At 41.5% G+C, this 72089-nt stretch overlaps 1 protein-coding gene across 1 annotated transcript; it reads left to right on the forward strand.

The window, feature by feature from the left end:
* Nucleotides 1–8403: 8403 nt before the first annotated feature.
* On the forward strand, nt 8404–44152 carry ZC3H12C (zinc finger CCCH-type containing 12C). The gene is made up of 6 exons (XM_077808989.1): nt 8404–8531; nt 11866–12629; nt 27785–27924; nt 31101–31335; nt 34179–34285; nt 36985–44152. Exons 1-6 carry the CDS (start codon nt 8529–8531, stop codon nt 38382–38384), a joined length of 2649 nt encoding a protein of 882 aa, XP_077665115.1. The 5' UTR covers nt 8404–8528; the 3' UTR covers nt 38385–44152.
* Nucleotides 44153–72089: the final 27937 nt, after the last annotated feature.

The following is a 72089-nucleotide window of genomic DNA, read 5'->3' on the forward strand; positions in this document are numbered from 1 at the left end:
CTTACCAAGTTACATGGATGTATAGAAATGGATGAATCTCCTCTCCAAAGCCAAGATATTATTTGCCACTTTGTTTTAATTCAAGCTATGGTTATTTTAGATTGTTAAAGTCCTTTAATATTTTTACCACAAGTAAGAGAAGTGGCTCTGAATTTAGAAATAAGCAACTGAGACTATTTAGATGAAATTTTAAAGACTGAATGGCAAAGAGGGTAAATTGAGTGCTCCCTTTGCCTGTGAATCTTGCTGCCTTATTGAGGCATTTTGCATTAGCCTTTGTAAGAATCGGAATATTAGAACCAGTGGTTCTGGTATTTCAGTTCTTAAGAATTGTTCTTTCTTAGAAAATAGCTTGGAAATTACAATTTCACTTCCTCCTTGCCTAGGGAAAACTGTTGCTCATCTTTGTCATAAGAGTGTATAGTTATCTTGATTGGCAGGGACCTTTCTGCTATTTAGTTCATCCCACAGCATACCGGTAGTTGTAGGATTCATTTTGTAGTGTAGATCTGCATGTGGATTTAGTCTAGACAGAAGATTGCTCAGTTTTGAAGGTGATGCTCTAAGGTGCTGTATTTTGAATGTTTTGCACCTGTTGAGATATTGGTTAGTGATCAACAAACACTGACCAGATGGCCAACTCCTAATTTTAAGAATGAAAGGTTCTTTTCTGGAGCTGCCAAGTGCAACATTAAATATATGGATATTTTTGTAATGCAACAATAGTCAGATATTCTGAATTCTGAATGCTAAAATCAAAATCTTTCTATTTGTCTCTGTTTATGTATATAATGATGTGTGCTTAACTTGTCTTCTAAAATGTATTCTTGCGGAAACAAAATTGTATTTTTGTGGATTATAGTGGCCTTGGTACAAGGTTATATAACAAAAGGAAACAACATGTTGTTGGGATAAATCACATTGTTTCTAGTACTTTGCTGCAGCAATACTTTTAGCAGGTTGAAATTACTGGAGGACTGTGACTTCTGTACATTTTGAATTAATATAATTTTCTTTTAAGTAAGCTTTTGTTTTCAGCATGTTTTGAAATAACAAGAGTTTGATAGAACTAGAGGTCTGTGATGGACATTTTTTATAGTAGTGATATCCTGATGTCACCTTACCTCCATTTGGCCGTTCTATTTAAGTTTTGCAGCTGCTCCAGCTCTAGCTCTATGGGTCTTTCGCCTCTTCCCGTGCAGTTCCTGCTCCTTCCCCTGGCTGTGTTTCCTCCAGGACTCTAGTATTCTCCCCCCTGTCTTTTTGTGTGCTACTCTGAAATCTCTTTTCATCCTGATGTCCTCCAAAGTTAGTGAGGGCTAGTTGTCTGTAAACATCTTATGTTGTTTGCATGGTAGTCTATTTAATGTTTTAATAAAATAGTGCTAGGAACTTCATGATGAGCTTTGATACAATTTCTGATCTCTCTAAAGAGCAAGAAAATAGAATCATTAGCCTCTCCAGATGGGTAAGAGGCTAGAAGTCGGAGGAACCGCTATGCATGCTGCATTTCAATGACCAGCTATAATCTTAATTTTCTGTATTGTATTTTAAATATAGCAGTGGGAAATGGCTAGACTGGTCAGTTTGCTGGATCTGAAGGTTTTAGCTGCAGAAGTAGAGCTTTCTTTGTTCATCTGCTGTGTGTACTTCCTAGTAATGCCATTATAGCCTGTCACAGATGTGACAGAGATCCTCATTGTTTCCTCTTAAGGTTTCTTTGTTGCCCTCGTTGTTCTCAGTAGGAAATCTAGTGTACTGGTTAAAACCTTAATATGAATGTTCTTCTGTCAGCATGAGCATGATTTGATAAAATGGTTCTGACACCTCTTAAATCTTGAGCATTTCCAGTTTATTTTAACGAAGTTTTGAGAAAATTATTCGGACAAGAAAAATATTGAGACTGTTTTGAACAACTGACTAATGTTTTTACATAATGTAAAATTGCATTTAATTGCATTTAAATTTAATGTAATTATATTTTGTTAAAGTAGTTTACACTGGCTTACTTAAAATATAACCTACTGACCTATTTGATATCTTAAACACCTAATTTGATCTTGGTCTTTTGTCAAAGTTGCGCTACACGATTTTCCAGTAATGCCCGCATGGAGATGAACCAAAGGTAACTTAAAGTAGCTTCCTTTGTTTCAAAAAGGCATGGGATCTGGAAAGTTTTTTACACAAGAAAATAGTGAAGGGGTGACTTATACCAAATGGTAACCTAATATTTAAAATAACATTAAAGTTAGGTCATCCACCTGCACTAATGTGCATTTTTGTTATAGAACAATAAATATGCTACTTGTATTATACTACCAAAGTTCTCCTCAGTTCATCGTGCCTGTACTTTGACTGCATCATATGTCCCTTTTGCCAAAATAAGCATTTCTGTCACCAGGTACAAAGTGTCTGTCTCGCTCTGACAGTGCTTGAACTAAAGGCTAGCAAAGTTATGCTGCTTGCATGTAAGGTCAGTGCCTATGACTAGGTAAACCAGACTGGCTTCTTATTTTTCTTACAGATGTTTTAATATGCTTAACATTATCCAATACCAGCAACTGAGATAGTCTAAATACCACAGCAGGGACTGATTAGCTTTTTCAGATCACCGCCTTTATTTGCTGTTTGCAAAGAAGCTTAATCCAGTGCTGGAGACCAGGCTTCCTGCTGTGCACTTGGGTAGCTTTCTCTCATTCTTTGTGTTCACAGTGGCAGAAATTAGTGAGAAGACTTCTCCTGCCTCAGAATTTAAAACTTCAAAATAGTAATGATAGTAGCTGTTCTTGTGGGTGTTTAATGGACAGTGTAAAGAGATTGTATTTGGTTGGATTTTTGGTTTGCAGTTTTCTAAATTCATCTGCTGCTATCCCCAGAAGGGTTAGGTGCAGAAATGTATGCAGTGTTAGATTTTGCACTCGATAGTATTTGCTTTATATCGGTAAATCTGGACATCTGATAAACTTTTGTCGTACGGCATGATGACGTGTGGATTCATTTATTTTCCTGAAACATTTTAAAATTCAAATGCCTGAAATTAACCATCCTAATAATAAACTATTTGTATTTTGGGTGTCCTCTGAACCACAGCAAATGGTCTCAAATAGATTTCCTCAGCCTGTGAGAATAGACAAACAGATACTTCAGCTTGATTTTCAGTATTGCTTATCTGCTCATTGAATGGAACTGAAAGTCATTTAATATACTTGTACCTCAGCCTTGATTCATCTGAACTGAGCTTTCCTGTGTAAAGTTACTAAAAACAAAGGCCATGATTTGAAAGTCTGAGTTTTGGTCTGCTTTCTTACCAAACACCAAAACTAGACATTGGGCTGTCTGTAGGATCCAATTCTTTGAGGGAGGGGAGAAGGGGACAAGTGGGTATTCTGGGGCCCATGCCCCCTGGATGTGGCTTTCTTTTAAAAAAAAAAAAAAAAAAAAAAAAAAAAGTGACCAGTTGCTAGTTAGAGCCATAGAAAATCTTAGATTTTAGGAGTTTTAAAAAGTATAATTGGGCCACAGTATCAGTATTTACAGTGATTTATAATTTATATGAAGGAAGAAGACTTTCCAATCTTCTACTGTTCCATTGCTTAACATTGGATAGCTTTGTACATATTTTGGCCTTTCTGACAATAACTCGAGGCCCCTTGAAGGTCAATTTGTGGGGGAAATGTACCCTTTGCCTCCCTGGTAGCTACATGACAATGGCCATGTGCTAAATGTGGTAAATTGAAGATCTTTTATTAATAGAAATTTGTTTTGGACATTTTCTTTTAGCTTAGAAACATTCTGCCTCCACAAGGAAGAAATATTTTAAAACATGCTTACCTAGTGACTTAACTTCCAAAACATTTATTTAGATCATCTATACACACTGCAGGAAACCAGGGAGATTTTCTGCTTCAAGTGTAAATCTGTAGAATAAGATTTTCTAATTACAAAAGCATGAACATTGATGACTGCAACAAGTAAATTTATTATTGCAGTGGTGCTATCACAGTTCCTTTTCCTTTATGTACGTTCTAATGCCATTAGTTAGAAAAATCCCATATTTGATGCTTGAAATTGATATTTTTGCAGTTTAATAATTTATCAAAACATTTTCCATTGAAACTGAAATACTCTAAACATTGTATTTGGTTTTAGTTGTGCATAAACTCAAGTTCATCAGGCTTATTGGTACATAAATAAAAGTAAAGTTTCAGGAAATTCAGAGTGCTTTTGAATGTATTTATGTATAATATTGGCTCCTTAACAGACCTCCTGTTGCACTGCATCGATAATGATTTATTTTATTAACAGAAAAAAGAGAATACACACAATCACTGCTGTGATATTTCTATATTTTTAATTTTCCTAGCAAAAGCTACAAGGTTTTTGTAATAGACTTGGCTATATCCTTTAGGTTTTGTTTTTTATAGAAACTTACAACTTTTACTACTTAAAAATAATTCCTTTCTTTGTTTCATGTATTAGAAACAATGAGGAAAAGCTGAAGTCTGCCCAAGCCAGGTGTTTCTTGTTGGCAGCCTGCTCCCTAATGACTCTGGCGCTCATACAGCAGCTGCCTGCTAGTCTCCTTTGTATGGCCTATTGTTGCTGCACACCCCTCGTTAATACACATGCTGCCTGGGGCAGACCCTGAGAATGACATCAACTTGCTTATCTTAGAAACCTACAAACCTGATGCAGGGTGGGGAGGTTGCCTTGCATCTGCCTGGCCAACTAATTGTGAATTCTCTGGCCTATGATTGGCTGTTGTTCCACTCAGTAATAGGTTAAGCAAAGACATTGCCATTCCATCTGTTCAACCATTCATTGTTCTGCTTGCTTGCCTGGAAGTCTGCAGCTGAAATCGTGTTAAGGAGTTGCTTCTGGAACTGCTACAAGAAACCAATGTCTCTGTGTTTTCCAGCTAACGTAAGTATTTGGACTACTCTCTGCAGGGATTGAGAAGTTTCACCATTCTAACACTTCAGTACATCTTCTGCGTTCTGAACAAAATAAATAGCCATACACATCACAAAAACTCCAAATTTTGGGGGTGTCTTAAAAAGAGAGAGAATTTTCACCTGAAAAATAATTACATGAAGGGGTGATCTTTAACTTGATACATTCTGGAAGGAACTTGTTAGGGGCATCAATAATGTGTATTGGTGGGGGTTGGAAATGACAGTCAGAACTCTTCAGGAGAATTAGATTTTCTGCACCCTTTGGGTGACTTCGACTTGAGTTTCAATGTTTTATCCCTTGTAAATATGCAATAATTGATAGTTTTTTCCTTTGGAAAAAAAGTGTTTTATAGATTTGCCCATTTGAAACATTTGCTAAGATTAGGAGGAACATCACGTGGGGACAATGTGTGAACTTAAAGGGATGGATTTAGGGCAGGATATAACGTTAGTTCTTTGGGGCTACTCTCAGGTGATAACATGATCCATTCAAAGCCTCTGTGCTTTCAAAATCATTTCTACATTTATAAAATTAGCCAACACATTATTGTGCAGTTTTTAATCTATTTTGTTTTATATTTTGGGTTCAGATATTAGGTTGAAGAACACATACAATGTACACTCCATGAACCAGTGTTCCAAGGATCCTCTAAAGAAAAAACACTACAAAGACCTTCATATACCAGTTGGGAGGGAAAGAGGGCACATAAAAGGGTTAAAAAGAGGTTTGCATTTCTACCACATGCCCTATTGTGTGAACATATGCATAAGTCTATTGAAAGTTTTCAGAAGATGGGCAGGCCACCAGTTGCTGGTCTCCTGCAGTTCCAGTAGACATCTGTTGCCCCAGAGCATTAACCAATCTGTTCAATGGGACATCCTTCCTTTGTTAGACAGAGTGATGCAGACAACAGTACTCCTTGAAATACAATGGTAATTAAACATACAGAAACTACTGCAGGAGGTATTTATTACATATTCATTATTTTATTTTCATTGTTGCAATATCTTTGCCATTTGGGAAGCTAGGACATTTGTTTCTATATTGGTATTCTGAAATTCTGTATGACAAACAGTTGTGTTTTTTTTAATAAGCTGTGGTCTAAATATTTACTACTTGCTGCTTAGAAGATCTAGGAGTATTTTAAGTATTGTGTAAAAAACCAAACTTTTTCACTGTTGTAGGATTTGTCTTTAAAAACTTGGAAGCTCTTTTAAGAACACATGCCATTGCTATTATAAAAATTTGTCATAACACACTGTTTCACTTATTGCTTTTTGTGCCATGTAAAGTTTGCATTAAACTATTTTGAATTTCAGCTGTAATTGGACTACTTTCATAATATTAAAAGTTTAGATCTATTTGCACCTGACCTCTTGAACAGTAGAAATGTCTAGTTCAAAATTAATGTTGGTAGTTAGTGGGAAATGGTTTTGCTACTGAATTTGAAGAACAGTAGATGGAAAAAGGTTGCAATTCTGTAACATAATGGCTTTGTATTCCTCCACAGTGTTAAATGTAAACCCCTGACTTAACAAGTGTGTTTGATAAATGGGCGTAGTATTTGATGATGATAGTAATCCTATAATAATGGAGCCTGTTTAAAATATGAAGCCACATTTGGTTTTATAGCTTTGGGGGAGGAGGGTTATGGTTTGCAGGTTTTTTGGTGTAAAGAGTATAAGTACATATGCATTCATAAGTTAAGAACCCTTCCTTTTCAGTGTAGTGATTGGATTGTTGTTTATCACACAGAATAGCCAATGGAGATTACCTATTTTTATATTTAAAATTTTTATAAATTCAAAAACTATTGTTTAGTAGTTTTATTGAAAGCATAAGAACTAAGTACAATAATTTAGTTAATAGGTTTATTTCTTTGGTCACTCATTTTGTGTTGATACACTTTTTATTTTTATTTTATATATAAATATAATTGTATCAACACATATATGGCACTCAAAATAGTTCATAGCAAGTAATTTCATCTAGATTACATGGTATCTATAAAGTTTTCTTATAAACCATGGTCTCAGTATAAGAGTTTTATTGTAAATGACACACCGAGAGCTTTTACGTTTTTATGTTACTCCTTGAACAAATTCATTCTCTTTATTTCTTGTGGGCTTCATTGTGCTGTCAACAGGTGCATTAACATTTGACTGAAAGAACCAAAAATAATTTAGGTTAGTTTGCTCAGGTAGAGTGACTGGCATTTCTCCCTTCACTATCTAGCTCAAAGTAAAATAATAAACTCTATTAGGATTTAATTATGATATCTAATTTTCATTGTTATAATCAATGAATATTGCCTAGGACTTTGTGTTGGGAGCTCCCAAGCCTAACATTCTAAGGAGGTGCTGCAGCAGATTATTTTGCTGCCTATCACAGATGCTGTAGAATTTGTCTGAACATACATAAAACTTGCATGCAGGTCTGACAGCAGGAATGGTATGCTGCTTATGCAAAACTTAAAGGTAATATTTCAGAATCCTTATGCTTTGTGGTTGTAGTGGAGTCAGATATTAAAATACTAGTTAAAAATAACAATAGTATGCTTAAGTCAATTAAATACTATTTTGTGGGTTTTGAAAGCTGCAACTGCTGTAGTATCTCTTTGCAGAAGAGAAGGTTACTCACCCAGTGCAATAACTGAGGTTCTTTGAGATATGTCTTTTTGAAAGAATATTATGTTTATAGTTAAGATAAAACTTTAACGAGAAACAATTAGAATATGACATCAGGAAATAACAATACATTAATCTTAACTAATCTAAATGCATGTCCAGATAGTGTCCAAAAGAAAAGTAATACTTTTAGTTCAGTGCTAAAATGGTATTTCACAGTACATGGATTTGGGCAGTGACCCATTATCTTGGTGTATTCTATTAGGGCAATACATGAGCTGACCCAACTTTTCACTCCAGCTTAAAAATGTTGCCCATTAAATATACTTCCTCTAGTCAGAGCAGATTGTGGGGTTTATGGAACAATGATGTCGGAGCGTCCAGATTGGTTTGGCAGCTGCATTGTTCTCAGAGGGTAAACCAGACGCACTTAAGTCCCAGTCTTTTTCATAGGCTTTTGTTCATACCAAATTATTCTTTCACTGTGCTAGCATTCATGAAGGCATGTTAAAGGAGTGCATCCTAGCAACTAAAGACTGGTTGCTAGGCAGCCTAGCTTCCAATAGGTTTTTCTTGTTTAAGACACTTTTTGGTGGCAGTTCTATGAAGGCCACAGTGTGGGTTTTTAACTGTATCCTTTTATTGAGATACTGTTGTGATTTGTTACTGGCACTAGGCTATCCAGTGTATTACAGTAGTTAATAAATCACCAAGTGTAAAGGTTCACTTCCTAAATTCCCTTTGTATTTAATCTGCAGTATTGCTTGAACTCCTAAAGATCCCTATAAAGAAAATGAACATTGACTGATATACTTCAAGAGACAGCATCACAATCGCTCTGCCTTTTAACTAAATCAGGTCTATACAGAAAAATATTTTCTACTTCTATCAGTCTAAACTAGATTAAACTGCTGGAAAAAAATTCTCTTTGGTTACAAACCAAAAATGGTAAGTTATCAAGTAGGACAACTTAGTTAATACAGCTATTTACTGAAAATCTCTACTGCTGTGGAGATGTCCTAACAATGCATTTAAAACTTTTTTTTATTAAATCATGGATGGCATTTTCATTTCTCTCACATTTGTCTTGAGAGAAGTCTTCATGAGTTGTCATATCTATATTCTGCATACTTTTTTTTCCCCCAGCAAAGGAAATAAAACTCCGCAAATGACTCAGTACTCTTAAATATATACTACTAACACGGCTACCACTCTGAAATATATACTATTTATTTATTGGGGCGGGAGGTTTATTTATTCAAATGGAAGAAATTTTGTATCTTGGGTAAGTTTAAACTATGGATAATTGTTAATAGAATGGAGACAATGGAGTTGTGTTTAATACAATGATTTTTCTCAGTGTGATTTCAATAATCGGGTTTGTGGCCATGCTATATATGACATTCAAGCACTGCCTTCTGTATATGTGTCTTGCTTAATTTTTGTCCTGCGTGAACTAGAAAAGCTGTTGTTTTTCTGTTTCATCCTTGTATTTTATTTTTTAATAACGGAAACAGTTCTGCTTTATGCCAGAATTCTCTTTCAAGAGAACAAAAAGTAAAGGAAGTAATAAGTTCCTTTTAAACAGATTATGGAGATAATTTTTCAAATATCTATTTCCTCATAAAAGTTATGTTAAACTACAATAATGTGAACTCCTCCAGTAAACTTGGGTGGGTGGGGTTTTTATGAGGCACAGAAAACCACAATCTGCTTTATTCCATATCTCCTATATACCATCCATCTCTGCATTTAGGCCCTGATCCAGCAAAGTACTTATGCACATGCCTAAGCTTAAGCATGTGACTAGCCACATTATTGAAATTAATATTTAAGTACTTTTCTGGATCGCTCTCATTTACTTCAATAGACTTGGAATCAGCCCATAGTTCCAAGTCTTGTTCTTCTGACTAAAAAAAAAGCTACTTTGAGAATATTCAAAGTGTTTCTTGATTGGCCTGGACTTTATAAAGGAATTTAGGAATGTGTAGGGATGTTTACCTGACTGAATGAATACTCTGTTTCAGGATTCATTGGACTATATTTATTCTATGATTAACCCATTTTCTGTAAGGTGGCTTCTTAAGCATATTTGCCTAATTAGTGAAATATAAAGAAGAACAAAGGGGATCCAAGGAACTATAGACCAGTCAGCCTAATTTTGATATCTGTAAAGTTACAAATTATTAAACAATCAATTTATAAGCACCTAGAGGATATTAAGTTTTTAAGTAATAGCCAATATGGATTTGTCAAGAACAAATCATGCCAAACCAACCTAACTTCCTTGTTTGACAGGGTTACTGGCCACGTGCATAGAAAGCAAGCTATAAACAACATATATCTTGATTTTTTTTTTTAAAGTAAGCCTTTTAACACAGTTCCACATGACAGTCTCATAAGCAAACTAGGGAAAGTGGTCTAGATGAAATTAAGAATACAGTAGTGTTTGTAAGACTGTACTTAAAGAGTAATTATCAATTGTTTGCTGTCAAACCGAGGCGGGGGAGGAGTATATCTAGTGGGATTCCACAGAGTTCTATCTTGGGTCTGATACAATTCAATATTTTCATCAATGACTTGATGTTGGAGTTGAGAGTATAATTATTAAATTTGCAAATAACACCAAGATGGGAGCTGTTGCTAGCATGTTGGAGGACAGGATTAGAATTCAAAATGACCTTGACAAATTGGAGAATTTGTCTGAAATCAGCATGTTGAAATTCAGTAAAGACAAATGCAAAGTGCTACACATAGGAAGGAAAAATCAAATTCACAACTATAAAATGGGGAATAACTCAATACTGTAATACTTCAGAAGACGATCTGGGGGTTTTACTGGATCACAATGACTATGAGCCAACAATGTGAAGCAGTTGCGAAAAAGGGAAATGTCATTCTGGTGTGTATTAAAAGGAGTGCCGTACATAAGACACCAGTGGTGGTATCCCACTCTACTTAGCATGGTGAGATCTCAGTTGGAGTTCTGTGTCCAGTTCTGGGCACCACACTTGAAGAAGGATGTGGATACATTGCAGTGAGTCCAGAGGAGAGCAACAAAAATTATAAAAGGCTTAAACAACTGGGTATGTTTACTCTAGAGAAAAGACGACTGAGAGGGGACCTGATAAGTCATCAAAGATGTTAAGGGGTGTTATAAAGAGGCTGGTGGTCAGTTATTCTCCATGTCTACTGGAGGTAGGACAAGAAGTAATGGGCTTAAGCTGAGGCAAAGGAGATTTATGTTTGATATTAAGGAAACCTTTCTAACTATAAGGGTAGCTAAATTCTGGACTAGGCTTCCAAGGGAGATGGTGGAATCCCTGTTATTGGAGGCTTTTAAGAACAGGTTAGACAAACACCTGTCAAGGATGGTGTAGACATACTTGGTCCTGCCCTGATGAGGGAAGCTATACTAGATGACCTCCTGAGGTCCCTTCCGACCCTACCTTTATATGATTCGGTGATGATATAGTAATATGCTAGTTCCCTTGTATTAAATGGAATGTCTAAGCCACTTAGTATAAAAACTTTTCCATAGCAGTACTCGTATGTTTTATAGCTGCATTTCTGATTTATTACACTGTTCAGTAATATTATCTTTGAGAGTACGTCCACAATGAAAAATAAAAAACCCACAGCAGCAAGTCTCAGAGCCCAAGTCAACTGCCTCGGGCTCACAACAGAGATGTTTACACTGCTATTTTTAGTCCCATAGGGCCAGTGTAAGTCAGCTGACTAAAGGTCTGAGACTCACAGCCACGTTTTGGGGTGGGAGGGTGGGTTGGTTAGTTGGTTTTTCTTTTGCAGTGTAGACATACCCAGTGACAGAATATCACAGTTACTTTAAATCTGAACAAAAGACTTCTGTTCAAGTTAACATTTTCTAGTGTCTGACCTATACAGCTACTTTATTTTCAAAAACTTTTAAGGAAAACCAGTTTATATAAAAACTAATTTTTGAATGTATTCATCAGTTTAGATGTAAATGCTTTTTGAAAACTGTTGAATAATAATAATAATAATTAATAACAATACTCTGTTAATCAACCAGGATTGATTTTATTGGAAAGTTCTCTCTGTTTGAAGAAGTGTGTTTACATGCAGCAAGTTTCATACTAATTTGTTTACAAATGCAATCAAACTTTAAGTGAAGAGGGAATTTCCTCGAATGTGAAAGTATTTTTAAGTTGGTAAAGAAACGGAGTCCCAGAGGAAACAACAAGAAAACCCAAAATAAAATAAATGCTAACTAGTTACAACCATTTTATTTCTTCTGTAGGAATACGGGACACTTTATATTCAGGAATACAGGAAAAACAGCAAAGTGGAGTCGAGTACATGCAGCAGCTTCATGGGCGTGAAGGATCATCTGGGGCATGACCTAGGCCATCTTTATGTGGAGCGAACTGACACACAAATAAATGCAGTTGGATCTTTGTCAATGGTGGAGAAACCAACAATGGATAAAGTTAACTCTAGGAAGGAAGATGCAGATAAGGAGGCATCTGAGGAGACGGGAAGCTCCAGCTGTGATTCAGAAGAAAGCACAAATTCTGATAATGAGTCAGAGAGACTGAATAACATTACAGCAGAATCACATCTACTACCTAAGACTCACCGACAACTGTGCAGGTCTCCCTGCTTACAGCCCCACGTACAAAAACGTTATGAAATCTTACAAGATCTTAAAATAGAGGAGGCTCAGATAGTATCTAAGGAAGTAAAGAAGCCCCCTGATGTGGTAAAGGAATATCAAACCAAACTGGAGTTTGCACTTAAGTTAGGTTACTCTGAAGAACAAGTTCAGCTTGTGCTAAATAAGCTTGGCACTGATGCTTTAATCAACGATATTTTGGGAGAACTTGTCAAACTTGGAAATAAAACTGAGACTGACCAGCCTGTAAATAATGTTAACACGAACATAATGCGTGAAGCATCTTCTATAGAGTCTCAGAGGTCTGAGTCTCCACTTCAGGAGGATGTGACTGAAGATGGAGATAACCTGAGGCCAATAGTTATTGATGGCAGCAATGTGGCAATGAGGTATGTGGCAATGAGGCATTGATTTACTGATACATTACATTACCTATTATATGGAAATTGCATTATCTTGCCCAGTTAGAACACTGATGTGCTGTATGATTACACATCTATAACAGTACATTGGTTCTCATTTGCATAATCACAGTGTGTTTATTTTTCATCAATACAATATGCAAACCCCTGTATTCAAAGGGCCATTAGCCAGTCAGAGTGCAGAGATTTGCATTATCAGTAATTGCAACCATATATTAATTATGCAGATCTCTCTACTTTGGCTATTATTAAATTCTGTCCATTTTGATCAATATTAATTGTAGATCTGGAAAAATGAACAATGAGGGTGGACGTTTGATAAATGACATGAAATTACTATCATCTCTTGAAATCAGAGAAACCTGTGTGGAACTTTAGAGGGACCTAACAAAGCTAGGTTTACGGGCAGCAACATAATACAAGAACAAGGAAACATCCAGTGAAAGACAATAAATTCAAACCTGATAAAAGAAAATTCTTTCTTTACCCAATGCCACTAGGTATCACTGAAACCAACTGTTTAGCAGGCACCATTTCTATAAATAATTGCACCATCCAAAGTTACCTATGATAAGATAAAATAACTGCGGTATAACCCCTCGTGCTTCAAGTCATAAATCAAACACTAATGGATTGGCTTAGTAAAAAAAAATTATCCTATTGAGTAGGCTTATTCCACAATGAGGCATCTTTCCTCTGAAATAGCTAGTACTGGCCACAGTCAGAAATAGGATACTGGGCTAGAAGTTACAGCAATTACTGAGACTGCAGTCTTCAGAATTTCAGTGACGTACCCACAGAAGAACATGTCTGCACACCTCACACACTCATCTTCACCTGTAACTGTAGATAATGAAATACTCTTAGTTGTGCATAGGAGGGAGCTGGCCTTCCTCACTGGTCAAGAAGGAGTGGAGGAGGGAAGTATTGAAGATAATGGGATGAGAAACGTCAGAAATCAAGGTGGCCATACTTTCTGTGGGCGTATGGATGAGGAATTATTTGGTAGTTAATCGGAGCACAGGGATTTATACTAGCCAATCCTACCATAGTATTCAGAAGGAAAAGCCATTTCAGCATAGTAATAATTTGAGGATACTTCTTGTTTGCTTCGTAGTAAAACTTGGTATAAGAAACTTCAGGGCTTGGGGCATCTGAGTTTATTTAGTTCATGATCATAATGATCTGGTGAACAGAGTATTGTCGAATGTAATTTAAGTATAGATAACTCTAGCAACTGGATAATTTCAGTAGATTTAAGTAAAAGCAATTAACCCATAAATGCAGGTTGCTACCTTCTTTCCAAACTCTGAATGCTAGTATTTCCTATCCGCTCACCTTTTAATTTCTTTGGCCAACTTGCACATCTGTTCAGTTTTCTCCTAATTCTTTCTATGTGATATGCTGTGTCTTGTTTTTTAGCTGTCTCTTACGATATAAAAGAGCTGGATTGTAAATACTGAATATGTTCAAGTTAACATAACAAGTAAACAGTATTCTAACACTCTAATTAAAAGTGATCCAGAGACTTCGGAAATACATCCACATTTTGATTAAAACTTAATTTTACACGGTTACAGAACTGTTTTTATAAAATGTTTAGAAGTGTCCTTTTTAGCAAAAACAGAGTGCCATCATAGTTTTGCTCATTGTTGGTTTATTCCTTCTTAGCTCTTTAACTGTTAGAGCCAAATCCTCCGCTGCTCTGTGACCGCTTTGTGCTAATCTGGTGATGCAAAGATGCCATAAAGATGGTTGAACCAATGTTAAGGATTACCTCTGTGTACAGGAATTCTCAGATGGTATAGAGCCCTTCTCCAGCACTTGGGGCTTGACTGGGAAAAAGAGGGCATTGGTCAAGGGATCCTTGTGCTCTGAGTATGTGCTCTGAGTACCCTGAGCAGTAATTCCTGATGGCCCCTAGGTGCCAGAAGCAGCATCTCTAATCTGGATCTGGTTACTGACCCAGCATTAAAGCTGTATGAGGGGAGCAATACTCGCACACTTTTTATAAACCTCGCTTCCCTACACGTTACACCAGGCGCTCCTTGGAAGCAACTGAGAACCAGGCCATCCATTTTTAATAGACACTCAACTCTTTATATAAATTCAGACATGCAGACCTTCCTATGTTCAGTTGTTGCCTTAACCACCTCTGTGAAATGAGACAAATTGGAGTGTGTGCTGTGCTTCATAGAACCCAATTTTATTAAAACAAGTATTTTTGGCAGCAAGATGATGCACCGAAAAGTCGGAAGCTTGCAGTATCTTTTGTGGGTTTTCATAGCATGTAAAAGACACTCATGATAATTATAGGGCTAGATTCTGTTTTTTACAGCCAGAAGTATGTTGAACGAGGTGCAGAGAGGCTGGGCTGTTTTGTAGTGTAGAATTTTGGATGACTTTGCCACAATTCCTCTGTCTAGATCAGTGGTCCCTAAACTGTAGGGGGATGGGGAGGGACTGCCACCCAGCCCCGCTCTGTCTGCTGCCCGGCCCCTCGCCCAGCCGCTGGCTCCAGGCCTTGCTCTGACACCAGGCCAGCTCTGCCTTCATTCCCTCTCTGCCCCCATCCCCAGTTCTGCCACCAGCTTTGCCTTCAGCTCAAGATCCTCTGCTGAGCTACCTGTGCAGTAATGGAGTGGGGGTGTGGACAGATTCCATTACTGGTAAGGGGGGGCACAACTAGAAAAGTTTGAGCGCCAGTCATCTAGATGTTTCAGTGATGTGATGTGCATGAATGAGTGGTGAGTATCTGCATATGCTTAATTGGCTGTTCAACTATCATTGCAATACATGCTTTCCCCACTTGTCATTACACCTTGTTGATTGATGCTAAGGAGCCATGATACTTCTTGCCTATTTTTGAATAGCTAGCAGGAAACAATGACTGTATTCCTGAAAAATATTGTGCATAATTCCTGATTGGGAATGAAAGATCTGGGGAGGCATCCTCTTTCTCATCTTGCATAACCCCCCGCACACACATACACTTCTCCAGGAATGGTCTGGTCTGTAGTTTTATTTCTGTGCTCTTGTGTCCACAGGCAAGAGGTAGTCACTCGATATGATAGCATTCAGCTGCTACGATGGTGGAACAGAATAGAACCTAAGTAGAAAGTACTAATTGAGCTGAGAGACCTAATAGGTGTATTAGGGAAAATACACTGTGGGTAGGTTCTGGACTAACAAATCACTAGAGACATGGGGAGACCTTGATGGTTTAAATAATGTTGCTGCCTTCAGTACATCTAAGTGATATTTTGGCATGGCTTCTCCAGTAGTTTGTCCTTTAAACTGAAGGCAGTGGATGAGTTGGTCCTCTTATATTACAGGTCCTCTTGTATTATCTTCAGATATTGGCCGAAGTAGTGAATTGGTTTATTAAAACTTTTCCTTTGGCAGAGAGGCTGGTGTCTGGTGATTTGGTGGTTTATAGTTTAGTACTACCTAATGAATGCTCATAGAAGATTTACTGGGCCACCTCCAGTTTTTTTTAATTCTCTCAGCTTTCGTATTGCCATTGATTTTAGTTACTTGGGTGTAACTGCTTATGGTTAACTTCTCTCTTACACCAACACATGGGAAACTGTCATTGGAATATTCTTGCAGGTTCGATTTTTCTTTTTGTGTAAATTGTAAAACTTGTAAAAAGCAAGTCCGGCAGCTACCAAAAATGGATATTTTAAATTCCTTTGAGATTGTTGCTGCCTTCTCGGTCTGCTGTACATCTATACAAACTAACTGTAAGTGCCAAAATCCTCAAATGGAAAAAGATAGTATAGTAAATAAAAGGCTTCTATGGCACTTGTGGTTCAAGCCTGCTGTATCTAAGCCATGATACACATGGTCCTTTCAAAGTGCTATATAAAACTGATATTGCATACTGTGAGGTGGTGTTTACATGTAGATGATAATATTACTATTTTGCATTACACACATCAGTACACTTTGCCCACAGAATAAAACAGACTTTCTCCATTACTGAATAATGCTACTAAAACCTGTGTCAATATTCTCTTACAATATGAATTGCAAATTGGTTGATCGGCACTCTCCCCATGGTGCCTACATCATTTAATCAATCCCTGTTCTATATCCTTCCTTGCAGAGATACTCCAATTTGAATTTTTAAATGGGCATTCCATACTTCTCACAATATCAAAAAGTCTAAATAATCCTAAATTGCCTTTTTTTTAATAAATGCACTGACAGATAATTGAGGCTAACGTTTGACCTATCTCTTGAAAAACAAAATGTGTTTAATCTAATGATAGTTGTTTATACTCTAAATATTTATTTCTAAAAATTATACTACTGCAATATTGCCAACTGCAAAAGTTTAAAAAATTGAGTCTGGCCCTAACTCACAAGATTTATTTTTTAATTAAATAATGGGATGTTTTTTCTGTTTTCTGGCAACTTTCTAACTCTCTGCTCAATCCCAATATGCATGTGAAAATGGGTGTTGTCAATTTATAAGAATTATAAATCAGCCCCACGACAACTCCGCCTACCCAACCACACAACAATTCTGCACCTCCCAACCCCATATCTGCCCCTTGCCCAATGTGCATCTTTGTTCTTCTTGCTGTTCCAGAGGTTCTTCATCCTTTCCTCCCAAGCCTCCTGGAGAGGCAGCTCTAGGGGATCCTCTTCTCCACCTTAACAGGACTGTGTAGCAGGATTAGAGGGGAGGAGAGAGCAGCTGCCCCATTTTTCATAGAAGTTGGAGGAGGGAGCAGAAATTGGTCTTTTTCTGCTCTCTCTTCCCTCTCCTCCATTCAGATACTTTTCTCAGCTCCTAAAGAGCGGGGAGAGAGCTCTGCCTGTGTTCTGCAGTATATCACCAAGAAATAATGAAGAATTCTTGTTTCATAGGACCTGTACACTGCATGTAGTGCTTCTGCAGAGCCCAAAGAAGCAGCACAATTCATAGAATCACAGAATATCAGGTTTGGAAGGGACCTCAGGAGGTCATCTAGTCCAACCCCCTGCTCAAAGCAGGACTAATCCCCAACTAAATCATCCCAGCCAGGGCTTTGTAAAGTCTGACCTTAAAAACCTTAAAGGAAGGAGATTTCACCACCTCCCTAGGTAATGCATTTTAGTGCTTCACCACCCTCCTAGTGAAAAAGTTTTTCCTAATATCCAGCCTAACCCTCCCCCACTGCAACTTGAGACCATTACTCCTTGTTCGGTCATCTGCTACCACTGAGAACAGTCTAGAGCCACCCTCTTTGGAACCCCCTTTCAGGTAGTTGAAAGCAGCTATCAAATCCCCCCTCATTCTTCTCTTCTGCAGACTAAACAATCCCAGCTCCCTCAGCCTCTCCTCATAACTCATGTGTTCCAGTCCCCTAATCATTTTTGTTGCCCTCCGCTGGACTCTTTCCAATTTTTCCACATCCTTCTTGTAGTGTGGGGCCCAAAACTGGACACAGTACTCCAGATGAGGCCTCACCAATGTCGAATAGAGAGGAACGATCACGTCCCTCGATCTGCTGGCAATGCCCCCACTTTTACAGCCCAAAATGCCATTGGCCTTGGCAACAAGGGCACACTGTTGACTCATATCCAGCTTCTCGTCCACTGTAACCCCTAGGTCCTTTTCTGCAGAACTGCTGCCGAGCCATTTGGTCCCCAGTCTGCAGCGGTGCATGGGATTCTTCGTCCTAAGTGCAGGACTCTGCACTTGTCCTTGTTGAACCTCATCAGATTTCTTTTGGCCCAATCCTCTAATTTGTCTAGGGCCCTCTGTATCCTATCCCTACCCTCCAGCATACCTACCACTCCTCCCAGTTCAGTGTCATCGGCAAACTTGCTGAGAGTGCAGTCCACACCATCCTACAGATCATTAATGAAGATATTGAACAAAACCAGCTGCAGGACCGACCCTTGGGGCACTCCGCTTGATACCAGCTGCCAACTAGACATGGAGCCATTGATCATTCCCACTGAGCCCGACAATCTAGCCAGCTTTCTAGCCACCTTCTAGTCCATTCATCCAGCCCATACTTTAACTTGCTGGCAAGAATACTGTGGGAGACCGTGTCAAAAGCTTTGCTAAAGTCAAGGAATAACACATCCAATGCTTTCCCCTCATCCACAGAACCAGTTATCTCATCATAGAAGGCAATTAAATTACTCAGGCATGACTTGCCCTTGGTGAATCCATGCTGAATGTTCTGATCACTTTCCTGTCCTCTAAGTGCTTCAGAATTGATTCCTTGAGGACCTGCTCCACGGTTTTTCCAGGGACTGAGGTGAGGCTGACTGGCCTGTAGTTCCCAGGATCCTCCTTCTTCCCTTTTTTAAAGATGGGCACTACATTAGCCTTTTTCCAGTCATCCGGGACCTCCCCAGATCGCCATAAGTTTTCAAAGATAATGGCCAATGGCTCTGCAATCACATCCGCCAACTTCTTTAGCACTCTCGGATGCAGCGCATCCGGCCCCATGGACTTGTGCTCATCCAGCTTTTCTAAATAGTCCCGAACCACTTCTTTTTTCACAGAGGGCTGGTCACCTCCTCCCCACGCTGTGCTGCCCAGTGCAGTAGTCTGAGAGCTGACCTTGTTCATGAAGACAGAGGCAAAAAAAGCATTGAGTACATTAGCTTTTTCCACATCCTCTGTCACTAGGTTGCCTCCCTCATTCAGTAAGGGGCCCACACTTTCCTTGACTTTCTTCTTGTTGCTAACATACCTGAAGAAACCCTTCTCTGTTACTCTTAACATCCCTCGCTAGCTGAAACTTCAGGTGTGGTTTGACCTTCCTGATTTTACTCCTGCATGCCCGAGCAATATTTTTATACTCTTCCCTGATCATTTGTCCAATCTTCCACTTCTTGTAAGTTTCTGTTTTGTGTTTAAGATCAGCAAGGATTTCACTGTTAAGCCAAGCTGGTCGCCTGCCATATTTACTATTCTTTCTACACATCGGGATGGTTTGTTCCTGTAACCTCAATAAGGATTCTTTAAAATACAGCCAGCTCTCCTGGACTCCTTTCCCCGTCATGTTATTCTCCCAGGGGATCTTGCCCATCAGTTCCCTGAGGGAGTCAGTCTGCTTTTCTGAAGTCCAGGGTCTGTATTCTGCTGCTCTCCTTTCTTCCTTGTGTCAGGATCCTGATCTCTACCATCTCATGGTTACTGCCTCCCAGGTTCCCATCCACTTTTGCTTCCCTCACTAATTCTTCCCGGTTTGTAAGCAGCAGGTCAAGAAGAGCTCTGCCCCTAGTTGGTTCCTCCAGCACTTGCACCAGGAAATTGTCCCCTACCCTTTCCAAAAACTTCCTGGATTGTCTGTGCACCGCTGTATTGCTCTCCCAGCAGATATCAGGGTGATTGAAGTCTCCCATGAGAACCAGGGCCTGCGATCTAGTAACTTCTGTGAGTTGCCGGAAGAAAGCCTCGTCCACCTCATCCCCCTGGTTCGGTGATCTATAGCAGACTCCCACCGCCACATCACCCTTGTTGCTCACACTTCTAAACTTAATCCAGAGACTCTCAGGGTTTTCTGCAGTTTCATACTGGAGCTCAGAGCAGTCATACTGCTCTCTTACATACAAAGCAACTCCCCCACCTTTTCTGCCTTGCCTGTCCTTCCTGAACAACTTATAGTCATCCATGACAGTACTCCAGTCATGTGAGTTATCCCACCAAGTCTCTGTTATTCCAATCACATCATAATTCCTTGACTGGGTCAGGACTTCCAGTTCTCCCTGCTTGTTTCCCAGGCTTCTTGCATTTGTGCATAGGCACTTAAGATAACTCGCTGATAGTCCCACTTTCTCAGTATGAGACAGGAGCCCTCCCCTCTTGCACTGTCCTGCTCGTGCTTCCTCCCGGTATCCCACTTCCCCACTTACGTCAGGGCTTTGGTCCCCTTCCCCTGGTGAACCTAGTTTAAAGCCCTCCTCACTAGGTTAACCAGCCTGCTTGCAAAGATGCTCTTCCCTCTCTTTGTTACGTGGAGCCTGTCTCTGTCTAGCACTCCTCTTTCTTGGAACACCATCCCATGGTCAAAGAATCCAAAGCCTTCTCTCCAACACTACCTGCATAGCCATTTATTTGACGGTCTCTACCCAGGCCTTTTCCTTCCACAGGGAGGATGGACGAGAACACCACTTGCGCCTCAAACTCCTTTATCCTTCTTCCCAGAGCTAAGTAGTCTGCAATGATCCGGGTCATTCTTGGCAGTATCATTGGTGCCGACGTGGAGAAGCAGGAAGGGGTAGCAATCCGAGGGCTTGATGAGTCTTGGCAGTCTCTCCGTTACATCGTGAATCCTAGCTCCTGGCAAGCAGCAGACTTCTTGGTTTTCCCAGTCGGGGCAGCAGATAGATGAGGAGGGAGTCCTCCGACCACCACCACCACCCGCCTTCTTCTCTTGGGAGCGGTGGTCGTGGAACCCCCATCCCTAGGACAGGGCATCTCATGCCTTCTAATTGGCGGAGTCTCCTTCTGCTCCCTTCCCTCAAATGTATCATCTAGTCCACTCTCCGCATTAGTATCTGGGGCGAGAACATGAGAAAGGTTGCTTATCTGTATCTGCATTGCTGGTACATGGACGCTCCCCTTTCTTCTTCTGGAGGTCACATGCTGCCAAATTTCTTCACCGTCCTCCTGTCCCTGCTGTGCAGCTTGCTCTGAATCTTCAGAATATGTCCGTAGAAGCATATCCTGACGTCTGTCCAGGAAATCTTCAGTTTCTCTTATGCAATGCAGGGTTGTTACTTTTCTCCAGACCTTGAACCTTCTCTTCCAATATGGAGACCAGCTTGCACTTTGTACAGACAAAGTCACTTCTGTACTGTGGAAGAAAGACAAACATGGCACATCCTGTGCAGGTAACAACAGCTGAACGCTCACCATCCATATTACCTTCCTTCTAAGAGCTTCCTCATGTGTTGTAGTAACTACTCAGAGAAGCCTGCAAGATGAAAGCCTCAGTGGGCTCTCCCCAGGCGAACTCCCAGGCAAACTCTCTCTGTTAGCCTCTCCACTGTTTGTTCGCTGCTCAGGTGGTTTGCAGCTGACTGGCTTTTTATAACAGTCAGGCCCACTCAAGGCTCACCTGGAACAAAGCACTCCCAATTCACACTTTTCAAACAGTCAAGCACCTGGTCAAACTGACCAAGTGTCCCCGCAACAGACACTCAGATACTCACCAACACAGCCCCCCTAACGCAGCACTTTGCGGACCTCCTCTTGGACAGATCCCAGGCAAACTCCTGCTGTTAGCCGCTCCGCTGTTCGCTGGAGACAAGACAAGTAAGTACTTAGCCACAGGGAGTTACTTTTAAAAAATGAGATAATTCATCTACATGTTGCTAGTTCTACACTTTTTTTGTCCCATTTTATACTCTGAAATTGCTTAAGTGGATGTTTTTGCTTGTTTCTTTAATAATAGAATTTCAGATTTTACAAAGATGTTTTTCTGTTAAGCAATTCCACACTTAAAATGCTCATCTGTGCTGAAAAAGATAACTTTGGGGACTTCATAGGTTAAGAAAGCTGAAATGCTTTGACAAACTCTACTCTTCCATCAGAGTTTGCAGTTTGATGTTAATGGGACGTAAGTAATTCATGAGCTAGTGAAAATACCACTGTAGGTGCCTCAGTCTGGGTTTAGGATCCTAACTTTAGGCTCCTGCTAAGTTATTAACTTGGTTAAGATATTGAAAGTCTACATAGCTTTTCAATGTTAATTCTGAAACTGTTTTGTTTTTGAAAATAAAAATTTTGTCACCCAGAATTTTTTAATAAATATACACTTAGGCTTTGATGTAGCAAATGCTTATATGCACATTCTTAACAATGCAGTGGAGCTGATAATGTGAGTAATGTCATGCACCTGCTTAAGTGTTTGCAACATCAGGTTCTTAACGTTCAATATTATGTGTTTTTCCTATAACAGTTTTGTAAAATTAAAATAAATACACCAGTAGTGGCAATTATTAATTTCAATCTAATAAACTAAATTATAAATGCTATTTTTAAAGTTGCAGTAGCACACCTTTTCAAATAATTTTTTACAGAGCCTCAATCAGATTTAATCAAGGCTTAATCCAGTGCCTTAAATCAATTATTTACAGTGCTACACTCAGCTGTATTCTAAAGTAACTTGATGGGTCTTATTTTTAAGCATTTATTGCATAAATAGAAGGACAAACAAAAAAACATCATTTATCTTTGTTTTTTAAACATAAGTTAACAGGAGGGCAGGAATGGAGGTTAGATGAGAGGTATTTTTTACAATTTTATTTTTCAAGTACGTTTCAGTGAGCTATTAGACACTATATTTTCTTCCTTCAGTTCCGAGCTTTGGCTTTTTAAAATATTCTCACTCGCATTACCTTCTCTATATTCTAAAGCAAAACAAGTTAGATCAACAAAAAGAACCACATCTGACAGATGCTAGACTCTCAAGTAACATGGTTGAACAGAGCAAAAAGTAATATATAACAGCATAACATTTTCTTTGTTTCCATATAACTGTGGTGATCTGCCATTAACCAAAAAGTTTTGGCTTCGCTCATTTGAGCTAGATGTAATTTCCATCTAACAATCCAAGTGCGTATTTCTGTCAAACATCAGCAAAGTTCCTCAAGCTCTGTGGCTTGGCTGTCCTTGCTTGCTGAATTTGTGCTAAGGTAGCTGCATAGTCATGATATTTATCTTTCAATGACAGTTATCCATCGGCCTAATGTGGCAGTTCCTATGTACCCAGCTGTTTTTCACTATCTTGAGGCCACTTCCAGGAATATGCAGTACTATTCTCCTAGAAAGAACTGTTCACATGGATAGGATCTCACTAATAGCAGGTTATGTGTGAACCTTCTCTTTAAATCCTTTTAGAACTCTCCAAGTTGTAGATGGATGGTTCTTGCTTCAAGAGATGTCCCAGCGTACTCTATGGTGGTGACAGAACCCTCACTGGAGTATAGAGATAGCTTATGTAAGTGGCATTTTAAAATATGTCACAGTTTGCAAAGTTTGATTTTTTTTAAAGAAAGATTCCAAAGGGTGTTTAAAAATAAAATACGAACTGACATATATTTTAAAATTGTATGTGCCTGTTATCACATGCTCCAGTGGGCTCTATGACAGACATTTGGGTGCACCTAGAATAACATATTCTAGAACATCTCTGAAACTTTTCTGGTCCTAAAAAGAGTAATGTTCTCTAAGCCTCCTTCATGTGTGGTACTACCGTGGGTCCCCTTGCTATTTGGGATATTTAGCCTGTAATCATGCATTTACTGCTTTTATTTATTTTTATTTTTTTAATGTAAGTATTTGTAGGACACTAGCCTAACATGCTGTTCCCAGAGAGCTAGAAAAATGCTTATACACACATAAGGAATCAAACAAGGGAGAGCCAAATCCAGGAATGTTCTTGGGGAAATTTTTTCCTTTCCAAATGGGAAGAAAGCAAAATTAGTAAGTGGTTGGTGTTTTGTTTTGTTTTTTTTTCCCCCCTCCTCCATATTTTTAAGACCTGTATTATACCAGAGTGGGTGTTTCTTTTATGGAAAAGTTTTTGATGCACCAAAACATACACAGCAAACATACATAGCAAACTCCTTTGTTTTAAGTAAAAATGGATTTTTATACTTAGTAAAAATATAAATGTGCATCAAAAATTAAAATGTAGCAGAAAGTGACCTGAAGTAAAAAAAATTTAAAGAAAAACAGTTGAATTTAAACTTCCTGTGAACTTACCAAAAACATTTATTTACATACTACCATATCTTTCTTACAGAAATACCTATTTTCAGATGTCGAATGTGCAATGTGGTGTGCTAACTGGTTTCAGCTTTACAAACAATAGTGAGATTTGTGTGTGTGTGTATTTAAGATGTTAAAATGGTAGAGCAGTTCTTTTCCACAATGATTTTGAAAAATACTATCTAGAAACTGTTTTCTTCCCCCATACAAGCTCCACTAAAATATATGGATATGTGGCAAAATCAAAACTGTGCATTGTGTGAAAAATGTATGTTCTTTTATCAATTAGACTGTTAAACTCATTCTCACAAGTTACCATAGTGGATAAAAAAAAATTAGCAGGATTAAAAAAGTCTGATGCAGGAAAAACAAGTTTACACAGAGTAGTTATAGTAAATAAAGTTTTTGAAGGGATAGAAACCCTCCTGCTTCAGCTGGTAGTAGCTACTGTCAGAAATGTGGTACTCGAATAGAAGGTCACTGGTCTTATCTAGCACAGCAATTTCTGTATTGTATATACGATATATATGCTACTTTTTCTTACACAATGTACAAGGAAAAAAATTAGTGAGTCAATATGGAGAAGGAAAGAGTTTCCAGATAGTATTTTGTTCTCTTTACATTTTGTGGTTTGTGTTTTGATTTTTTTAAATCATCTCTGAATAAAATGTTTGTGTGTGACAAATTTCTGTTAGGTAAGAACCTTTTTACAATTGAAGTGTTTGTCGGCCATCAACTAGAACGCCCAGTGCAATTATAAAATATATGTGTATTTCTTCTATAACTTCCAAACTATGGGACCTTCATGGCTACCTGAATATTGCAGCGTGGCACCATTGAATTATACATGTATTATACCATGGCATTATACATGATCATCTTTTTAGAAGTATACTACAATGATTTTTGACAATTTGAAGGTTTAGTGTTGTAGTTAAAATATGTAGCCACTATTTAAATTTTAGCCTTAGGGCTAAGAAAGTTATGAAGATTGTGAAAATGTTCTCATCACATACAGTTAAAGAGCTTGTGAGAGTGCTAGCCTAGAGGCAACACTTTCAGAGAGCTTTTGCTCAGAAAAAAATCACTATCTTACTGCTTTTCTATTTTTTAAAATTAAAATGCCACCTACTGCTTGAATGAGTATATGCAATTGGAAAAAGACACTGGAGGGATAAATGAATAAGAGAGTCATTCATACCCACAGTGTAAAGGACAAATAGACAGTTTTCCTCAAATCCTCAAATACACTAAGTACACTGATCCACAACAGAAATTCTATGGCATGTTATTCAGGAAGTCAAAGGTAGTCATAATGGATGGTCTCTGGCCTTAAAATTTATGTGAGAAATCCTGGCCTCATTGAAATCAATAGCAAAACTCCCATTGCCTTCAATGAGGCCAGTATTTCATCCTGTGAATCTGAGAAATGAAACCATTTCTGACGTGAAACGTAAAAGCTCTTTAACACAGCATGACAATATTACACAACTGCTTACTGTAGGAAGTGAAAAATACCTTTACCCAGTTGAAAAAAAGAATTCATTTGGAGTTATTACCAGGAATTTGAGCTGGTTGCTGGAAGATACACACAACTCTTTTTGAAAAGTGCTGTAGGATCTTTAATGACTATACATCATGATGATGCCTAGCTCTTATATCATGCTTTACTAAAGATGTCAGTATCATTATCCCCATTTTACAGAGGGGGAAACTGAGGCACAGAAACGGGGGAAGTGACTTGCCTAAAGTTACCCAGCAAACCTGGGTCCTATTCCTGGGTCTGCCACTTAAATCCTGATTCCCAGTCCAGTGTTCTGTGTCCTAGGCCATGGAACCTCATTTGTCTCCCATCCAAGTATGGACTAGGCCCACCTATCCTGAACATGTGAAATCTGACTGCATCTCAGTAGAAGGTGGAATGACTGAACATACTGTTGGCTTTTTGTTTTGTGTGTGTCTTTAAATCCATGGTACCTTCACCTTTATGCATATTAATCTTACTATTTCTGAGGAGTTGTAAAGAACTTTAACAAGCCACATTATTCTCTTGCGGCCAGTTAGAATCAAGAATAAGTGTAATCTACAGTATTTCTTTTTTAAAAAGCTGGTATACTGACATATTGTGCATGTCACAATGGCAGTATGCGCATTGTTTCAGAGACTGCAGTACCCAAAGCTATAAGGGACGTCAAGTTACATAATCAGACTTAAATCCAGAGTTCAACGAGTACTAATGAAGCTCTAAAAATAGGGAAGAGGTATTTAGAGGATCCGCCCCTCTGAGTTTGTAATGGGGATACCTGAGACTCAACAAGAGCATTATTATTAGACTCAAATACACAAAAATGACTCTAATACATTGGTTTAGTGTGTGATCCTGCCTGTCTCTAAGGACTGGCCCTGGCAATAATAAATCAAATAGGGCTTTTTTTCTTTTGGTGTCGAAGGTCCCAGATCAGGTCTCTGCTGATATCTCTTGTATTTGTCTGATTGTGGCCATAATTCTTTACATTGACACCCACACACACTAGCATGGATTACACCCTGTCCCTGTGTTGCCAAAGTGTTGGACATATTCCTGGTGGTTTCATCACTTGACGTAATCTTTAATTAAAGATTAATCTTTAATTCCTGGAGACTCCAGGGCAATCCTAGAGGGTTGGCAACTCTAATGTAGGGACATGGTTTGATGTGGCCCAATACTTCATCTTGGGAATCTTGAGACGCTCGCTCTTCAGCTCACTCAACAACAACCAGTGGCAGAGCCTGTGTAACTAGGGAGACCAAAAGCCATGTCATCGCTCCAAACAGACTTTTTCAACCTGTACTCCCTTTTCCCTTGTTCCTGCCACTGTTCTGCCACCTCCTCCCTCCCTGCATTATTTCCCAAACTTCCTCAAAATGACTCTGTATAGGTAAACAGTACAATATTTTAGGGGACTGGAAATGTACTTTAAAACAGTACAAATGAAGAAGAAACTTGTGTAAAACAGAAATAAAATCTTTTAAAAACTTTGTGTCCTGTCTTTCCATATACATTTGAAATAAAGAATTCTGTCTCTCCCTTTAAATAGATGTGTGCATTATAAATACCATATATGGCTTGCATAACAAACATTCATTTGGCTTGACAGCAGCTCTTTACTTCTGTCTTCCTCTACCTCCTCTCCCTCCCCCCCCCCGCCACTTTGAAGGGGGAAGAGACAGTGTTGGGGAGGGAATTCAGATTGACCCCCAATTTGCCAATAGAAATCCTGGATTAAGTTAATAACATTACTGAGACTAATCAGCTATGTTTGCTGTGCTCTGCTTTATCCATGATCACATGGAAAGTAATGGTTGTAAAACAGGAAATTAAGTGTTTCTGTGATGTCTGTTTCAGCCATGGGAACAAAGAAGTATTTTCTTGTAGAGGAATAAAATTGGCAGTAGACTGGTTTTTGGAAAGACGCCACAAAGATGTTACAGTGTTTGTGCCAGCATGGAGAAAAGAACAGTCAAGACCTGATGCTCTTATCACAGGTAAACTCTGTTCTGACATCATTGTCTTAAGTTTTCATTTGTATAAAGTAAGAGAGAGCTAATTGTGAGCTTAGCTGAACAAACCATTTGAAATTAATTTTTTTATGCAGTAAAACATCTTTGGTCTAAGACCTTTTTAGTGAACTCCAGGTGGGGAGGAAAAAGGCAAGGGAATGCATAGCCAGTACACAGTAAGATCCCATTGTTTAGTGTGCTTGCCAGATGAGCTTTCCCTGAAAGTTTCTAGTTAAATCTCTAAGGTTATGGGTTTTTTTATCTATCTGCTGTATATCATTACAAATGAAAATTTTTGAAAGAATTGTAGTGAGTATGTAGATTATTGTAGCTGTTCAGAAACAAACTCCTTTTAATGATCGGGAAGAATGCCTTTGTTTTTTGGTTTTTTTTTTTTTATTGTAAGGTAGTTTCAGTAATACATACTGATGAGCAACAGTAATACCAATGAGCCGCATTTGAAAGGAGAAAGGCATACCCCCTTGCTCTGTTATTTTTCATATACTAGATTACTAAATTCAGTCTTAGAAAGTCTTGAGTGAAAACCATGTCAGCCAGTGCACTGAAGTCAACCCAATAATGTCTTCTAGAGAAGATGGACTTCTAAGTGGCCACTTTGAGTGGAGTTCAAATTAAAGAAATCTGTTTACAAGGACAAGGGGCTCTTACAGAAGCTACTTCCTTTTGTGACCAGAAAGAAGTCTATCCCATCTCTTTTTGGGTAACAAATGGAACCCCTCTTGGAAGTGTAATTCAGGAAAAGCTGAATGACTGCATTGAGAAACTGGTGTTTTGTTTTGCCTTATTGGTGCTCCAATACATAGAAAAAGAAAACAATTTGATCTTAATGTGCTTGTTCTTCCCAGGTAAAAATGAAGGACTTGCACTAGGGCAGGATCCTTTCTCTTTATCACATTTTGGATTATGTCAGAAGAGAGGGAGGGAAACTTCTTGATTCAATGTGAAAGCTAGAATTTTTCTTTCAAGTTAAGCTAAATAGAGTTCTCAGGACCACTCGTCCAAGGCAAAAGATAATGAAACAAACTCTTCAATAAAGGCTGCCATTTGTCCTTGCCTTCTGGTTGAAGAAATGGCTTCTAAAAATGCCACCTAAAATGAAAGAAAGTTCAAATGAATAGTCACCGTAGTTTCTAAAGAAAAGTAGCAGAGTATTTTGAGCACCAGACTTCACCGCCAAACTGGAGTGATCTTTGCAGAATTTGAGCTTTTATTTGCTCAACTACTTTTAGAACACTTTTAGAACTTTTAGAATTATTAAGGACGAGCTACCACCTGGGAACATTTGTTGTAGCCCATCATACCATTACATGGAAGATCTGTCTCTTTGAAGTACTAAGTGACTTTTATGATTTTATGATAGGCTGCATTGAAGATAATAAGAAAATAAGGTATTTGTAACTCAGAGGAAATATTCCTATCAGCATGTCATAAAGGGCAGGCTCAGTTGTGCTGGTCAGTAGTTACTTGTGTTGGAGATCTGGGAAGGACATCAGTGATACAGCTTTTGACCTTCAGACTTAATTCATCCCAAGCTATGGCTGTAGTAGATGATGGTGGAGTGGGCCCTGCAATAGAGGGTTTTGAGGAAGAGGCCAAGTCCAGAGTCAGTAGGTTCTTTTCTTTTACCTTGTCCAGTTGTGTCTGTCAGCACCTTGGCAATGGGAGGAAAAGTAAGAAGTGGAGAAAGCACTGAAGTCTATTGCTAGCATATGCTTGCTTCTTCTGTAGAACAGAGGCACTTCACAATTGTCTTTTGCAACAAGTCTCTGAATAATTAATTAATTTAAATTAATTAAATCTCCATAGTCATAGAGTCCAAAGCCAGAAGGAACCATTGTGAGCATCTAGCCTGACCTCTTGTATAACACAGGCCGTAGAATTTCCTCCAGATAATTCCTAGAACATATATTTTAGAAAAACCTCTAATCTTAAATGAAAAATTGTCAGTGATAGAAAATCCACTACTATCCTTTGTAAATTTTTCTAATGATTAATTATTCTTGCCATTAAAAATGTACACCTTATTTCCAGTGTGAATTTGTCTAGCTTCAACTGCCATCCAGTAGATCATGTTATACCTTACTCTACTAGATTGAAGAGCCCATAAATATTTTTTTGTAGTGTAGGTACTTGTAGACTGTAATCAAGTCACCCCTTAACAACCTACTATTTTGTTAGACTCAAAGAGCTCATTATATTTAGTTTATCACTATAAACCAGGGGTGGGTAAACTATGGGCCATGTCTGACCTGTCAGATGTTTTAATCTGGCCCTCGAACTCCTGCTGGGGAGCAGGAGCGGGGTCTGGGGCTTGCCCCGCTCCGGCACTCCAGCTGGGGAGAAGGGTTGGGAACTTGCTCCGTTCTGCGCATGCCGTGGCTCCACACCGTTCCCAGAAACAGCAGCATGTCCCCACTCCAACTTTTGAGCGTAGGGGCAGCCAGGGGGATCTGCATGCCCTAAGTGCTTCCCTGCAGCTCCCATTGGCCGGGAACCGCAGCCAATGGGAGCTTCAGGGGTGACACCTGCGGATGGGGCAGCACGCAGAGCCGCCTGGACACGCCTCTGCTTCGGAGCTGGAGGTAGAACATGCCGCTGCTTCAGGTAAACGCTGCCCGGAGCCTTAATCTCAGTGAGTATCAAGTGAGGATGAAGAGATCTATCTTTACTTAAGAATGCAGTCATTGGACCACATTGATTACAGTCAGGATACAATAGGACATGGTCATGCAGCACCAGGCAGAGTGGGGAGCTCCGTTGCATCCTGGGAGCTCTCCTCATGACATCAGAGCAGTTTGGGATATTTACTCTTCTAACAACCAAACTTGGGAAATAGTGTATCTGTTAACTGCTGCAGAGCTAGCAAAGGGAGTGCAAAACATAGTCTTCTCTGTTGATCTGATAAAAATGGTGTGGAATGATTTTAGTTTTTCAAACGTATTGTTGGTTGATTGTTGAACGTTAGTTTAAAATCATATACATCAGATGCTTTCTACTGGATTATAACTATTTTAAGGTTAGGCATATTTTGGCCCTAAACACTTTGACCTTCTGCCTCAACCCTAAGATCTGCAAAGATCGAACAAATTCCTGATTTCACTTCAGACATTAAATCTTTGACTCTTTCTTAATACTTCTAGATCAAGAAATCCTGCGCAAGTTAGAAAAAGAGAAAATTCTGGTGTTTACGCCATCCCGTCGTGTGCAGGGGAGAAGGGTGGTATGCTATGATGACAGATTCATAGTGAAGCTGGCCTTTGAGTCAGATGGTATCATTGTGTCTAATGATAACTACAGGGATCTAGCTAATGAAAAGCCAGAATGGAAGAAGTTCATAGATGAGCGATTGTTGATGTATTCATTTGTCAATGACAAGTAAGTAATCTTGATTTTATACCACTTGTTAGAAAACTAATGGCAAAAAGGGTACTTCGAGGGCTTCCATTAACATGTTAGATTCTATCAAAATTATTAGCTACACATGAGAAAATAAAAGGATGTTATAGTTCCAGGCTCTGCTCCTAATCTTCTGAACCTTCAAACCCTTCTTTTTGCCAATGTGCTCCATAATGGTGGTAATCACTATCAAAATGTTTTATTTAAACTCTCCCACCTGTCCTGGAAAGAACCCAAAGATTAAAAAAGGATTAGACTACTTACTGGACCCATGTAATTCCCAGGATGCTCAGATACTTTGTATATTGAGTGTATACCATAGTATAAAATACCTAGGTGTTAGTTTTTGCTTTGGCTGTTCTGTGAACAACAAAGAATCTTTAATCATTTCTAAGACCGGCAAGCCTGACTTCATTACTGGGCAAACTAGTTGAAACCATAGTTAAGAACAGAATTGTCAGACACATAGATGAACATAATTTGTTGGGAAAGAGTCAACATGGTTTTTGTAAAAAGAAACCGTGCCTCCCCAATTTACTAGAATTCTTTGAGGGGGTCAATAAGCATGTGAATATGGTGTACTTAAATTTTCAGAAAGCCTTTGACAAGGTCCCTCACCAAAGGCTCTTAAGCAAAGTAAGCTGTCATGGGATAAAATCTCATGGATTGGTAACTGGCTAAAAGATAGGAAACAAAGGGTAGGAATAGATGGTCAGGTTTCAGAATGGGGAGAGGTAAACAGTGTTGTCCCCCAGGTGCCTATACTGGGACCAGTCCTATTCAACATATTCATAAATGATCTGGAAAAGGGGGTAAACAGTGAGGTGGCAAAATTTGCAGATTATACAAATTCTTAAGGTTCAAAAAAGAACTAGATAAGTTAATGGAGGATAGGTCCATCAGTTGTTAGCTAGGAAGGGCAGGGATGGTGTCCCTAGCCTCTGTTTGCCAGAAGCTGGGAATGGGCAACAGGGGATGTATCACTTGATGATTACCTGTTCTGTTCATTCCCTCTGGGGCACCTGGCATCGGCCGCTATCCGAAGACAGGATACTGGGCTAGATAGACTTTTGATATGACCCAGTATGACCGTTCTTATGCACTCAAGATAGTTATGCCCAAAGCAGACTGCAAAGAGTTACAAAAGGATCTCACAAAACTGGGTGACTGGGCAACAAAATGGCAGATGAAATTCAATGTTGATAAATGCAAAGTAATGTACATTGGAAAACAATCCCAACTATACATATAAAATGGTGTGGTCTAAATTAGCTGTTACCACTAAAGAAAGAGATCTTGCAGACATTGTGGATAGTTCTCTGAAAATATCTACTTAATGTGCAGTGGCAGTCAAAAAAGCTAACAATGTTGGGGATCATTAAAAAAGGGATACATAATAAGACAAAAAATATCCTATTGCTTCTATATAAATCTATGGTACGCCCACATCTTGAATACTGTGTGCAGATGTGGTCGTTCCATCTCAAAAAAGATATATTGGAATTGGAAAAGGTTCAGAAAAGGACAACAAAAATTATTAGAGGTATGGAACAGCTTTCATATGAGGAGAGATTAAGAGGATTGGGACTTTTCATCTTGGAAAAGAGACGACTAAGGGGGATTATGATTGAAGTCTATAAAATCATGACTGGTGTGGAGAAAGTAAATAAGGAACTGTTTTTTACTCCCTCTTAACATAAGAACTAGGGGCCACCAAACAAAATTAATATGCAGTAGGTTTAAAACAAACAAAAGGAAGTATTTCTTTACACAATGCACAGTCAACCTGTGGAACTCCTTGCCAGAGGATGTTGTGAAGGCCAAGACTATAACAGGGTTCAAAAAAGAACTAGATGAATTCATGGAGGATAGATCCATGAGTGGCTATTACCCAGGATGGGCAGGGATGGTATCCCTGGTCTCTGTTTGGCAGAAGCTGGGAATGGGCAACAGGGGATGGATCACTTGATTACCTGTTCTGTTCATTCCCTCTGGGGCATCTGGCATTGGCCACTGTCAGAATGCAGGATACTGGGCTAGATGGACCTTTGGTCTGACCCAGTATGGCCTTTCTTATGTTTAAGACAAAAATTTTAACCCTTTAATTTTTAAATTAGGGCATTTCAACACATGAAGGTTAATCCTGAACAAGGTAGGGTGTGAATTTAAAATAGTTAACTGATTAACTCCATGAGTGGAGACTCTTTTTCCAGAATAAAGGTGCCACTTTGAGTTAATCAGGACAATCTGTTCTGGAATAACTCCCCTTAGCCACCTAAATAGAAGTGGCATAAATTTAAAATATGCATATCACCTACAGCTCCTGTTGACCCCAGTGGAAGTGTAGGGGTTGCTCTGCACCTCGAACAATCAGGCCAGTTCTGTTATGTGCTTAAATATTGATGTAGGCACTCAGTTTTAAAAATTTTGGCCTGTAGTTCTGTCTATAGGGCAATGCTGTGATATGCTGCATAGTCCTGCAGATTTTAAAACAACTTGCAGGACAGCCAGGAAGTATATTGTGGGATTTTTTTTTCCCTGACAAGCAGATGTTGTAGTGCAGAAGCAGTCTTTCGAAACTACACTTTGGAGCTAAATCATTTGTTGAATAGTCCTGATTTGACAACTTCCTCTTGGTTGCAAAATGTGGGTTTTCTTTGTTAAACTTTTTCCTGGAAAATGTTTACTACTTTAGAATAAAGCTGACATAATGTATGACAGATAAATTGTAACAGGTAGTCCACAGCTATAATTAGTTGCAACAGGAACATGAAAATGAAATGTGGTGGTCAGTTCTTTTATGCTTTTGTTGTATGTTATAGGTTCATGCCTCCTGATGATCCTCTTGGCCGTCATGGCCCAAGCCTTGACAATTTTCTAAGGAAGAAACCTATTGTACCGGAACATAAGAAGCAACCATGTCCATATGGTAACTTGATTTAAGTGCATGATTTATTGTATCATGTGGCAAATTGCCAGCACTACTATGATGGGTCTCACGCTTTCTCTTCTGGAGGGTGCGGGGGTTTAGGGCACCGTTTCTTGCCCCTGAACTGGGGTATTAACTGCCCCACTAGTGTCCTAGAGTAGGGGAGTGGAGAGGGAGGGACCTGGGCCTGCCCTCTACTCCAGGTCCCAGCCCAGGGGCCCTAGGGATAGTGGTAAACCACTAGAACTAGCGGTTCCTTCCCCTGGGCTACTTCGCTCTCCTGCCCTTCAGCTTGTGGGGCTTCCTGCCCTCCCTCTGCACAAACCAGTTGTCCCTTTACCTGGGGTCTTGGTGGTCTTAGCCCATCGCAGCACTTCTCCAAACTCTCCTCTTCTTTGCTCCAACACCAATCCACTCTGCTTGAACTCCTCCTCTTGTCTGATTGAAGCAGGGAGGTTTTTATCATGTGACTGGCTTCAGGTGCTTTAATTAATTTATAGCAAACTTTCTTCCCTCTACAGGGAATAAGGCTCCCTTCTAACGCTCTCCTGCGGCCCTCTGGCCATGCTGTATCACATAGGTTAGGTATAAAGGGCAAACTGCTTTTTTTCTTTATAGCTGTGCCAATAAAAGTAAGACTTTTTTACAGAGCTGTCTTATATTGACAATGACTGAAATCCTGACTCTGTTGAAGTCAATGAGAGTTTTAGCATGGATTTCAGTGGAGCCAAGATTTCTGCTGACATCTTATTCTTTTATCAGTTGGAAAAGATCCGATGAAGTGAGCTGTAGTTCACGAAAGCTTATGTTATAATACATTTGTTAGTCTCTAAGGTGCCACAAGTATTCCTTTTCTTTTTGCGGATACAGACTAACATGGGTGCTACTCTGAAACTTGGAAAAGAACGTGTTAGTGTTTGTATCTACCACTTAAACTAAAGAAATAACCTCATTCGCCATCAATAAGTACCAGGCTGTTAGTTACTGAGGCCAGCCACTACAAGGAGATATGTTCACATTGACTAAGCCAGTATATTACGTACTCTTCCTGCAAGACAAGGTAGACATGGTCATCTAAGGTGCAGAAGAGATTTTAATCTGATTTGGGGAACCATAATGTCAATGTGTATGGCCACAGTGCATTATAAAGTGATACCCCAGATGGAACTTGAACTTCCTTGGCCTTCAGACACTCAGGACAAGTTAGTATAATGTGGAAATATGTAATACATTAGCTTTTTGGCTGTGATTATGACCCCACTGTTGCGGATCCACAGGATTGGTGCTATGCCCCCAACTTTAGAATAGTCTTTGGAGGAACCCCTTTGATGGGCCCGACCCCCCAGGGGTCTCACTCTTCTTTCAAGGTAGGCCATACAGCCTCACCGCCTCCTTAGGCTGAAACTCTGGACTTCAGCACTCCTCCTTCACACCATGTGCTTTGCTCAGTGTGCCCAACTGAGACAGACTGCTGTCAGAAACTTGTATGCTCTTCGGGGATTAAAACACCTCAACAAGCATTTACAGGACACTCAAGCAGTGTTTTCAAAACAGTAAGATTTACTAGTCAACTGGAACACAGCACAGAAAATCCTTAGGGCAGCCCAGAGCCCCAGCCAAGCTGTAGTGAACTCCGTTTTCAGGCTGTGTGTGTCTGTCCAACCTCCTCAATTAGTTCCCGAGTGAGAGCTCCCAAACTTCTTCCAGAGCTCATGCTTATCTTCCACCTCACTTCTTCCTGTCCTTTGTTCTTGAACTGGGGTCTCTACTCACCTTTGCTGCTGAGAGTGTTACATCATCTCTCTAGACCCCTTGTTGATCTAGGTTGGTTTCAGCAAGTTCTTTAATGACTCTCTTCATTCCACCCAGACAGGGAGGTGACACACAAGAGATACCAATGTCTCTTAGCCTTCCCTGAGAGCAAACTTAGTGTCGTTGTGTGTGTCGTCCCCCATTCTCCTCCCCCTCCCCACCCGCTGGGTAGCCATGCAACTTATAGGGGAAACTGAGGCACACATGGGGCTGGGGAATTAAAAATAATCCCACTTCAAGAACATCCTCCTACGTGCTAAAAAATGACTCCTTCAGCTCAAATATTAGCAGCTTATGCTTCTGGTGCCAGGGGTTACTGGTTTGATCACACTGACAACCATGAGGTCTATATGCATGAAGACTGATTATTACACATGCATAATGTTTAGTTCAGCTCATTGGTGATACTTCATGGAAGACTTTTCCTTTAAATTAAATTAAATGAATTTAAAATGTAAAGGTTGTGCATATTACTTAGAAATAGGCAGAAAATTACATTTTGGAGGGATAAGAAAGGTGGAGTTCAAAACCATAGATCTCAGATGAAAGCAAGATTGGACTCCACATAATCCTCAGTTTAGGAGAGCAGAGGATTAGAAAGTGGGTGCATAGGAGGGATGTTTCAGGACAGAACTGAGATACATTGGCAGTCTGCACTGTCTCAAGCTAGTGCTATATAGGTCCTTTACCTTCTTGAACATTACCACAATCTTTTCAACAGAGCAAGAAAGTCGGTTTCAAAGCCTCACTTCGGAAACACACACACACACACAGACAGTTTAAAAATCATTTCAGTTAACTCACAAATTTAAAAAAAATGAGAGCTTCCAATTCAAATGGCTAAATAATTTTTTCTTTTTTACCTCAAATTGTATAACTTCTAATAGGAAAGAAATGTACCTATGGACACAAATGCAAATACTACCACCCAGAAAGAGGAAATCAACCTCAGCGGTCTGTAGCTGATGAACTTCGAGCCATGTCTAGAAGCACAGCTGCCAAAGCTGCAAGTGAAGGAGGAGGACTGGTAAAAAGCAACAGTGTTCCTTGTAGCACTAAGATTGATGGCACTTCTGATCTCAAACGTGCTGCTCCAAAGAGGCAATCAGATCCTAGTATAAGGACTCAAGTCTACCAAGACTTGGAGGAAAAGCTTCCCACCAAAAATAAATTGGAAACCAGGTCTGTTCCTTCTTTAGTTAGTATACCGAATTCTTCAGTTGTAAAACCCCAAAGTACTGCACCTTTAAGCAACGGCCTTCCATCCGGGGTTCATTTCCCGCCTCAGGATCAAAGACCACAGGGACAATATCCTCCAGTGATGATGGCAACCAAAAATCATGGGACGCCAATGCCTTATGACCAGTACCCAAAATGTGAGTCTCCTGTGGACGTAGGCTACTACTCTATGCTGAACGCTTATTCAAATCTAAGTATCTCTGGTCCACGCAGTCCTGAAAGGCGTTTCTCCTTAGACACAGATTATAGGATTAGCTCTGTAGCTTCTGATTGTAGCAGTGAAGGTAGTATGAGCTGTGGTAGTAGCGATTCCTACGTGGGTTACAATGATCGGTCTTACATGAGTTCACCTGACCCACAATTAGAAGAGAACTTAAAGTGCCAACACGTGCACCCACATAGCCGCCTTAATTCACAGCCCTTCCCGCAGAGTTACCATGATCCTTTAACAAGAGTGCAAAGTTACAGTCACGAAGAACCAAAGCATCATCACAAACCTCCTACTCCATACATGTCTGTACATCTACAGCATCCTACAGTTGGTGCTCGTTCTAGTTGCCCTAATGATTACTCTGCTCTTCAAAGTTTGCAACATTCAAAGACCATGCATCTGGGGAGGGCACTTGTATCCACAAGAATAGATAGCGTTTCAGACTCACGTTTATATGATAATTCTCCGTTAAGACAAAGAAAGCCTTATTCCAGCCAAGATGGGCTTGGAAGTTGGGATAGGCAGAGTTATGGGATTGATGCATACGGCTATCGTCAGACTTACTCCTTGCCTAGTAACCCCACTCAGCCATGTTACGAGCAGTTTGCCTTCCAAAGTTTACCTGAGCAGCAAGACCAGACTTGGTGCATACCTTACTGTGGAATCCCTCAAGACCCTCCAAGGTATCAGGACACACGGGAGAAGGTTTATATAAACTTATGCAACATCTTCCCTCCTGATCTTGTGAGAATTGTTATGAAAAGGAATCCTCACATGACAGATGCTCAGCAACTTGCTGCAGCCATTTTAGTGGAAAAATCCCAGCTAGGTTATTGAAAGATGATGATGCATCTTTGTGGTGTCTAGTAGTTTTCAGTTCAGCTCTAATGCTGAGGGAGGTTTGCTACAATAGCATATGTGATCTCCTTCTCAGCAAGGAGGTTATATAGTAATCCATTTATGTGAAAATACAGTATCATGGAATCTGTATGTTTAGCCCCATGCATTGGAAGTAACAGGTTTGTTTTACATTCTAACTTGAAATTTTTAAATGGTTTTAAGCTATGTTCATGACTGAAGTCTTTCCAGTCTAAGTTTAATATATGTGTGTGTATGTTCTCTGTGGTCTCCGGTAATAATCTTTGGTGCATCAGGGGTTTATATGCAGCACTTTCTATCTTTTTGTTACATGTTTTGTTAACTTACTGGATGTATGTCCTTCAGCTGCAAGGCATTAAAAGAATCTGCAGAAAGTTGAAAGAATTTTAATAGACCTGGCAAACCGTTTTCAAGCCAAGCTTAATTTGAACTTTTAACAGCAATTAATTTATTATTTATTTATTTTGTGGGCTTCTTTGTGCTATAATCATTTATTTATAGAAAACAAAGATTTACTATGGCACTGACTTTATTTTTTAAATAAAATATTAAGTTACCAGTTAAAGTTGAAATGGGTAACGATATATTAGTAATTTACAGTATGGCACTTTTCATTGCTCTTTTAAGAATAGTTTTTAATGATTTGATTCAGTTGGTTTAGTAAGAGCAGATGCAATCAAAAGTAAAGGAACTCATTTCCATTACTTTTTGGATAAGGCAAAGCCTGGTGGTCTGATTTGCAAAGATGCTGAGCATATGCAACTCCCTTTGAACCCAGTAAAAGCTGCAGCTGCTCAGAACTGCCTAAAATCAGGCCATGAATGTTTCAGTTCAGATACGTTCTTATCCAGCTCTTGTGTGCTTCTGGTCAGTAGAAATGGAACTGAAAGTTTAGGATTCCATGAAATTGTTTTATATGCATCTCTCTTTTTTTATTATTTGTATTTGTGCACAGGTATACTGGATAAAATATGCTTTTTCATAAAATATTTACCTGTTTTTTAAATGAATCTAAGTATTCTCAATGCAAGTTTTGTATTTAAGATACTGTTCAATTTTCTTGCTATTTATCAAGGCTGGCCTGAGAAGGTTGTGTGTGTTGAGGATATGCAACATTTATTAACTGCACTATGGTAATGGTATTGTAGCTGAAAATGATAACTTAAACCTTTTTGTAAGATACTGTATATGTTCCAGAAGTTAGTTTTTTGGCCTGTTGTATTATGGAGGCCTAATTCTTGCCACAAATAGTATAGCTGTAGAAACAGATTAAAATAGTCTGTTCTAGTATTAGTAAGGGATATTTCTGGTTTTAAGTCATGGGTTTTACTATTGCTTCAAACTTTTTTTATACAAGGTTTGCAGTCATTGACAGAGGGCTGTATTTACATGATGTAGTCAGTTGCATATGGTTTTAGGATTCCATAGAGAGTAACATTGTTCAATGTTAGTTCACTGGTTTACAATATAATTGAGGATCATTTTGATACACTTGCTGCAATTTAAAGTAAGGCCCCCGAAGAACCAGAAAGTACCTATACTGTTGATACAAATTGTATCTTTTTAACTGAGAACTATTTTGATTTGTAGATCTAGTTAAAACACAAATGTGTAACTATAATTAGAATTTTGGGCAACATTTTATCCCTTATTTAAAACAATAGATTTCAATCTAGAATAGAGTTAGACAAATAAAAATACAGTAATTTATTTAGAGAAGTGTCTCAATTTTATATTTTTATAATTTTGTTTTTAAAAAAGCTATTGGCATTTTCTTTCTTCTAAAACATACCTAGTGTGAACTTACTGAAATAAAGGTAAAATGCTGCCTGAAAATAATGTCCAAGCACCTTTTGAATAGGAAAACATTTTCACTACTTGTGTGACACTGTGTGTTGCAAGAAGTAGGATTAGGGTATACAGTAAATGCTTCTAAAAAGCATTGAGCTTATAGACGTATTCAATAATCTGAACCATGTTCAGCAAACTTAATTCAGGAAGTGTTCTTCTCTACAGCTTTTACTGTTGATTTTTTGAGGTGGGATCTGCATTCATGTGTCCCTTGTAACTCAATGCAGGTGGTGCTGTACATAAGCTATCCTGAGTTGTTTAGGGGGAGAACCTGTTCACCTGTGACAGTATTTTTCCCCTTGGTTTTGTTGGTCACTATCTGTAGAACATGTTTTAATGTAGAGGTTAGTAAAGAGCTGACACTGAGGTTATAAACAGTGAGTCTTGTCTTAGTTGTACACTAAGATTTTTTTAAATCAAATTACACTTTTAAGTAGTACACCATAGTGTAGGTGCATCCGTTTTAATAATGATTATACAGTGTTTTGTCTTCAATGCATTTCTACGTTTATATTTGTATGTATGAATTAACTTCTACCAAAAGCTGAATTCCTTTAAGCATTTGAAGAGATGTGTCTGTAATAGATACATTTCATTTTTTTATTTTTTCAGTCAGAATGTCTCCTAATATATGTAGCAATTTGACGTATAATATTAAATCATTGGTCTTGGCCACATTATTAAAATGGTGAGAGGAGTAACATGGCACTGTATGCTGCAGTGCACAGATAAGAGCTATCAGCACTGGATGCTTCCTTGTATATTTAATACAGTATTGAATCATTTTAAAGCAAGTTGATTGCTAGAAGCATTCTTACACCAGGTCAAATTGTGCTTTGTCCTAAAGCACTAAAATTGCTTTACAAAATGTAAGAACAGGAGTTATTTGGCAGCTTTTAATATTGTGCAGTGATATGCTAGTTAAATTCAAGTTTTGTTATACTGTGCGAAGGAAATTTATTGCTGACAAAATATTGCCCGTTGGTATTTCTCTCCTTGTGAGTAATAAAAGCAAATGAGCAATATCTTCCATGAGCTCGTCATCCTGGAAGAGTTCACTCTAGATATTTAGAGAGATGACACACCAGTATGTATAGGACAGTGATAATACTGGTGAAACTTTACCTTTGATTTATGTTAAATGCATTGATGCAAATAGTGTAACTGTAAAATAAGGTGTGATTTATATATATTTAAGAAGTCAAACTGGGCTATTGACTACTTGCCTTTGCTCTGTTTGAGTAAGATGGCTTTCATTTATGAATAAAGTATTCCAAGCAAAACCTTACACCACCATTGAAGAGAGGGGAACGTTTTACTTTGTCTGCAGTATTTTTAGGAGGATTATTTTGATACATTTACCATAAATTATGTATTTTAAAAATACAACACTCTGCTTTTATAGATGTACCATATTTTATATGGTACACATATTTCCATAATACATCCACTCACAACTTTTATTTATCTAGCTAGATTGTCAATATTAGCTTTTTACACACATCTCAAAGATACCTTTTTTAATGAGTTAAATGTGCCTGGGCAATTCTTTTCCCCCTAGTGTTTTAACTTAAGTGAAATAACACCAAGACTGAGTTTGGCCCATATTTTATATCAAAGCCAGTCTTAACCACTGTTCCCACTGTGTAGGGTTTTAAAAAAATTCTTCCTTTTATCTTTAAATCTGTTACCACCAACTACTATTCTTCTGAGGTAAGATCTTGTCTTTGCAGGTAACTTCTTTTGTCCAGTATGTCTAAATTAAAAAACCAAACTAAACCCTAGCAATTCTGATGGCAGAGCTGAAAGTTTCACATTCAGCCAAATAAAATATTGTTCAGGTTTAGGGTGACTGCAGGCAGCGCTCACACTCGAAGGTCAGGAAGGTGAATTGTTGCTGTGTTTTTGGCCCTTCTTGGAAGGTGTAAGTGGATATACAAAGAGAAGAGGGGAATTTGGCCTTAGGGGTAGGAGGAGAATATCATCTAAAAATAAAGATGTGGATGAAAACCAGCGTATCTTATTTCATCAAACCTAAAACCCTGCAGCCTTTACCTTAGGAAAGTGACAGACTTACGGAGAAGCATTCTTGGCTGGGATGGTGGATGTGAAGGTTTTCAAATCTAGGCACCACTATCGCCACAGTAAACAATTACTAGAACATTTGTCAGGTGAAGACTTGAGCAAGATGTTTTTGGTGTATTAGGACTGACATACTGACCCACAGCTGCAATAATATCAGAATGTTTAAAAAAATACCCAATTGACTTAACATCGTTATCAGACAGGTATAATACTGTGCAGTTAAGAGACCATTTTTAAGAATAAAACATAGTTTAGATGTTGGTTTTTTTATTTACAATGTAAGTAAGTTATTATTGTTAATTTATTACTTGCATTATTAAGATGAGGTGGAATACTGTATTACTAGAAGAAAAATATCAAAACAAAGCAAATTATTGATTAAAGCAAGGATGTCCTTAATGGCCATGTTTTGTTTTAAAGAGTTAGGGTTTTTTAAATGTTGGATCTCACATTTTATGTATTTTGTAAATTAGAAGAAATGGAAGCCATAGTATAGTTTAAGAATTTTATTTGAATTATATAAAATACATGTAGACATTGTTTAGCTTGAATATGTAAATAATTCTATAGTAATCCATTTTAAATAACTGTTCTAACTAAAACTTTTCTAGACAACTACGCTTATATCTAGACGTTACGTTCATGTCTGTGGGAAAAGTTTCACTTATGCTCATCCTAAGACTTAATCAGCAACTGGTGTTCTGATGATATAATCGTGTATATCTCTGGGCAGTCTGTGCACATGTGAAACTTACTCCTGTATGTACTTTTTTGCAGTGCATTACAAACCTTTATTTTTTGTATATAAAATACATAGTAGCAGGGTATAAAGGTAGCTACCAAATTATAGTGAATTCAGTTAGTAACTGTAGAATGCTCTACATAGTTTTGCTGTCTCTGAATTTCAATTCTTAGTGTTCACAGGTTTTTTTAATTGTATTCTACTGTATCTATGTGTTAATGATCTAAGTTAAAATTGTTATGCCCTCTTTAAAGTGTGAAAAGCTTGGCCTTTGTTCCCAAGAGATTTTTTTTCATTCCTCATTTAGCCTTTGTAATAATTTGAGACCCCAATCCTGCAAAAATGTATGCATATGTCTAATCTTAAGCACATGGGTAATCTCATTCACTTCAATGGGACTACTCCCAGGTTTACAGCTAGGCATGGGCATAAGTGTTTGTAAGATTGGGACCTGAGTATATTTTAGACTGGAACCTGGTGAACATTTTAACGTGTAGGATCAAATTCTCTGCCTTTATAAATGGGTGAAACGGTACTAACACCAGCAGAGATTTTGTCCAGCACTGCGCATGTTCTAATGATTAAAATGCAGACAGATATTTCCAGCTAACAATTTGTCCAGATTCTTCTTCACACCACATAATCTATTTTCAACCACACAATCTGTTTTTTCATTTTGTAAGGCAACTTTTTTCTCAGACGAAGTATAATTTCACATTTTTTTAAAAATTGAGTGGGATTTTTAATGAGACTGATATTTTTTAAAAAAAAAATTTCACCAACAAAATACAAAAATGCAGACCTAGCGGCATGAGTCATGGTCTGTTTTGTGTGCACACGCACACACACACACACCCTTGTATTGATGTCCCCTCTGGCAGAAAAAGAGTGCCAGAGAACAGTTTGGACCAGCTGATACACTTTACTCTCTCCCTTCGCTGGCTGTTGTGTACTACTTCTGTGATGTGACTGTTCACATCTGTTAGCAGTATTTTAGACCTTAAGAAAAACCATTGCAAAGCATGTACATGAATTCTTATATTAGAGAAAAAATAAAGATACCTTTTTTCTCACGATTGGATTGGTTTTGTTTCATAGAAGACAACCTTGCTAGAGCAACACAAAGCTAGGAATGAAATTTGTAAGGGTCTTTCATAACCACACAATAAAAACTTCTTCCTTGAGCTTGGTACAGCTAATAAAATTCAGTACAGCTAAACAAAGCATTTTAGATGCATAATAGGTTCGTGGACTGTCAAATCATTCTTAGAGGTCATTTCTGTTTCATTGATTTAACTCTTATCCCCATGGCATATAGTTTTAATTTCCCTAATACAGAAAATCCATGCAGTTAAATAGGATTATCAGTAATTTAGCAGCAGAATTTGTATTAGAGACTCTGTATTAACAGACCTTGACTTCTTTCAAATACTGCCATTAATCTGTTTTTTTTTTAATTGCATAATCCTGGTAGTTTGTACCAAAAAGGATTGTGTGGTAACAAATAACTCTAAGTCAAGGACAGCACAAACTACCAGTCTTTGGAAAGAGCTCTCAAAAACCTGGATCCCTGGAGCTGGCTCAACAGCTACTGACCAGACAAGGGTGGGTGACAAGAATGACAATGTAAATAGCACTCCACTGCGGAAACTATCCTATACTGCTATCAGTGGGTTTTGAGTGCTGATAAATTCCAGGCCTAAGACTAAAGTTTTGCACAGCTGTGAGCCCCTGCTGTGATATTACATACATCCTTGTCATTTCATTGGCTGTTCAGTGACATTGCATCATTACAGGGCTTCTAAAGAGGCAGTGGATTGAAAATACAAGTTTCCCACTAACAAGGAAGTCTGACAAGACTACAGCAATGCGTCTCTGAGAATGCTGCTCACAAAGCTCATTTCTCATATGCTTTGTCCAATGTCTATCCCTTTCCTAGCAGGGGAAGAGCAAGTGGTATGAAACTTGCTTCCATAAAATGCTACTAACTTGAGCACAAAGCACTTATCAAACTCATGCTCAAATGTGATGCTTTTGGCACAGTACTATATAAAATAGTCTGCTTTCATTATCTTTTACTGATAGGCTGTTTCACTGCCCAATTGCTCCAGAAAATTTTTCTCTCTAATCTAAGCTCTTCTTTGCTTCAACCCATTGCTACTTAACTTGCCATCTTCTGACAATGACTGATCATTACTTTCATTATAGTGTTGTCATGCATAATTATGTCTCCTTGCATTTTTTCTAGATTACCTTCCTCTCATCATGTGTACTAACCTCCAGTCCTTCTGTCATTTTTGTGTGTTAACCCGTTCTGTTTGTGCCAGGCCCATGCTATGGAGTAGGGCTAGTAAATATTACATCCTCAGAACTGGTCTAAAAGAAAAAGTTGCAAATTTAAAGAAATGTCAGACCTTAACTTTACCTGTTATCCAGCTGCACTATGATAGTCTTTTACATGATCATCTGTAAATATTTTTTGTGGCCACAGATACATGTGTAACATAAATGCAGTACTGTGTATAACTCTGTATGCCACAATCAATAAGTCATTTATATATTTTTTTAAAAAAAAGTTAGTGGATGAGAAAAGGGCCTTCCAGGATTGTAAAAAGTGTAGTGAAGTCCCGTCAGCTTCAGTGGGAGCAGGATTTGGCCCTTTCTGTAGATACAAAGTGCAATTTCCAAGAGCATATAAATGACTTTGACCTTCACTTACAGTTGTAGTCCCAGACGTGTAAGATTTGTCTTCATGAGAGATTTAACTGTGTTGACTATGAACTTTCTCCTTAAGATGCTCCGTGTTCACACATCAGTACCCCTCAGGTGTGCCAGAGTCACACTGAAAGCGAGGCAGCCACAATATCGTGAGGTGTAGGGCAGACCCCAAGTTTGCTGGTCTTGCATGTTGCTAAAGTGTTTTGGGAAATCCCACTCTATAACTACCAAATCAAAGCCATCTTTCCTTAAAACAGGCACCTCCTACTGAGAGCCAATTCTCTCTGTGGGCAGGTTTTCTAAAACTTTTGTCATTTTTTTTTTTTTGTTGCTATCCTCTGAACTCTTTCCAGTTTGTCCACCAGTGCTGATTAGAATAGGACCGTTACCTCCTGTGTCTTACATATGACACTTACATTCACTTAATACAGCCCAGAGTGATATTTACCTTTTTCGCGATCTCATCCCATTGCTGACTTGTATTCAGTGTGTGATCTGTTCTCATCCCCAGGCCTTCCTCTGCAGTGTATTACTGCCTAGCCAGTTATTTCCCCATTTTGTATTTGTGCATTTCATTTTTCCTTCCTACGTGTAATACTTTGCACTTGTTTTTACTGAATTTTCTCTTCATCTTGGCTTCTACCCAATTCTCCAATTTGTCAAAGACGTATTGAATTCTAATCCTGTCTTCCTAGACCTGGCTCGGTGTTATCCACAGACTATATAAGCATGCTCTCTACTCCATTATTCAAGTAATTAATTAAAATACTGAATAGTACCAGAGTCAGGACAGACCGCAGGCGGACCCCGCACCAGATACATACTGCTGGTTTGACAGTGAAACATTGGTAACTGCTCTTTGAGTATGTTTTTTCAAACAGTTTTGCATACACCTTATAACTTCATGTAGACCATATTTCCCTACTTTGCTTATGAGACTGTAATGTGTGATTGTATCAAAAGCATCATTAAATTACTGCAATGTTGTCTAGTTCCTGGAGTAACTAGTATCCTCCTGATTCTTTCACCTACTCTTAATTAAAATGGGCACCATGTTTTCCATTTTCCAATCACCGGATAACTAAAAAATTATTTGTGGATAGTACTTTCAAAGGCAAGAAATGATATTCCTCAGAACATATGCAGTTAAAAGAGCAAGTGTGTTACATTTAATGTATGAATTACTGCCATCATATAACTACAACACTGAGAAAAATTATTTAAAAATAACTAACTTTTTATAGCATCTACTGTATTTAGCCATATATAGATGGGTTTAAGTCTAAATAAGTTCTAAGGGTTGAAGGACCTTTCACTAAGTCTTGCTCAAACAAAGGAGAGAAAAATACAACCCAGATGCAAAAATGTACATCATAATATATAGGTAGAAAGCTATATAGCTCTGTGCAAGTGGAGGACATAGAGCCAAAATCTCCTCTTAATTACGTGGGTGCAAGCAGTAGGTTGCACTGATGTGGTTAAGAGCTAAATTTAACCACTCATCTACACAGGATAAATAGGATATTAAACGAATACTATACTTGGGTTGAGCCCAGAGGCCAAGATCCCATTAACAGGTAAGTTCTCTCCTTTACACCACCCTTTAACCAGCACACTGAAAAGTTTCCTAAATAGGGACCCCATCATCTGGTAACCCTGGCTGTGGCAGAACTGACTTTCCAGAGCTCTCTTTGCGTTTTCCTTCCTGCTGAACTACCCATCTCCTTTTACGGATTTATTTTCTATGCACGAGATCTCTCCATTCTCCTACATGCTACACTACCCTTGCCTCTTCCACTCGACCCAGCATTGCATGTGATCCATATTCTGCTGATCAATACCTGGACTGATGTCCCTGTGGCTTAGGATACCCTTGGCCAATCCTGGAACGCTCTATGAATTGGACTATAATTAATTCCACTATCGACTGTAGTTGTGCTATTAAAGTTGGGATTTAGGGCATTCCAGCCCATAAGTAATTAGGCAATACTTAGAGTTAGTATTTAAGACTGAGATAGCTACAGGAACTTACTGTTGTTTATCACATACATTTGTACTTTAGCACATTCTATAGATCTTTATAGCCTAGCATATCAGTCTGTTATGGCACTTTCATTAGCACGGACACAGATATTTCAAAAACGTTGAAAAAATTACCGCAGATGCCCTGTATCTAACACATCACAAACATCAACTAGTGACTTGTAACATTTCATAAACCCATTTATAGCTGTTTCGTGCAGGTGATCTGTCAGTAACTAGAACAGGGCAGCATTTATTTGCTGACTTCAAAGGGGACAGGTCTGTTACATTGGACCATTTCAGAAACACTATAAATAAGTCCAAGGAATGTTGCTTAACTTAAGCCATAGAATAAAGCTGTGTGTTTTTTTAATTGGTAACTTTAATACATCTGAGATGTCGTTGCATATTAGATTGGCTCCAAGCGGGTCTCTTTGACTTTTTAGATTCCTATCTTTGAACTACCACCACCTTCAGACATTGGTTGAATATGATTTGGCTTCTAAGGACTGTCTGCAATCTTCTAGGCTCTTTGAGGTCACCCACATAGGGCTCTGAACTGTCCATCTTGTTTGATTAACGAAAGTGGAGCACCTGGAGTGCCATGGACAATCAGTTAATCCTTCCCCATAAGTGATTTTAGAGCTACAGCTGGTGGCCAGACATTTGTTGTTCTCCCTTTCTTAAATTGGCCCACTGCATTTGGTTTTGTTTGAAAAAAAGGTCAGTAACATCATCCCTGTTTCACAGATAGAGAAACTGAGGCACAGAGTGGTGAAGGGACTTGCCAAAGATCCCACCAGCAGGCTAGTGGCAGAGCCAGGAATGCAACCCATTCCTTGTCAGTGTTCTATCCACTAGGCAACACTGCCAGCAGTACCCAAGGCAAAATGAACCCTTTACCCCACTGCGATCACATCTTTCATCACTGTGACACACTGCTAATAGGATAAGAAATTGAGCTACTATAATCAGCTCAAAAGTAACAGTTTGGACGTACCTGGATAGTAAAACACTGATGGACAAGCTGAGATTTATGATTTTAAGTCCCTGCAGACTGGCCAACGGCTTTGATCTATCACAGCTGAAGGGAACATTAACCATGGTAGAATAGTCTTGGTTCATTGCATTTTGATTATGAAAGTAATTGGGCCCTTCTAGTTAATATGATCATTCTCAATTTGCATGTTTTTTCAGATTTCAAAAGAGAGCCTATTTAAAGATCTAGCATGTTGGTGTGGGAACGCAACTTTGGGAAGGCTCATTGCAGAGTAATTGTCAAGCTGTTAGAGCAGCAAGAGTTCTTGAAATTAGGGGAAAGAGCACCAGCTAAGTGGATGAATCATAGTGTTACATGGGGGGAAAGCATCTTTATATTTTATGAGTTGTGCTACGTGTACTGATGGAAAGGGGGTGAGGGGAAAGTTGCAGAGTCTCTGCAAAAGAAATCCAAACCACTTTTGAAGATGGCAGAATAGAAACTAAAATGTTCAGTATTGTTAATACACCGGATGATACTTTTATAAAAATGAAACAGACAAAATACCTAGTTTTAACTTATCCAGGTGTTGCAACAAAGTGATGTGGACTACAACCTGCTGCATGGTGGGAGAACTTGGGTTCCTCTTGGGAAGTACCCTCTACCCTTTTTGCACTGACTGAAGCTGGGAGCATGAGGCAAGCAGAGAGGAGGCAGCTGGACTGTAATCCTGTTCTGGGTTTCCTTACAGAATAAAACGTTGTTCCTGGTGGTTTGTCTGAGTGGGCCTGGTCTGAGGTGAACACTCACTGGCATGCAACCCAGAGCACATTGAAGAACCTCAGGCCCAGCCCCCCAAAGTTGTGTAAAAGTCACAAGGCAGACGTACCCTCCCGTGAACAGCCTCATATCAGGATAGGGAACAGGGGTGGTGGGTTAAAACTAGACTGACCCTATTGCCTCCTGTGGATTCATGAAAGGCACCAGCTTCACAGCCCTTGCAATCATCAATAAGGGAACAGCCATACGGCTTTCCCTCATGCTCTCCTGCCAGCATTCCTGCCTCTTAGTTGCAGGGGCCAGCCTCTTCTGGATGAGAAGGTAATTCAGTCACTGCTCATGGCCTTTCTGTTTGTGCTGCCAATTGCGATGTGGCCATCTTCCCACTAGGAACTGGACTGACACCATCACCTCATTTTGGAACACTCAACAAACTGCCAACAGCTGACCACAACCTTCAGGCACTGCCAATCAGGACTGAATTTGAATGGCTCCATATCCCATGTTCAATCACCTGAGCCACTTGGTCCTCAAATACAGGTGTCTTGCTGTTCCCCCCTATGGCAGTAGGTCACTTGAAACTCCAGCATGGCCCCGGGTGAGGTGTACTTCATTCCTCATCCTCACCCTACGTGCGCTTGTTTTTGCTTTCTTGACCCTCAGTAAGGAAACAGTGTCATTGGACAGTATGAGTCTTTTGTTTATATCTATCCTTTGTAATTTGACCTAAATTTCCACTTCTTGGATGACTTGTTTTTGAGGTTCAGATTATTGAAGTTCTCCGGGTGAAGCCAGGGTGGTCTCTTGCCATACTTGCTAGCTATCCTGTGCAGTGGAATAGTTTGCTCTTGTACCTTTAATTAAGTCTTTCTAAAAAAACTGCCAACTCTCTTGAACTGTTTTTCCCCTTAGACTTGCTTCCCAGGAGATCTTACCTACCCACGCCCTGAGTTTGCTGAAGTCTGCCTTCTTGAAATCCATTATCTTTATTGTGCAGTTTTCCCTCCTGCCGTTCCTTAGAATCCTGAATGCTATTTCATGATCACTTTCACCCAAGCTGCCTTCCACTTTCAAATTCTCAACTATTTCCTCCCTATTTGTCAAAATCAAATCTAGCTGTGGATCCCAGGTGGCGTTAAGGATAAAACCTGGAGCATGTCTCTACAATAGACTTGGGGCTCAAGTCCCTCCCTGCCTAGGTGTCTGAAACTGAGTTTTAACTGGACAGAAATGGCGGGGGAAATAACCAGAAGGAGGATCTGCTGCCAGCAGTTATATAAGTTTGCAATGTGAGTGAGGGTCCTGTTCTGCAGCAACTTTTGGATGAACCAATAGCTGTGGTCACAATAAGTGCCTCTTTACATTGTACTGTTACCATACTGTAATTGAAAAGCTGCCCAGCTAACATGGAGGCCCTTTACATAGGAAAATGGGTTCTGTTAGCTGCTGCATTTAATACTGTGATTTAATTAACTCTCAATTGTTAACAGAGACATACACAGTACATGTCAAAGCTGCTACTGATGTACTTTTGTTGCATTTTTAGATTTTGCCAAACAAAAAAAAGTCAACCCGTTAGTGTGTCATATGGTACAAGGAAATTGGCTTCTTGCTGTGTTCTCAATCTGTATCAGGCTTTTAATCAAAGCTGACTCATTCTCTCTTCCCCTTACTCTTTTGACATTTAAAAACTAATTTACTTGAACACCACCACCCTGCGAATGGCTCGCATGTGTTTTCTTAGCAATCCCGAGGAGAGGGGCTGGAACACTTGGAGGCTTTCTTTCAGCAATTGACCAGGACTCATAAATTGTGGAATGAAGCAGTACAAGACAGTGACAGTACTTCAGTCACTTAATCAGAGAAATTGAAAAATGTGTAGGGTTATGCTATTCTCTTTCACATTTAAAGGAAAGTACGGGGTTGGCTGAGCTCTGAAATTATTGAACTAGCCACATGAAAACCGCTGGGCTGCCTTGGCCCTAGCTTTTTCTATTACTACCTGTAGAGTCTTGGCTAGCCACAAATTGCCATTGTTTGTATCCAGATTAGATTGTGGTGATTCTGAGCAAAGACGCCAACTTTCCTTTTTCCCCGATGGTTGTTCCACCCCTGCTCCGCCCTCACTCTACCTCTTCCCTCCCCATACCCCCCTCCCATGCCTCACTCCTGCCCGCTCCCATGCCTCACTCCTGCCCGCCCCCCCGCCCTCCTACCGCTAGCTCTTCTCCACTCCCCCTTCCCTGAGCACCTCATGCCAGCCCCAGGGCCCCACCAAACAGCTCATCGGTGGCCAGCCCAAACTGTGGCTGGTGAGTGCTTAAGGCCCAGAGCACCCAGGGAGTTGGCACCTATGATTCTGATTGTGGTCACAGTGATATCTATGGTGTGGGGCAGGGGGCCTGATCCAGCATCCATTGAAGTCAGTGGAAAGCCTCCCATTAATTTCAGTGGACCTTAGAATGGACTCTCACTTTTAGAACCCAGTTAAAGGGAAGACAATGGAAGGTCAATACTGATAGGGTGAAAGTGACTAGATGAACACTCTATACAAAGATAGTGGCTTTGTACCTTAAGGACCAAACCTTGCTGATTTAGGAGTTGGCAGACTTATGCTTGAGCACCCTGTGGGCTCTGCTTCATTGTGGTAGAGCATTTCCCTGTCTTCTTGCACTATGAAATTCCCTTGCAGTGAGGTTTGAACAGGTCCTTCCAAAGCATTTAATTACTAATTTGCTATAAGAGTGCATAGTTTGAAAAAAAAATCCAAGGATGAAATCCTGTCAATGGCAAAACTTCTATTGATTTCAGTGGGATCAGGATTTCATCCACCTCATCCTGGAAAGGATCTAAAATACTTGTGCTTCAGGGCTTAAGGCAAACTCTAACTCTTGAAAGCTAGGAAGAAATTACCGAGGAGCAGGTTATTCCATCACCACTGCAGGGTTTCCCAAACGTGCTGGAGCATCTGTTACTAAACTGCTGTCAGGGACCGGGCACTGGACTAGATGAGCCAGTCTGGCAATCCCTGTGTTTCTGAAGCTAAAACCCAATTATTGGAAGCCACATCAGCAATAACAAAAGGGCACAAAGTCTTAGTTGTTTATTACTACTTTCAAATCAAATCACTCAGGATGCTTTTATAAGGCAAGCTTTTGGAATGTATTGCACTGTATCTTCCTTGCAGCCAAACAGAGGAGTTAATAAATACTGACAACAGACAGCATACTTCAGCTAAAACAGCCCAACAGCAGATAATACATTTAACTGCACTTTGCAGTTGCATTCAGCAAACCCTATTTGCATAAAAGCTTTCTGTTTGGGTTTTTTTACTCTGTGTTTTTTCAAACAGTAAACAGCTTGTTGGGAACGGCTGCTTCCATCTATGAATCTAGCACACGAGCACTTCTAGCAAAGTTTGGAATGTGGGCGGAAGTAAAATTGATATAGAGCAGAATGGAAAATGTCTCTGGACGGTCTGAAGAGAGGACCGACCGACCATCTCCTGTGAGGCATGGAAAGAAAAAAAAACAAACAGTTACCTGCCTTTTCAGAACTGTTGTTCTTCAAGACATGTGGCTCGTGTCCATTCCGTTCTGGGTGTGTGTGCCCATGTGCACAGTCGGAGATTTCTGCCTTACGGTATCCGTAGAGTCAAATATGGTGCCCTCTGGAGTGCCACGCCCATAAGCTGGCACATTAGGACCACCCACTCTACACCCTCTCAGTTCCTTCTTGCCAGCAACTCCGACAGAGGGGCAGGAGAGCAGGTCATGGAACAGACATGAGCAACGCATCTCACAGAACAATTATTATGAAAGGTAGGTAACCGTTTTTTCTTCTTTGAGTGCTTGCTCATGTCTATTCCTTTCTGGGTGACTCACGAGCAGTATCTATGGAGGTGGGCTTGGAGTTTATGGTCTCAGCTTGCAGCACTGCTCTGCCGAAGCCAGCATTGGCCTGGGCTTGCTGGGGAAGCGCATAATGGGACGTGAACATGTGGATGGATGACCAGATAGCAGCCCTACAGATGTCCTGGATAGCCATTTGAGCCAGGAAAGCTACCGAAGAGGTTTGCGCCCTTGTCAAATGAGTGGTCATGATTAAGGCTGCAAGTCTTTCCGTGACTTCTGCAGTGGCCAGTGCTGGCCCAGGGGCTGCCTGAGCAAGGCCAGCAGCAGCAGTTTGGTTGTGTGAGAGGGGGCTCAGGGTTAGGGGCAAGGGGTTGAAGGGTGTGGGAGGCATTTACCTCGGGGTGGGGGGACTCCCTAGCTCCCACTGGCATGGCCCTGCAGCTGCTAGGCTGAGGGGCCAGGGGACTCTGCATGCTGCCCGTGCCCACAGGCCCTGTCCCAACAGATCCCATTAGCTGCAGTTCCTGGCCACTGGGAGCTGCGCATGGAGCCCCCAGGCCCCTCCGCCACCTAAGAGCTGCAGGGACACGCAGACCCAGGTACGGAGCCCCTGCCAATCCCATGCCCCAACACAGTAGGGGTCCCAGGCTACATGCCATGGCCCACCCTCTTCCCCCCCTCCAGCACCAGCACAGTCCCAGGCTACCTCCCCCAGCACCCCTGGACTGAACCTCCCAGAGCACCCACAGTCCCCTGCCCAAGTTTTAGTCAGGGGGTATATAGTACAAGTCATGGACAGGTCATGAGCCTTTAATTTTTGTTTACTGCCCATGACCTGCCCATGACTTTTACTAAAAATACCTGTGACTAAAACATAGCCTTAGTCATGATCGCCAGAGGGGCCACCTTTGCCTGATTGTATCAGCAGCGAATGCAGGCAGTGATCCAGGAAGAACTGCAGGGTGTAGCCCAAAGATGGTATGTCAGCACCCAGTGGTCTGAGATCCGCCACGACCAGGCCAACAGGAAGGGGTGCAGGCAGTTGAGAAGAGCAAGAGGGTGGATCCTGGGAAGTGACTGGGGCACTGTCCTCGGGCACACCCTCAACATGCCTGCTTCTGAGGCTTCCAAAGGGCCAGGCTGGGCAGACCAATGGGAAGATGAAGGGTGTCGCCATTTAAACCTCTTGTCTCTGTCCTTTTTCCTGTAGGTGCTTGGCCGGGGAGTTCCCCAGGAGCTAGACTGGGGAGGCAGAGGATGAAATGACTTCCTAGCCTGCTGAAGATCATGAAGTCTCAAGAAGCAGTGTGGGGCACAGGAGTCTTTAAGGCCATGGAGCCTTGCATCAGAGAGCTCAGAGAAGAGCCCTGCTCCCTCAAATGGGAGGTTTTGATGCATGGCCAGAAAGGGTTAAACATCCTGCAAAATAAATAACCCTCAAAAGACATGTGGAGGGATAATGTTTGTGTATTTACATATGTATGAGTAGGGTCCACAATGTAATCGACAGTCCCTGTCTATGCTGTATTCTAATAGTTCAGAGATCAAAAGAACATCCTAGCATTTAAATGAATTGTAAACACAGGATATCTCTGTTTTCATCTCTCTTTGAAATATACTGTGAATGGTGGAGGAAAAAGCAAATTGCCATATGTTAATTCTATAGCTTACTACTGGTGATGGACCTCCTTCAAAGTCATCCTAATTACCTTTTGTTCCCAGAGGACCTCCCAACTTGTCAAAGAGGACATGAAATTGTATAAAAGATCCTCGAGTCCTGATTCTGTCATCTCAGATCTGCTTAAGCTTCATCAGGGGAAGTTTGAGTCACAAGACTGAGGTCCCACTTATGCTGATATGCCCTGAGTATGATATTTGGACATTGGACTATAACCTGTGAACCAAATTCTAAAGGAACTCTTTGCAACTATAAAGCTTACCATCTCTGCTATGAATCTCTAAACCTCAATTAATTGAACTCATTTCTGTATGATATTGATCTTTTAACCATTCTCTCGCTCTTGTTTTTTAATAAATTTTAGTTTAGTTAATAAGAATTGGCTGTAGCATGTATTTGGGTAAGATCCGGAATATTCAGTAACAAGGAGGTAATGTGTCCGATCCTTTAGGACTGGTAGAACCTTTTCTTTTATATCATGAAATAAGATATTCAGGAATCTTCATCATATTTGACTTAGATACCTGGATGGAGGCCTGAGGCAGGATCACTTTAAGGGAACTGTGTTGTCTGGACTTCTGAGTAACCAGTGTGGTAATAAAGAAGCTGTTCTATACTGTCTTGGTAAATCTAAGTATTGGAATATCCACCAGCTTTATGGGGATTGTCTGCCCCATTTTTTGCAGTTCACCCTAACTAAGTCACAGAGGTCCTGAATAGTGGTCTGTATCTCCTGTGACCACATGGAGGACTGTAACCAGGAGCTGCGCCTCATCACTACTGCAGAGGTGACCACTCTGGCCACCGAGTCCCAGGCCATCTGCAGGGCACCTTTCACTACCACTCTGCCTTCCTCAACTAAAGCGGCAAGCTCAATCCTGTGGGAGATCCTCCTTGAACTTGCTGATGGGAGTCCCACAGGTTAAAATTGTACCTGCCTAATAGGGCCGGGTGGTTAGACACCCGAAATCATAGAATCATAGAATATCAGGGTTGGAAGGGACCCCAGAAGGTCATCTAGTCCAACCCCCTGCTCGAAGCAGGACCAATTCCCAGTTAAATCATCCCAGCCAGGGCTTTGTCAAGCCTGACCTTAAAAACCTCGAAGGAAGGAGATTCTACCACCTCCCTAGGTAATGCATTCCAGTGTTTCACCACCCTCTTAGTGAAAAAGTTTTTCCTAATATCCAATCTAAACCTCCCCCACTGCAACTTGAGACCATTACTCGTCATTCTGTCATCTGCTACCATTGAGAACAGTCTAGAGCCATCCTCTTTGGAACCCCCTTTCAGGTAGTTGAAAGCAGCTATCAAATCCCCCCTCATTCTTCTCTTCTGCAAGCTAAACAATCCCAGCTCCCTCAGCCTCTCCTCATAAGTCATGTGTTCCAGACCCCTAATCATTTTTGTTGCCCTTCGCTGGACTCTCTCCAATTTATCCACATCCTTCTTGTAGTGTGGGGCCCAAAACTGGACACAGTACTCCAGATGAGGCCTCACCAATGTCGAATAGAGGGGAACGATCACGTCCCTCGATCTGCTCGCTATGCCCCTACTTATACATCCCAAAATGCCATTGGCCTTCTTGGCAACAAGGGCACACTGCTGACTCATATCCAGCTTCTCGTCCACTGTCACCCCTAGGTCCTTTTCCGCAGAACTGGTGCCTAGCCATTCGGTCTCTAGTCTGTACCTGTGCATTGGGTTCTTCCATCCTAAGTGCAGGACCCTGCACTTATCCTTATTGAACCTCATCAGATTTCTTTTGGCCCAATCCTCCAATTTGTCTAGGTCCTTCTGTATCCTATCCCTCCCCTCCAGCGTATCTACCACTCCTCCCAGTTTAGTATCATCCGCAAATTTGCTGAGAGTGCAATCCACACCATCCTCCAGATCATTTATGAAGATATTGAACAAAACCGGCCCCAGGACCGACCCTTGGGGCACTCCACTTGATACCGGCTGCCAACTAGACATGGAGCCATTGATCACTACCCGTTGAGCCCGACAATCTAGCCAGCTTTCTACCCACCTTATAGTGCATAATTGTAGGCTGGTTGCTGCATAACTTTTCCTGCCAAACAAGTCCAGTGTCTTGGCATCTGAGTTTTTCAGCATGCCAGTCACCTACCTGTTCCTCTCATTGACAGTGGACATGACCAAATCCCTCGCTGGAGGGTGCATGTACAAATATTCAAATCCTTTTTCAGGGACATAGTACTTCTTTTCCACCTTCTTAGAAGTAGGCGGAATGGAAGAGGGGGTTTGCCATAGCGATGTTGCAATTTTAAGGACCCCTGGGTGGACAGGCAGTGTGACCTGGGCTGGGGTGGTGGAGGATATAACATTAAAGAGGTCATCGGACTCCTCCGCCAACTTGTCAATCTCCAAGTTCAAACTGGTAGCCACCCTTTTAAGGAGGGCCTGGTGCTCCTTGAAGTCATAGAATATCAGAGTTAGAAGGGACTTCAGGAGGGCATCTAAGTCCAACCCCCTGCTCAAAGCAGGACCAATCCCCAGTTTTTGCCCCAGATCCCTGAATGGCCCCCTTGAGGATTGAACTCACAACCCTGGGTTTAGCAGGCCAATGCTCAAACCACTGAGCTATCCCTCCCCCTTTGGGAGGGGCCCACAACTGCTTCATCTGGAGACAGTAACAACTGCACCGCACGGGGGAGGGGTGGCTTCCTCTGCCCTCTCAGGGGACGGCTCGTTAGGTGTCAGATTCGGCACCGTGTTCGACTCCAGTGCTGGCGGCGCCGGAGATGGTTTGTCTGAAGCAGCCAGGGAGGAATGGTGCGCATATAGTACAGGCATAATGGGGATGCCCCACAGAGTCCAGTACAGCCATTGAGTGGGCCACTGTCCCAACTGCCATGCCATTGCTGCAGGTGCCGCACTGGTGTCCTGGGTCGGCGGTGATTCACCCTTCCTTGGTGAAGGGCTGAACTCCTGCTCTGACTCATACCATGATCCTCTGGTGCCTAGGGCAGTAGTGACTAGTTACTGTGTGTGGTAGAAGGAAACCATTCAGCTGGAAAGTGGGAAATCCTGCCTTCCAAACTCAGGTGTGGGCAGAGGCATATTTACTCATTGTCATAATGAGCTCTTAGAGTTTATAAGAGTAACTCTAGGTTTTCTGCTAACTCCTCAGTTCTGGTCTCTTTCCTCTTGAACCTCTGTGAGGAAGTCAGATGAAAGGAGCATCTCTGATAGTGGGTTTGTGGTCCCTTAGAGCGCTAAGTGGTGAGGGGAGGGACTGTTTAGGTTTTGCAGCACTTTCAGCGACTCTCTTATCCAATTTTTCACCAAAGAGGAGAGATCCGGTGAACTAGGAGGAGAATGATTTGTTTGTAGTAAGAACATAAAAATGGCCATACTGGGTCAGACCAAAGGTCCATCTAGCCCAGTATCCTGTCTTCCGACAGTGGCCAGTACCAGGTGCCCCATACCAGGTGCCCCGGAGGGAATGAACAGAACAGGTAATCATCAAGTGATCCATCCCCTGTCGCCCATTGCCAGCCTCTGGAAAACAGAGGCTAGGGACCCCATCCCTGCCCATCCTGGTTAATAGCCATTGATGGACCTATCCTCCATGAATTTATCTAGTTCTTTTTTGAGTATCTAAGTATCTACCTTCCAGGGATGCTGCCATTTGTGTCCCTTGGCTGCTTAGCTGGACGCCACAGCCCTGGTGGAAAAACCTCACAGCATCCTTTGAATCATCTGCCACAAATGCTGTTGCTAGGAAGATTTTCTTAAGTACAGACACAAGTCAGGTTGGACTCCTCCTCAAAGGATGGGTCGCAGGGGAATCACTGCCTTGGGAAAGGATTTGGAAGGGAGGTATTTGCTCTGAGCTTTGTCCACGGAGGATCCGCTCCAGTTGGATCTGGATTGTGGATACAATCCTTTTACACATGGCTACAAAATGTCTCAGGGTAAAATGCCTGTGTTGCATTTTGTCTGTGTCCTGCCCAGAATCAGAGACTGATTACTCTTCTTCCATGGTGGAGAAGGAGGTGTCTGAGTCAGAGGACACCTGACACTGAGTCAGAGTCTGAGTTGGGTTTTTTGTAATTTTGTTTTTTCCCCTTTGTGATTGGTAGGGTTTCTGTTTTGATTGTGCACTTTGAAGAAACAACTGCCCAGCTATAGCCTGAGAAGGATCTTTTGCAGCTTGTTTTTCACAGGACCTTGAGCCTTCTAGAAATGTCTCCCTCGGAGTCCTCTCCTGTAGGCTCCCACTCCCCCCAGGTTGGAGGAGAGGGACTCCGCCAGAATTTCCTGCCTCAACCTTGGAGGAAGAGGGACTGATTGGGAGCCCTGCTTCTCTCCCCCGGGCACTTGGGACCCATTTCAGGACTTGAGGTGGGACCAGGAGCCCTGCTAGGGCCTTATCTTTGGTGTCCTAAATTGCCCTAGGACTTACTCCCTGGGCTGGCTGAATGAAGTCCTCCTCGTCCTTCTCAATGTCTCCTGGTTGAATTTTTCTGTGGTGGAGTCATGGCTTCTTGTGGGGCTGGAAGTCTGACTCAAAGCTCTATGCCCTAGCAGTGCAAGGGTCAGCTGACTGAGAACAGACAGGGCATAGTTTGTCCTCTGTAGAGCCTGTTAACATTGCCTTGCAGATGGAGCATCTTTTAGGCTTAGCCCGGTGCTTGCACACCTGCTCTGTCATCCCTAAATGGAACAGAGGAGCCCATTGCGGAGGTGTTGCAGCAGTGACTCCAGGTGCCTTCAGCTGTCCACTGCTAAATACCTGCTCCACGAGGAGAAGAGAACAAAGAAAGCTGATCGCTACTACCCTGCCTTCCTCTCCCCCCACCCCCAAAGAAAGGGGGGCAAAGGAAAGGGCAGGAGCAAAGAGAACCACCACCGACTGCTGCTGGAGACGCAGAAGATCAGGCAGCAGGCTGGAGAAGGGGGCATGGCTAGCATAGGCTGTACTACAGCTTTGAACTGCTTTCGGAAACTGCAGGCAGGAGGGGACTAGCCACACACAGCAGAATTGTGAGAGTCGCTGTGCTGCAGAAAGCATAGGCTTGATAGGATGTCACGTCTTTTGAGACAGGTTGATGTTATCGTCTATTCCTAGATAGATATTTGTGCATTATCCTCTTTCCCCCACTTGCTCCACCCAGCCACATTTCCTGTGCACACAGGCAGGAAAGTACATGCATGCAAACACACACTTCCAGGGCCCACAGGAAAGTAAAACTAAATTAAACTAAACCTCATTAAGGTCACTTTAATTTTGAACAACAGCATCTACTCAGGGATTTAATGCAGTTTCGCTAATTCACTTCAAATTCACACCTTTAGTTAATTTGGATTCATTTTTCTAGATGTTCCTGTGTAGACAAGCTCTTGATAGTACCAACTTCTAAACTGAAGAATATTAAGGTATCATATAATTTAGAAGAATTCTGCAGTTATAGCTGATTACTGTACCAACATAGAAAAACATGGATTAAGAACACAGGGAAGTTGGAAGTACTGTGGCATACTACAAATGAAGAGCTAAGGGCTGAAGACATTAATCTTAGGCAGATATTTGAATGTGAAACTTTAACTTGTCACTTTTGATTAAGGTTTCCACAAGAATCTCAAAAGGCAACTTGCTTTCTTAGGTCTCAGTTGTTCCCCATTTCAAACCCAGACTTACTTCCATCCCACACAAATCTGGATTCTTTGCTAGTGAAATAACTTTTTTGTAGTGCTTTGCAAGTAAAATAATTTTGCTAACTGTTCAGAGATTATGTAAATAGCTGCAAAGAGGCAGCCGTGTGAAGTGCACAACAAGAAGTTTTATTGATTCTTCAAAACCCAGGAATTATACTACATATTTCTGAGCGTCATCTACTGGCACCTTATCTAGGAACTGTTAACATACATACAGCTACAGAGCACTCCTGTAACACTAGCTCCATGGTTGAGTGAAATAATCATTTTTCCCCATTCTCTCTCTCAACCCAACTATTGTGACTAACATCACAATCCTGCAAACGCCTGTGAACATGCTTGAGCATGTGAGTATTCTCACTGAGTTCAGTATGACTAACACGTGTGTTTGCAGGATCTGGGTCTAACGCCATATGGAGTATTAATTCAGTGCTGACTCAGAATGAATCCATCCATTCTATCACCAGCTTTCTGTGTTTTCTTTATAGCCTACGTGTTTGACCAGTCCCAGCCCTGCATAACTAAGATCACAGCAGAAGGCATGCATTAGACAATCCCCATTCTGGCTTCGTATCATACATTATTATTCGTTGGTGTGAATTAAAAGTCTCACATGAACTGCCACAATTATATGTAAAAAAGAGTAACAGTAAAGGGATTCTTATTAATGTTAGAACATATTGTCATAAATATAAAGGGAAGGGTAAACACCTTTAAATCCCTCCTGGCCAGAGGAAAAACACTTTCACTTGTAAAGGGTTAAGAAGCTAGGATAACCTCGCTGGCACCTGACCAAAATGACCGATGAGGAGACAAGATACTTTCAAAGCTGGAGGGGGGGGGGGAACAAGGGGTCCTGTATGTCTGTGTGATGCTTTTACTGGGACCAGAGCAGGAATGCAGGTCAGAACTCCTGTAAAGGGCTAGTAAGCAATCTAGTTAGATATGCGTTAGATTCTGTTTTGTTTAAATGGCTGATAAAATAAGTTGTGCTGAATGGAATGTATATTCCTGTTTTTGTGTCTTTTTGCAACTTAAGGTTTTGCCTAGAGGGATTCTCTATGTTTTGAATCTGATTACCCTGTGAGGTATTTACCATCCTGATTTTACAGAGGTGATTCTTTTACTTTTTCTTTAATTAAAATTCTTCTTTTAAGATCCTGATTGCTTTTTCATTGTTCTTAAGATCCAAGGGTTTGGGTCTGTGTTCACCTAGGCAAATTGGTGAGGATTTTTATCAAGGCTTCCCCAGAAAGGGGGTGTAGTGCTTGGAGGGATATTTGGGGGGGGAGACGTTTCCAAGTGGGCATTTCCCCTGTTATTCTTTGTGTAACACTTTGGTGGTGGCAGCTTTTAGCCTAAGCTGGTAAGAATAAGCTTAGGGGGTCTTTCATGCAGGTCCCCACATCTGTACCCTAGAGTGCAGAGTGGGGAAGGAACCTTGACACATTTATTCAGACATCTGTACACAGCTCAGTTTTTACTGCGGTACATATACACAGCCTATTTTAACTACATAGAAAAAATAACACCATTTTAACAACACAGAAAGATGTAGCAATGATTCCTTACACTGGAAATAGACATACTAACTTTTCTATATAAAATTATCAGTTGATAGGGTGCCATTTATATCATCAAGGCTTATTAAAAACTGTGTAGAAAATTAATATACCTTTAAAGGCATGCAGAATTATTTTATCTTACCCCAGCTGGATGTAGTGCAAGGCTTTATGCAGAAGAGATGTGGTCAGAATCTGAAAGACCCATGAATATCGTTGAAGGACAATTCCCTTGCCTATTGTGCAATGCTCCATTTCACCTACCAGTTGAAATAGTTTTGATTCCTGTGCCTTACTGAGAACAGTATATCAAGTATATCTAAAGGCTAATTGTTTCCTGGCAAAAAACAACAAAGGGAAACTTTAAAAAAAAAAACACGTCAGAGAACCCAGCCATCAATGTTAAAAATTGTTCTAACAGCAACTGGGTCCTTCCAGAAAGGTCTTACTGGACCGGTTAGCACCTGATTAAAAGCATTGTAAATTGTCCAGATTTACAGAAGCACAAAGGCAGGCCCTTAGGAGACCCCAGGGTCTTCTGCTGGACCTTAATATGTTCCTATCGTAAGGGCTGCAAGAGATCATATTTTTGTAACCTGCACAAAAAGACACAGAAAAACAAAGTAGATTTAACAATAATAAAATTAGCACAGAAACACACTAAGCTATAAGCATGATCATTATAGTTGCATGGCAGAGCCATATTTGTGAACAGTATACACATCATCCCCATTAGATATTTTAAAGTAATAACACCTTCCTGAATTATTTCTGGTTGAACTTCATTCTTAAAATGTAAGCAGAATGTGGCAACAGCAGAAAAGAGTGATTTATGAAATTAGTGATCCTTGGAACAAAAACTCCTAACAACATTCAGGCCCAGTCTACGCTGAGTTTTGAACTCTGTTTGAAAATTAAGTTTAACTCCATTTAAACAGCAGTCTAAACCTGAATCCTAGTCCTGGCTATTTCAGGTAATACGTTTTTTGGGGGTCTGAGCGTTAGCTGTCTGGCACAGACTAAAGCGTTACAAAATAGTGATTTTAAAATCAATTTGCGGGCTTGTTGTAAAATGCTGTGATCTCTTAATACAGGCCAGGCAAATGATACTTGAGATTAGCATGGGAAAGATTGTGCTAAAACTCTTTTTTCAAAGTTAGTTGAAAGTGCAGTGTGGGCTGGACCATCCATAATAACCAGAGCTGACACACGTTGAGTGAAGAAGGGTTTTAGCAGAACATGCAATCACAGCCAGTGCTCTTTCAGATTGCAAATGTCATTTCTTTTTAGGCTAGCATCTTTAAGTGCTATATACAGAAAAAGCCGTGGTTCTTCTTCGAGTGCTTGCTCATGTCCATTCCACATTAGGTGCGTGTGCTCCCATATGCACTGGTGCCGGACGTTTTTCCCTCAGCAGTATCCGTAGGGGACCGGCTCTCTGGAGTGGCACCCGCGTGGCATGGTATAAGGGGCCGCCAGCTCCCCCCACCCTCAGTTCCTCCTTGCCACCAGCGATGGTGCTGGAACGTCTGCTGCTTCAGCTGGCGTTGATTCCTTCTCTGTTCTTACAAACTTTGAAAACCTGTAATATAGTTGTATTTAGTTAGTAGTTTCTCAGTTACCCTTAGTCGTAGTTCTCAAACTCTTCATTAGTCCTGAATGGGACTCAGGCTTTAAGCCCTGCGACTGCTGTAAACAGCCTATGCCCTTCAGTGATCCACATACCAGCTGCCTAAGGCTTTAGGCGAAGGGCACATAAAGTGACAAGTGCCGTATCTGCAAGTCCTTCAAACCTAGGAGGAAGAAGGAGCGCGATAGCCATGTAGGAGCGCTCCTAATGGAGTCGGCGCTCACTCCAGCACTGGAGCAGCGGTCCGACAGCACACTGAGCACCGCGGCCTCTGTGCGCAGTGCTCCCCCAGCACCATGCACGACCCGGCACCAGTCTCCCTCCATGGCTCCTGTCAAGAAGCCGAAAGAGACTGAGGGGAAGATCTCCTACCTCCCATACAGGAAAGGAGAGGGCAGGAGGTGAGCCATGACCTGCGGCGGGCAGCTCAACATGACCCTCAGGAAGTTGGGCCCCAGCTCAAGTCGAGTGGTGCAGCCCAGCCCATACTTCACCTGTGACTCTGGATAGCAGTGCAGGCCCCAGCCAGCTTCAGGTGCTGTTGATGCCCGAAGCCCTTCAAGCAGCTCAGGAAATCCTGATGTTCCCAGTGCAACCCACACCAGCTCCAGCGGTACTCTGATCTCGGGAAAAACCTGCGTTGGGACTTCGACGCGTGTCCCCACCTCAGCAGCACCGTTCCCCATCGAGAGGGACGTCCCACCTTCGCTCGCCCGCCTGAAGCCATCATGCCTCAGGGACTGGAGAGGCAGGCTCAGTGGAGCCTATTTGTTCAGGTGATGCTGCTCGAGGGACTCGAGGAGAACCTCGCTGGTAGATTGGCGCAGACCCTAAACCCCGGTACCTGTGGTGCTGCCTACATCATCAGCACCAAAACCTGTCCCATGGCCCCAAGTGCAGTGGCCGGTGCCATGGTATCTGTGGAACCCTTGGGGGTTCACTCAGCCTTCCCAGGCTGCCCAGTGGGCATTGGGAGCCTTGAAAAAGGAATCACTGATCAGATTGATTTTCATTAAAACGATGCCCCTCCCATTCAATGAATGTAGATCTGGTTCTTTTTTATATTATTTACAATAATTTAAAATTCTCAAATTGTAGGCTTGTTTTATTTACTTGCTCAGTTAAAGTGTGTAAGGTATATAAACGTCTCACATCAAATTTCACTCTCAGGTCACGCCAGCACTGACTTGCCATGCCAGCAAATTGCCTATCAAAACTTCCAGAACTAGAGCGGAGAAAAAAAAATGTTCCCAGTTTTTACTTAACATGATATTATAGGTCCCAGCCTTGTTTAATTTAATACCAAATGAAGGATGTAACACAGAGAGAGAGCAGGTTTGGTAAAGAATGAAAGATCATCAAAAAATGGAAAAGTTTCATGAAAATGTTTAAAGATTTTTCTCTTTCTCTTGCCAACTCTGTAAACAGAAATCAGAAGTAGATGGAAGTTTTTATATGATCAGGACCTGGAAGCATTAAAAATATTGGACTGATTTAAAAATAAGACAATTTCTAAAGTAAAACTTGTTCAGCACCACTGACATTGACCCTTTGGATTTAAGTAAATGAAATTCTAAAAGATTATGGCTCCAATCCTCCACTGCATTCAGTTAGCTCCCCACTGTAGCCAATGAAACACTGTTTGGACATAGGGGTCTGTGCTACCATGGTGTTTATAGGAGGATCATGTCAAGAAATCCTGGCAAAGAGAGGGCTTTGATTTCAGGGACTGTTAACCGCACTCTCTTTATATGCATTAAAGGTTTTTTTAAAGCCACAGCAAAAAATTATTCCTAATTTAAATTCCTAAACAGCCTAGTTTCTAATTTGTGTGACAATGAAAGTTTTTCAAGGCCAAAAGTTATATGAAACGTGTATCGATATATTTTACTGTTTCATTTCATACATCTATTCTGGGATCTAGCTGTCATTTATCATATTAGAAACCTTCTGTTTAAACCATGCTCCTATTTAAAAATGTCTATGATCAGGCTCAATTTAAATGCAAAGAAAATTACAGTACATTCCCTAGCAAATAACTTTTCTTCTATCCATTAATCTCCAGAATGCAAGCTGATTTTCAGTAGCAAAATATAATTTTACAAAACAATTGGGAAGGGGTGGGTGGATGGGGAAGAGAGCTCCAATTTAACCTGCTAACTGATTGCCTAAAACCATAAACAGGACTGATGGGGGGAAGTGGAAATTGCTAAAAGGGAAAATTGTGCTACCCTTTCTCTCCAAACCTTTATATAAAATCCAACAAATCAAAGAAATGAATTTTAACAAACACTTCGCTACCCACGGGTTTTTGAGAAAATAATTTATCTCCCACATATATTTACTTCATTTAATGTTACCAGTCACTATTTTATGTTAAATATATGTAGTGACTATGAAATATTTCTTTAGATTGATCTTAATGATTAAACCTTTTTGCATATTTCCTTTAAAATTAGCTGCTTATAATTTCACAAACCCTTCCCGCCATTTTAATTTGTCTTTTCCCACACTGAAATATAGATTGTTTAATTGCATTAGAGCTAGTGATGATCTTAATTTAAGTCTGTACTTCAGCTGTTAGAAATTAAATGATGTAACTGGCAAAAAAAACCCAAACAGACAGTGGCATTTGGCTGAGGAATTGGGACCTCGTTAGAGACTGGGATAAACAAATGTGAAAAGGCTTCTACATTTATTAAGTCTATAAAAGACAAGGTTACGTACCTGTAACTCGAGGTTCTTCGAGATGTGGGGTCCCTGTTTGTATTCCAAATGCAGGTGTGCATGCGGACCATGTGCCAGCACCGGAAGATTTCTGTAGCAGTGTCCATTGACCCACATGTGCGTCATATATATGAGACTGTGAGGAATGACATCCACTCAGTCACCCTCTTACTGCTGAGCAGTGCAGTCTGCAGCAGAGGGGACGGAGGATGGATATTGGAATACAAATAAGGACCACACATCTCAAAGAACTGCCATTTACAGGTAAATAACCTCCTCTTCTCCTTCGAGTGCTGGTTCCTAGATGTATCCAAACGCTAGTAAGTAGCAAGCAGCAAGCAGCACTGAGAGAGGTGCAAGGATGCAAGAAGTATCAAAGTCTGCAGGACCGCTCTTCTGCTGCCCCCCTGGGTTATGGCATAATGGATGCTGAAGGTATGCCCGGATGTTGTGCCAGGATACAACCACCAGGGAGGCAGAGGTGGCTGGCTGCGCCTGCATTGAGTGTGCCGTAATCTGATCAGGCGGTGTGTTGTTGGGACAACTCGTACCATGCACAGATGCAGGCAGAGACCCACTTCGAGATACAATGGGAGGAGAGGGCCTGACCTCAAGATCCATCTGTAATGGACATGAATAGGGATGGAGAGGCATGAAAGACACAGGTTCCATCAAGGTAAAACACAAACGTGTGTGGTGGATGTCGAGAGAGTGCAGGGTCCTGTCTGCAGGAGTGGCGTGCAGCTTAGGATGAGAGATCGGGAGGTGAATTGACTGGTTGAAGTAGAACTCTGAGACTACTTTCAGGAGGAATTTGGCGTGAAGGTATGTTTGGGGTGGAGGTGGGGGATCATCATGACTGTCAATTTGTTGATCTGCCAAGCAGAAGTGATAGCTACGAGCAAGATGACCTTCATGGAGGGGTGGGGGAGACAGAGCAATTGGTCAGAGGCTTGAAGGGGAGTCTGATGAGGGTGGAGAGGAGATTGAGATTCTGAGGAGGGTGGGGGTTGACCAGCGTTGGGAAGCTGTTCGGCAGCCCCTTCGGGAAGCGGACAGTGGTGGGGTGAGTAAATACCAAGCAGCTGTCCACAGGGGGGAGGAAGGAACTAAGCACTGACAGGTGGCCCAAGACAGAGCTGAGGGTAAGGCCTGAAGTCTTAAGCTCCAGGAAGTAGTCCAGGAGGGTAGGGATGGAGATGGTGTTAAGGAGGGGGTGATGGTGCTGAGACCAGGAAATGTTTCCATTTCTCCACTCAGCATGTTCTTGTGGAGGCCTATCTACTGTGCATAAGGATGTGGTGCACTGGTGTCAAACAGGCATTGTTTACATGCGATCCCCGTCCAAAAACCAGGATATGAGGCAAAGAGGGCCAGGAATGGTGGACTCTGTTCTGGTTGAGGAGGTCCAGGAGCACTCAGAGGCAGAGTGGGCAGAGAGTCTGAGGAGATCTGCAACCCAAACTGATGGGGCCAGAACAGAGCTACCAGGATGACCGTGGCCCAGTCCCAGCAGATCTTCCAGAGGACCTGGAGAATTGGGGGGAAGGTGTAATGGAGTTTGCCCCACCAAGTCATGCCCCTTGATCCTCCGGGAACAGTAGAGTGGGAACTTGCCATTGTTGTGTGTGACAAAAAGGTCCCAGTGCGGGGTGCCCCAGGTACTGCAGATGGAGCGGAGAGCGGGATTATGGAGCTCCCACTTATGATTAAGGTACCAGGTCAGGCTAAGCACAGTGGCCAGGGAGTTTTGTGTGCCCGGGAAGTATGCTGTGTTGAGTGTGACATGGTGGTGGATACACCCGTTCCAGAGGCAGAGGGACTGTGCATAGAGTAATAGGGATTTGGTGCCCCCTGCCTGTTGATGTAGGCCACCACTGTCATATGGTCGGAGAGGAGCTGAACATGACGGGCGTGGATGAGCAGTAGGAATGTGGGGCGGGCCAAGCGAACCACCTGCAGCTCCAAGACATTGACGTGCATGTGGGCCTGGAGCTGAGTCCAAACCCCCTAGGTGTGTGCTTGTTCAGGTGATCACCCCAACTGGCAAGGGAGAGGTCCGTGGGCCAAGTGGCGGTCAGGACAGGAATGGCAAAGGGGGTGCCAATCAGCACCTTGGAAGGGTTGATCCACCTGACAAGGGAGGCCAGAACCAAGTGGAGAACAAGCAACGTGGAGTCCAGGTGAGCATTATGGGGTCTGAATACCAACAGGAGCCATACCTGGAGGCAGCGCAGGTGCAAGCAGGCATGCGGCATCACATAGGTGAAGGCCACCATGTGTTCAAGGAGGCAGAAACAACAACGCACCATGGGATTTATGAGTGGGTTGCAGCGTAAGTCCATCACTATAGCTGTCAGGGCAGCGAAGAGGTCTGCCAGGAGAAAGGCAAGAGCTGCCATGTAATCCAGGGACACGCTGATGAAGTTGATTGTCTGCGCTGGGACAAGTATTATTTCTCCTCAGTGATACAGAAATCAAGAGTGGTGAGGAGAGAGTGGAGTGCTCAAATGGCAGACATAATCTCAGCATGGGAGGGCTCAACCTTAAGCCAGTATCCAAACAAGGGAACACTGAGTACCCCAGATGCCTCAACTGTGCTGCCTCGACCATGAATACTTCTATGAAAACCCATGGGGCCGTTGTGATGCCGAAGGGGAGAACTCTGAACTGGTAGTGGTTGTCGCTCATGTGAAAATGAAGAAACTTTTGGTGGTCTGGGTGGAAAGTTTTCATATCAAGAGCTGCACACCAGGCTCCCTGGGGAAGGGAGGGAATTATCGATGCAAGTGTCACCATAAGGAACGTGGCCTTTCTGATGAAGGTGTTGAGGAGGTGGAGATCAAGTATAGGGTTCCTCTTCCCTTTTTCGAGATGAGAAGTACGGACAGTAGAGCCCCCTGCCAACTAAGAAGTCGAGCAGCGGTTCTACTGTGCCCTCTGCAAGGAGGGCATTCACCTCATGTTGTAGGAGTTTGCGATGGGAGAGTCCCCCAATAAGCAGAGGGTGGGGTCCCTAGTGTGGAGGGAAGGTGAGAAATTGACAGAGTAACCATGCTGTATGATCTCAAGGACCCAACGGTCCATGGTGATCTTGCCCTAGTTGTGGGCAAATGGGGCAAGATGGTCCTCAAAGGTGACAGGGTGGCCAGGGATGATGACGTGTTCGGAGGCTTGCAGCTTTTGACTTGCGCATCAGAACTGGGCCTTGGGTTACTGCCAGGCCAAGGAGGAAGAGGTGGCTGTGGCAGGTGCCAAAGGGGGCCCACTGAGACTAATAACGCTTCTGCAGGGGTTCCTGGTATTGGTGATAGGCGACCTGACATGGTGCATATGACCAGGGATGGAAGGATTGCTGCTGTTTCCAATGGGGCGTCGGGGTGTATGTCCCGAGAGACTGAAGCATCACCCTCAAGTCCTTCAGGGAGTGAAGGGACTCAATTAGTCTTCACTGAGAAGAGCTTGTCCTCGACAAAGGGGAGGTCCTGGATAGGGTGTGGACCTCCCATGGTAAGCCGAAGGACTGCAGCCACTAACACCTGGCACATGATGACACCTTGTGGCAAGGGAGCCGGAAGTCGTGTCAGCGACATCAACAGCAGCTTGGAGGCTCAACTTGGCCGTCAGTTGGCCTTCCTCCACAAGGGCTTGGAAACATAGCCGTTTGTCCTGCGGCAGGTTGCCCAGTAACTCTGCTAGCTTGGCATAGTTGTTGAAGTCATATTTTGCCAGCAGAACCTTGTAGTTGGCAATCTGAAACTGCAGCGCTGCGGAGGAATAGACCTTATGGCCCAGGAGGTCTAGGCGTTTGGGCGCCCGATCCAGAGGGGTAGAGCTGTGCAAGTGGTGTCCATGTCTGCAGGGTAGCCAAGAAAGTGAGGGGAGGAGGGAGCAGGTGGGAGAAGAGAAAATCTACCCTCTTTGAGGGGACACAATACTGGCATTCCGCCCTTTTGGGCATGGGGGCACAGGAGGCCAGCGTGTGGCAGACTGCTTGCACAGGCTGCAGAATAGCATTGTTAATGGGTAGCGTAAGGTGAGATGGCCCAAGGGGTTAGAGGATATTCAACAACTGGTGGTGTTGGTCCTGTACCGCCTCCAGGGTTACGCCTAAGTCAATACCAACCCTCTGCAGCAGCTCCTGGTATTGCTTCTGATTATCCGGAGGCAAGAGGGCAGGCATGACTCAGGTGTCACCCAGAGAAGAGGCGACGGCCATAGGCACTGGTAGAATCATCAGTACCAGCTCCGCTTCAGGGTCGGAGCTCAACAATTCTGGTGCAGGGGCCAGGACAGAAGGGTGCAAGGCCTGAGAAGCCAGGTATGACCGGAGGTAAAGGTCCCAGGTCAGTCAGTGCAGCCAGGGGCTCAGGGCTCTGGGGTCTGCTGGGCCTGAAGGGTACTGGTACCAAGGTGGTGGTGCGGGGGTATTCCCTGATGAGTCCAATGTCCTTGCAGGGGAGCCCGAGATTTGCCTGGAAATGGTAGAGAAGGATGATTCTGTCTCTGAGAAGGCATCGAAGTCTGAGGTCCAGTAGCAAGGGAGCCCTTGGTACGGGTGGTCTGCGACTGAGAGCCAGGAGAAGCAGTGAGCCAGGAGAAGCAGTGTGTCCACTAGAGTGGGGGGTTCTGGTAATGCGACCACGGGGAAGGCGGGTAGGGGTAGGTCTAGGTGTGCTGAAGGAAGGAGGGGTCAACGCATTCAGGGGAAGTCTCTAGGACAGCTGGGGGAGCACGGTGGTGTCTGTGTGCGGAGTGTGGAGACACTGGCTACACTGGTGGCGCGTACCCTGAATCGGTCCCAATGGGAGGCTGGTGTGTTGGGCGGTGGTATCGTCACATCTCTCTTCCTCTTAGGTTTACCCTCAGAATAGGGAAGCTTAGGCAGCAGCGCAGCAGGGTCGGCACGTGATGTCTCGCCTGACCTGGTGCAGCTCAGGAATGGAACGCTGCACTTGGCGGCAGTTGCGGCTATGCTCATGAAAATGTTTGTGGCTCCCATGTTTGGGCTTGTCCTGCACTGGGGGTACCACCGGATCTGGGGCATGGGATGTGCTAAGCGGGGTACTCACCGCCTGTGGAGGGTGATGGTCCTGGGTTGGACTGTACATGCAGCCAGAAAGCCCACTCCATGAGGAATTTACGGAGATGGAGTGAACAAGCCTTGCGGGTCTGCGGTGGGAAGGATCTACAAATCTCGCAGCGAGATATACTTCCCTGAGGGAGTAAAAGGAACATTGGTGCTCGTTGCTCACTGATAATGAGTGAGGGCACAACACACAGTTTTTGAAGCCCAGAAAGTGTGGCATAGTCCCCTGGGAACTGGGGGGGGGGGGGGGGGTGGGCCCCG

The sequence above is a fragment of the Eretmochelys imbricata genome, chromosome 1 (assembly GCF_965152235.1).
Source record: "Eretmochelys imbricata isolate rEreImb1 chromosome 1, rEreImb1.hap1, whole genome shotgun sequence".
NCBI lineage: Eukaryota > Metazoa > Chordata > Testudines > Cheloniidae > Eretmochelys > Eretmochelys imbricata.

Bases quoted from the DNA above. Each gene is read 5' to 3' on its own strand.
- ZC3H12C (XM_077808989.1), top strand. The intron at 27,925-31,100 runs GTAAACTCTGTT...TAATACTTCTAG, and splicing joins ACCTGATGCTCTTATCACAG to ATCAAGAAATCCTGCGCAAG. The intron at 34,286-36,984 runs GTAACTTGATTT...AACTTCTAATAG, and splicing joins GAAGCAACCATGTCCATATG to GAAAGAAATGTACCTATGGA.